Genomic DNA, 72,089 nt, shown 5'->3' on the forward strand with positions numbered 1-72,089 from the left:
TCTCCTCCAAAATTCTCACAATTAGAAGTTCTTACAGCCTTCATATCTAATCTCTCCAATTTCTTTGTCAATGCATCCAACTTAGTATTCACCATAGTAATTCCATCCATTTCATGTACTTCTAAATGTCTTATTTGACTAGCTCTATCATTAGGCCATTTATAACTGTTGGAAGCAATTTCTTTAATCAAGTGCAAAGGCATATCAGATGTTTTACCCATCAATGACCTATTAGCAGCTGCGTCCAAAATACTCTTCAACGAGTGAGGAAAACCATTATAGAAAGTTTGAACAACTAGCCAATTAGGCAAACCATAATGGGGACACTGTCTCTGTAGATCTTTGAACCTTTTCCAAACTTCATATAAGGACTTATCATCCCTTTGCAAGGAAAGTTTTCGAAAGTGTTTGCCAGGTAGTGAATACACCAAGTGCCCTAGAATCCAACCAAGCAGTCATTCTATCCTTCAAAGAAAATGGAAATAGCCTCAATTTGATTATTATCTTCAAAAATCCCATTCATCTTGAAGGTGTCACATATTTGAGAGAAACGTGACAAGTGGATATATGGATCTTCATTTTCTAACCCTCTAAATTGATTTTGTTGTATCATCTGAACAGTGGAAGGTTTAATCTCAAAATTGTTAGCAACCACAACAAGCCTCACAACACTAGAATAACCATCATATGCAATTGGTACAACATAATCACAAAGAGCTTGTTGATTGTTGATGTTATCCTTCATGGCAACTCTTTGTCTTGCCCGTCTTTCTCTTTTATGTCTTCTAAAAGTTCTTTCAATTTTTGGGTCAAAATCCAATACTTCTAAATTTTGAGATTTGGTCATAAACCAATAGAGTACCTATAAGGAGAGAAAAGAAATCAAATAGAACAAAAATAAAATAAAATAAAACTCTGGTCTAGCCAAACTATAAATTATACTAATATCAACAAAGCACGAATCCTTGATAATGCGCCAAAAACTTATTGCCAATGGCTCGCAAGTATACGAGTCAATCAAGTAATATAGAAAGAAATCGGTCCCGTAGAGATTAATTTTGAGTACTAGTTCGCTTTGTAATTTAGATTAGCTAAAGAAGTAAAAAAGCTATGGATGAGAATTGAATTAAAAATAATTAAAAAGAAAACTAACTAGGTAGAAACTAACAAAGAAAAATAAGCACCTAACAAATTAAAAGTGAAATACCAATATAGAGAAGCCTAGGGTTTATGATTTCAATATCAATTACTCATAAGCCAGTAATGAATCCAATTAAAATCAATGATAAGATGAATTGCTGATAGTTAATTATCCTATTTTACCTAATTCCTCTCTCAAGGTTAATTAGGTGTGTTAAGATTAAAAGTTTACCTACTTTCATGGTATGATGTTAATCAAAACCCATTAATTTTTATGACAATCAATTTACCCACAAAGGATTTATATTTATTGCTAAATAAAACTTAGGCTTAGTAAAGACATAAACTAATTGGGTATGTATTTCTCAATATCACACTCCAATCTATAAACAAGCATGGTATTGGGCCCTAACACCAAGCAAGAAGTTTAAAATCACAATTACTAAATCAAACATTCAATATCATTAATTAAAAATCAAAACCCATTACATAATCTTTGAGAATTTATAGATTCAAAATAAATTCTAGCAAAGGAAATTAGTTATTCATGGTTGTAAAATTCAAACTACAAGATAAAGATGAAGAGAGAGACATTTTGAATCAATAAAAAAAGATAATAAGAGAGATAAGAAAAACTCTAAAGTCTTCAAATTTTGATTCTCTTGGGTCTTCTATCTTTAATCTTGGATTTTCACTCTTCTACTTGTTTCTTTGAGCTTTCTTTCTCTAAAAATCCTTTGAACTGTTGTATTTTGGTGATAGGGATGTGTATAAGACATGACTTTCTTTTTATACCTACCATTTAACCCTATTTTCTATTTTTTTAAATATTATTTACGCCCAGTAATTATGGGCACCAATTATGGCCATAAGATTGCCCATAATTACTTTCTATCTCCTGATATAAACCCTTCTTATTTACTTCTTTAAGCTTGCATTTTCGGTTAAAAAGGGCTTGAATGTCTCCAAAGCATCTAAAAATATAATTCAAAATGCAAAATAAGATCAAGCCATCAAGATTAAATAAAACTTAAAGAATTTGGCAAAATTGACCAAAATTCACCTTAAAAATATATTATTATAGTCCTAGTTGTGTGTATTTCATACACATATTAATCACCAAGTTGAGGAGGCCATATGGGAGGTTGAGGAAGATATGGAATAGAGATTCTCATATTTGTTTGAGTGAATTTTAGGGATAAAATTTGTATTAAGGAAGAGGATTATAACACCCATAGGTAAGCTTAAGAGCATTTCAATCTTTTTTTAGTTTTAAATTCGGTGAATCTTAAATTCCAATATTACACACCAGTGTATGGAGATATACCCGATTGTGTATGGTTAGTAGAAAGTCAAACTTTTGGATCATATTGTGATCATGACAAAATTGGAAGTTGCTTTAGTTGTGCAACTAGGCACACGATCGTGTATGATCTATACACACTCGTGTACCACATCTTGGAGATAAAATAAAAACACAATCAACCCTAATTCTCACATATTCTTTTATTTCTCAACCACTCAAAAAGTGAAAGAGTGTAAGAGAAGAGTCTGTGATCGCCTAAAGAGTCGTCATAAATCACCGGAATCACCGTAGCCTAGCAAAGGAGAAGTTTTCATTGGAATTCTAGTAAGTGGAATGGTTTTCCCTTATTTGATCATGAAACCCTTGAAGTTTCTCCAATATTCACATGATTTAGGGTTATGTAGACATGAATGTGATGATCTGTATGATGTACTTGTTTTTCGTATGCAATTTTGATAAGCCATAAACATGTCTAGCCTCTTAAGTTTGAATATTAAGCATTTTGAGTTGATAGTTCAATAATGTATTTATTTGTTATACACTAAGCAATATTAAGCAATAATGGAATTCTAGTAAGAGGTTATTAAATTTTGCCAGAGTCGTGATATGTGTACATAGAATCTAAGAAAGTTGAAATTTGCCATAATTGCATGTTTGGTATAGAATATTCACAATGGACACCTATTTTCACGAGTCATGTATTTCATATCAGTGGACATTGATTGATCTAACCACCATATTTGTAGATTTACGCATATTTCCAACAATTTTGTTCTCAGCCCATGGAGTTAACAAGTGAGATCTCCCATTTACTTAAAAAAACTAATCCAATTTTAGTCAAATATAGTTTTGTTTATTGTAAAACTAATGCTATATTGTGCTATTAAGAAACTCAACCAATATGGTGACCAACAAGGCATGAGCAGTTTGTGTCAAAACATTGAAGGACTCAATAATATTGGTTGTAATGATATTGTACCATTGTACTTCAAAATAGGCATGCATTCATTTTTCATACCCAATATTGGTCAAATAGGTTGTCGCAATAGGATTTACCTAGGTAATTCTACTCATGACAAATTTAAACTCACAAATGTGATATGCCTTAGCAACTCTCCAAAATAATCTTTCTATATGCTTGGTTTTTTTGAACTACGTATGCATGTTACCTTTTATGTGATAGTTACAAAAACCATGGAGGGCATGAGCCATTACATTTGCCACCAATGCAATGACTGAATGATGTCAATTAGAAATAATGGCCAAGTTTAGGATGTTGCCAATACACATACGTAAGTAACTTAATAACAACATCCACATCTAATTCCCTTTTTGTCCCCAATACCGAAGGTTAGTGGATAGATTTTATTATTGTTGTCTTTTGCAATAGTAATGAAAAGAGTCCTAAGGTACTTCTCATTTAAATGTGAAGCGTTAATGCAAATTATTGGGTGATAAAACTACTGGATCCCTTTATCGAACAACCCAATTGCATGATAAAAAACTTGAACTTATTTTCCACATCAGTATCATTATGTGTTATAGTTTTTGGGTCCTTTAGCTTTAGATTGTGATAATACTTAGATAAGAGCATAAAAAACTCTTCAAGAAATCCTTGTAATGCATTTATTACAAATATCTTCACATGTCATGCTTGTGAGTATGAAATGTCAATCTTGTACCAATCTGCCATGTCAGAAATAATTTTCTTCATCAATAAATTTGATTAACTAGAAACATTTATTTAAGGATGGTCCCTAATGACCTAACACCAATCTGTCTATGATGTAGCAATACTTGATCACGTAGGCAAGTGTGGGTGTCATCTATACTTCGTAACACCCAGTAATCTTAATCCTTCTCCCTTCTAGCAAGGTTTTTGCCATTGGTATTGTTCATGTACACAATGAACCTCATACTATGTCCTATCAAATTAACTGATTTTCCATTAAATACTAGTCTTTAAGGCATATCATTGAAATTATTCTTTTGACTCTGCCTTCAAATTATAAAAGCCCATTACTTTTAGATTGTTGTCTCTTTGTGTTTTCCAATTACTAATAGTCGTGTTTTCAACATTTATGGCAGGCTCAAGAACCCACTGAAACAAATTAGGATGATTAGGAATGTGACATCCATAGTAGGCTTAGGAACCCATTGAAATGAATTAGGATGATTAGGAATGTGACTTGTATATGCTCTAATATATGGAGCCATGTCATGTCGTGCTACACTCGGCCTCGTCATTACAAGTATTGGTTTGACTTTTATCAACTTCTTGGTTTGGTACATCATACATGTCATCACCATCATCAAACCTTGCAAATCCTTAACCACATTGTCATCATCATCACCATGATTCACACCATTCTTCTAGAAACTTTATGGTTGTGCCCAGTCATATGTTAGATAATCGTCCTTTTCTTCCTCATAGACATCTTCATCTTATTGGTTGTCCCTTTCTCGTATACTTCTTGCTACCATCATCACATACTCAAGATCATTATTGTCTTCAATCTCATATAGCCTTCCACCTACTAACACATCACCAGGGATAAATATATGGACATTTGATTGATTTCTATTAATTATGAGATGATAACATATTTTGTTATAAATCTTTCAAAATTAACACTTATATTAATACAGATCGGTCTTTCATCCTAACGTATCTCATTGCATTGTCATCACTTGTAATCTATTAACCTTCAAAACGAATCTTAAATGTGACTTTTTCCATGTTTTGTTTAAACTAAACCGACAACGTAAGCAAATAAACTTGGATAACTAATTGGGAATTTACGAGTCTAGAAGAACAGGTTAGCGAGATTGCCTAGGCCTAAGCTATATATCTTATGTGTAGACGACATTGTCGAATCGCCTACCTGTTCTTTAGCTAGTATTTTGTAGATTTTTACCAGATCTGCTACTAAACTCATTCCATATAATCAAATTTTATCTTCTCAGTTTAACTATCAATACTCTAACTATTGTAACTAAAAAATAACAACATTGTACAATAAATTAAAATTTCCTATTAATCACCTACTTTGTCTTGTATGCATTCTTTGGTTTTCAATTATTAAACAAAAAAAATACATAACATAAGGGATATGGATGCACCACTAACTTGGATTAGGATGAGTTCTCTACAAGATCTTTGAAAAAAAAAAAAATTGTTTTTTAGCACTCAAAGGCCGACTCTTCGTTGTGTTTATAAAGTTGAAGGCAATGGTATTTTAAGTATTATGCTAACTTTGTGGTATAAATGTTTAGTGTCTAAAAATTGTTGTAAATTGCTTAAGCAGGAGAAAATTATGGCAAAATTTCAATACCCCTTTATTACGTTGGAATGCATTTTTTAGATTATGAGCTTATAAACTTTACTTTTATATATTAATATAATATTGTACAATTGGCATTTTAACACTTACTCATATAATAATATATTATCATTGATACTCGAAATTGATATTAATTATAAGTACACATAACATTACTCATAATAAAACTCACTTAAAATATACACATAATCAGCTAAATGCCCATTTCTCACCCAAACTTTGATGAAATGATAAATTGTCATACTTTAAGTTTGAAAAGTTTATTTCTCACTCATTCATCTAAGTTACACATTAATTTTAATAGCTGAAAGATATTTTTGTCACTTTATATGAAAATTAAGTATCAACTTGTAAATGTTGGATATGTGGGTTCACTTTTTTTTATTTTTCTCATTTAAATAACTGAAAATATAAACAAACCTGAAAATTCAAATATAAACAAACTCAAAGAAAATTAACAGTTTAAGAAAAACATTATTACTGAACATTAGAGCAGACATCGCTTCTAGATAACTTAAGGATGAGAAAAGAGTTCACAAATTCCAAGAATAAATACGAATTCTTCAAAAAGTTGCTCTCTCTTTCTTCACTCCACTTTGTCTTTCTCAGGTTTTTTTCTCACTTTCTAGTACAAAAGCCTTTGCCTCCACTTTCGAACGTTTCTAAAGGAATAAGTTGAAAATAAAGCACTAAATTCACTAGAAATACCTCATGATGCCTCATTCTCATATTTTGCTCTATCTCCCAAGTAGCTTCCTCAACATTATAGTTTCTACAAAATACCTTAATCAAAGGAATGTGTTGGTTCTTGAGTTGTTTGATCATATTATCCAGAATCTAAAACAGTCTCTCCTTATAACTCAAAACTAAATAAATCTAAATTTATAAATTAAACAAAATAGCAAATTTCTAATTCATGCCAAAAACGATATAAACCAAGGACCCAATTGTAATAGCTCCAATCCAACACAAATCAAACCACAATAAGAGTTAAAGAAAAAAGAATCAAATCATATACCTTTACTTCCCTATACATACAACAAGATATAAAGAGCGTGACTTTCCTCATTTCATTAAGCTTGTTGTATTCTGATATAATATATTCGACTTTGCTTTCTTGCACATTATATGTTGTCTTCCAACCATTTCTTCGAGGGACATGGCTTATGATTTTACCTTCAAGGAAGAACTTAGCGGACCCCTCCTTTCCAACTTTTATTTTTCTCATTTTTCCATTTTCCTTTTCAACTTCCATATTTCTAATTTTTCTCATTCTGCTATTTTCGGTCAAATCACATTTGAGATGGTGCAGTTTGGTCAAAATCTTACATCTTAGTGCGGTTTCAGTCAAATCACATAACTTTAGCGAAATTGCACCAAACTCACGGTCTTCCATCTCGTTAGTCAACTCTAGTGTCGTCTCTACCATCTCACATTACTGACCTCTTCTATTTTTTATGGCGTACACAACAATGTTGCTCACCACTGCTACTCACTTCTACCTCATCACCAACAACCATCATCATCAACCCCTCCAAAATATTCGCCCAGGACCTTGGAGCTTCCTGTTTGTGTGCCCATTGGGTTTAATTGTATTGATTATACGAGATTTATATTGATTTGGGTCGCATAGTTGGTTAATTGAAACCTACAAAGCCATTTCCAGATTTGATTTTGATCTCGTTATAACCATTACATGGACATGGTCGCTGTTGCAATTGGTAGAAAATACTTTTCAAAATGGAAAATTGTTGATCGTAGGAAATAGTCATTTGGCCCACACGGTCTTTTGACGCATGAACAAAATTGTTATGTTACACATTTGTCCGAAATGATAATCTAGAAGACAAGGATATGAGAGCCAAATCACAACTGAACGAAAAAAGCTAACCTCCTAAAGTTGGATTCCGCTCCCAAATTACAGGATTGATTGATTGATACCAACCCTTTGAATGAACACATTTTAATGAGTGTAAGTGCATAGTATTATCACACTGACAATCTTTTTTCATTTTCTTCATTTGAAATTGCATAATATACTTTTTAATTTCATTCAAAAAATATTAAAAATAACTCTTTAATTGTTCAGAAAACCTTTAAAATATCAATTACCTTATTTGCAAAAGGCCAAAGGACTTACTCCCATCCAAAATATCTTGATTTCTCAAATATTTATCCTTAATTATGAAAATATCAAACACCTACCTATGAAGGGTTAAGTTTGTTAGTTTCAAGGATTAAGTTTATTAGTTTTAAAGGTAAAATCATTATTTCATCTATAATATTAAAAATAAATTAAAATTTAATTTTTTTCCCTCCCCTAAACCCCAAAAACTAAAAGGTTTCTCCTATGTCAAGTTTTAAAAAATGATATTCCCCTTCTAGGGTGAAAATTTCAATCTCTTATGGCAGAGATTGAAAACGAAACTCTAAGAGGGAAATTTCATTTTTTTTGAAACTTAACCTAAAGAAAAAACGTTTAGTTTTTAAGGTTTATAGGAGAGAAAGAGATTAAATTTTAAAGGGTTAAATTTCTATAAACTTTAACCACCTATAAGTGGATATTTATGATTTTCAAAGTTAAAAGGTGAAAATTTAGAAAAACAAAACACTTTGGGTGGGAATAAGTCCTTTGGCCTTTGCAAAATTATAAAATTGAGATGCTCTTAACACTTTATAAGTACAAATAAGTACAAAGAAGTGAATTGAATAATAAAACATTTCACAGAAATGGGGCAATTCATGTGAATGAGCCATGTTTGTGTTGTGTTTTTTGGGAAAAAACACTCCACTTAAACATGATCCAAATAAGAATCGCGTCAAAAACATGTAACCCAAAGATAATTTATTTTGTGAAGGGTTAACACAATACAACCTTTTTTTTTTTTGGGTCAACCGTTAGCTATTTTGTTATAGGTATATGGATGAAAGGATTGAATCCTTATCCATAAATATGAGCAATATGGGAGGTTAAGCAGCACAAGAGACCTAAGCCCAAAGCTAATGGGTCTCTCAAGATCTCCATTGATATTGAAATATTATCAAAGAAGATTTAAATTCATACTCATTTATACATAGATCTCTCTTCTGCCACTTAAACCACCCCTTGGGAGCCACTCATATAAAACTTTACAGTCAAAAAATGATCAAATGTAGAAAAATAATACTATGCATACCGACTATAGATACATAAATATATAAACTTATATATCATTACGTAATTAAATATTATTTTATCTATAGTTCAAAGTCATTCAATTATGTAATGACACATATAAGTTTGTGCCTATTTGTGTGTTTATTGAATGTAAAAATACTATTGTTGCAGCTACAAAAGATGATTTAAATTGTACTCATACCCGCCCGTTCAAGCTTATCTGAAGACGAAGAAAAATCAACTAAGACATGTCATTGGTCAAGACTAGGATCCATTTGAAACTTCACTTTTACCCGAATGGACAAACAAGAAAGATTAGTCAAATATTACCCTTCACTCAAGTTTACTCTCATGTGTAGAAATTCTGGTCCCAAGCATGTGGACATTGTGTAATGGTTAAGCCATTCCTTTGTCAAATATAATCACCTCCCCAAAGTCTAATGAAGAGAATTTCACCAGCCACTGATAAAAACATTATATATTAAACAATACTATAATACATGTTTTAAGTACACAAATAAATACACACTTATGTATATCATCATGTGATTAAATGTTATTTTATTATTAATTCAAGATCGCTCAATCATATGATGATGTACATCAAATATATATTTATATATGTCTTCAAAGTGAGTACATATATTTTTATTATTATATATTAATATATGTTAAAATAAAAGTGCGCATTTTAAAAGAGAGGAAAATTTTGAGTAAAATGACCAAAGGCATGGACCAAAGAACAAGAAGCCAGTCGTTGCAATTTGTCTAGATGAAAAACTTTTGATGGAGACAGGTGAAGAAAATTGGACCCAGCACTCGTCCTCCCGTCCAGGACGGCAATGACTTTTGAGTTCCAACAAACAAAGTCTCTGGACAAAATGGCATAGCTAGACTAAACTTCACTTTCTCATGAAAATGTTGCCCTCTTATACACATTTGTCAATCACAACATTACTCTTACTACTCCTCCCTTCATTCACTTCTCTAAATTTAGCCTGATCGCTGCACTGGCTTTGAGGATTTGTCACTGTGAAACAAGTTTTTTCTTTGAATCTCAACCAGGAAGATGCATAGCAAGCGTCAAAGTAAAGGAAGTACTGATTTTGACTTCTGGGGTGCAGATAAAAGTTCATGTGTTGAGCATAGTAGAGATGAGTTTCGTTTTGAAGAACAGGTTGGAGACGGATATGGTGATTTCTCCCCTCCTTTGTGGAAGGGAAATGATTTGAGAATTAGTGCATATGAATCTTCTCCTTTGCTTCCCTACAACCATCGATACAGTAACCTGTCACCACGGACACGGTCACAGGCAATTGCAGAAGGCAGGAAGGAACTCATGGACATGATTCATAACATGCCAGAGTGGAGTTATGAACTCTCATTGAAAGATATCGTTGATGAGCAACAAACACAGCAAGAGGTCAGGCGTGAGACTCTGACTGATGCGGGAAGTTGCTGTTTCAAGAATGAAGGTGAAACCAAGAAGCTGCAGAAGAAGAACAAGAAGAGAAGCACAAAGTCAGGTGAGATTTTGAGGAGTGAAAGTATGGAGAAGGAAACTTTCTTGATCAAGATGTTCTTTCCAATATCTTTTGGTTCAAAAAAGAAAACAAACGTCAGAAATCGGTCTAAGGTTTCTCCCAGATCATCATTTGACATATCTGAAAATCAACCTGATAAAGAACAGTGGATCAGGAGAAGCTCTGTGGCAGGAGAGAATAAACTGAATATTGCCAGGCATTTCAGCAGCAGCAACAGTAGCACAAGCAGTAAACACAGCATCTGCAACAGTAGCACAAACAGGTATTTGTTACATTATCAGAAGGAAAATTTTCATTTATCAAAGCCGTGATTTGACTAAAACTCAACTCTATTGGTTAGAATAGTCACCTGAAATCTCCCTCTCTGCTGAAGTTCTATGAAATGTACAAGTTTTCAACTATTAATTCATTTTGTGCATCTTCTAATTTATACAGGCAAGCTGAGAGCAATTTTTCATCGGGTTGCTGGCCCATTTTTCATACCAAGAGGAACAAAAACCAGAGACTGAGAGGATGCATCTTCTGAATTATGCATCATTCAACTAGAAATGATGGCCAAAGTGTCTTTATTCCTTGCATTCTCCTTCAACAGTTCTCTCCAAGAATCAACAGTACGTCTACAAGCCAAATGATACCTGTTTTCAACATTTTAAAGGACCTAAAACCGCTGTGTATAACATGCAAATAGATGTTGTATTCGCTAGTCAGTGGAATTTCAGTGTAAAACCTATTGCAGCAGCCACTTCCAGTAACATTTTTGAAGATGGCAGATCATTAATTTTGACTAATGCACATGATATTACGCTCCATCATCATGCCAGTTTCAGTTATTCTGGAGCAACCTATGAAATAGATTCAGACAATCTCCAGCTCAATCTCCAGGCCTTCTATGGCTTTAACCCTCAATTCTTTATTTTAATATCTAAAATAAATGTAAGCGCTTACATGACACAGTATGAACCTAAGATATGACTAGGGAGACCTCCCAATTAACAAGAATCAGCTAATCCACTAAAACAGAAGCCGTGGTTGTTCACTGGCATGGATTTTCTATCTGCAGCCAAAGAGCGTCATAAATTTAGTAAAACTATTTCCACACTAATTAAGTTTACAAGCAAGAAGTATGTTCAAGAAGAATAGTCAAATCCATAATGATAAACACAGTCAACTATTGTGGATCATACCAGATGCATATCAAAATAATTCCAGCCTGGTACAATGGCTGTAGCAATCTATATGATCCAATGCCTGATAATAACATCAATGAGCCTCATTGCCTTTACAAATAGCTGTATTATATACTTTAATATGCATCATATCATCTTTGATGACCAAGAAAATACACCATAAAAAATTTCCAAATCATCCAAAAATTAAAAAACTACACTCAATAACCATTTCCAGCATCTATAACAAAAAATAGAGCTGATAATTAACTGGCAGTATTTGCGAGATTGTTAAAAGCACAACAATAAGTCTCCCTTATCAAGAAATCAAAACTATCTATGTGAAAATACCTAATACATCTTTGTAAACAGAATATGAGAAATTGGAAGATAACCAGCATTTACATGAACTCTCCTTCTAGTGTGTTAGTGTGATGCTCTAATATGACCAAATTCTTTAGTGTTGCTTTGATTACTCATTCGCATGGTCATAAATGGAGGCTTTGATTCAGCTAATACTCAAAGTGATAAAACTGTCATTTCTCTTACTCTAGTTATCTTTGTCATCTTCAGTTTCTTGTAGTAAAGCACCCCTTACCTTTGCCCTGCCCAGACAATATGGCTGTTAGCTGATACAAATTAAATTACAGAATTAGGTGATATCCTGTGTAAATGCTCAAGTACCTGCGGTATGCTGGAATGACACGATTAGCAACTTTGGCTGAGATCGAACTTTGTGATGGTTGTTTATCTGCAGTTCAGTGAATAGAAAACAAAAGAGCTGATTGCTAAGGATATGATTATTAAAAAAATAAAAAATAAAAAGTAAAAATAAAACTCGCTACTACCTAATGGCTCAAGGTTAAAAAAATATACAAAAATATCCGGCATTATACAGAGATAGGATAATATAAAGAGATTACATACATCAGTTAATATGTAATGGTTTAATGAAAGCAAGAAAATTATGAAACATAAAATAGATGACTACAGATATAAGTCAAATTGATCCACAAAGTCCAATTTTGAATCTGCAGTCTTTTCTATTTTTCTAACTTTTTAGAAGGCTAAACAACTTGACTTTAGGATTTAGCCTGCTCACTGATGCCAAAGCCTATAATGTTTCCTAAACTAATCCATGAAAAGGGCTCTAGACCTAGCTCCTTAGCCTCTCCTATAACCTATAAAAAAACATCATGATGACTCCCATAATGATATTAGGAGCAAGACATTCCCATTTTTTTTTTTCATTTAATAGGAAATTTTATATCAATCCATGGACAAAAACAGCTTACTTCTAATCTGGATATTCTAACGCAAATACTATTGAACTGAATTTGGATGCACTTCAAGCTGAAATAATACATGCCTGGAGAATCTTGCAAACCATTACTCATTAAAGGAGCTAAAAGTTCACCTTTTTCAGAGGATTCCATCTTTTGCAATTTCTGTCTTTCTAGATTCAACAGTTGGTTCTGAATACTTTCATTCCTTTCCTGACAATAAGAACATATTTAACTCAATAAATGAAATGATGATCCCTGAAAAAGAGAAAAGCTACTAATACAGCAGTTGAAAAAACTGCAGAAACTAAGATTGCAAAGATCTTTTCGTTTTGTTGGGTTCAACTGCAGCATTAATGGACAGGAACTATAAGGTAGATCGAGTTTATCTTGAAGCCAAAATTTGATAACCAACAAAGTTATCTGGGTCGTCTTTGAGCTGTGAACATTTGGATTGTGAAATGCAGGACAAGTAAAGAGAAATGGAGTCTTGAGTGAAGGATGATGTCAGCATAAACGGAGGAAATGGGTCTTCTTGGTACATGATTTTATAAATAAAAGTCAAAATTTGTTGTGTTTATTTATGGGAGCTCAAGGCAGATTTTTTTTTTTTTCAACTGGTGTTGTTCACTCTTATATCGTATTCTGACTAGGGTTTGAAACAGTTTGGGTTTGAGCTACCCATCACAATTGTATTTGGGTGATTATTTTGTTATTTGATGTATCTTTGTTTAAAAGTTTTCATTTGCATTTTTTTTTTTTTTGGGCTAAGTATGTATTACAAACAAAGCAAGGATGCCCAAAGGCACCCCGAAACAAGAACAACTGACCACAAAGGCCGGACAGAGACTACACCACCACCAAAGCCACAATGCTAGGACAAACCCCTAGTTAAAGGGGAAACCAAAAACAAGGCAATGTCACCATCCCTGTTCATGTAATGACTATACAATGTGATAATCCTCCTAAACCTGACTAACTTAACATAAATACACATAATGATCACAGCAATAAAAACTGTCAAAAGCAGCAGCAGCAAAAAGCAACACAAAACCCACCACAGCATAACTGAGATGCAGGCTCTACAAGCACTCAGATTTGAAAGATACTTCAGGTCTACCACAATGATGCAGCAACACAAGGGGAAATCAAAGGGAGTGCTTACTGTTTGCAGAAGTTGTTTACACACTTGCTGGACATAACCATCTTGGAAATCCACCAAGTATATAACCACCTTGCTGGGCACCGCACAGAGCACTTCTTATCATAACTCCCCCCACCCAAAGAGGAGAGCTATTCAATTGACAAATTTCCCAAATGAGCTTGGCTAAGTTTGATTTGTTCCTCTCCTTACAATCATAAAGGCCAAGACCACCCTCATCTTTAGGCAAACAAATCTCCCTCCAAGCAACTCTAGCTTTCCGTTTATTGAAAGTTATACCATCCCAAAAGAAGGCTGTTAGGACTAATGTATACATAACACGCAGGAAAAAACACTCCAAAGAAAGGAAATCAAAAGGCAACAGCAAATGGGGACAGGTGTCACTCCAGCAGGCTCCAAGTCCTTCAGAACCAACAAAGGACAGCAGAGCCACAGACAACATCTGCAGAAACGGTTAAAGGGATATAAAAGAGAAAGAGGGAGGAAAAAGAAGGCAAGCAGAAAAATCAGAGAATGGAGGGGAATTGAGGGGAGAGCAGACCTCTTGAAGGCTGCAGGCTGTTTTCTTATTATTAAGTTAGTATTTGTTTCCGTAATTGGTGCTTCCAGAGAAGTATCATAAGAATTATATGTTTCTATAATCGGAAGACAGTGTTTATCTTTTATCTAGAAATATTATTAGACTTTTATATATCAACATGCTAAACATACAATGTTCCTTTTTATACATTGAGAATATTGGCTTTCTCTTCTGAGCCTATCTCCGCTATCTTTATTACATCTTTTAGTTGGATCTTGAGTTCCTGAGTTCAGGAAGCAGTGCCTGCTTCTTGTGATTCCTTAGCTTATGAACCTGTGGCTGTTGGCATCGGTCCCTAGAAGTCAAGGAAGGGCAGGCTAGCTACTGCTACTGAGTTCCCTCCAGGTACCTAACAAAGGCTCTTACAATGGCTTCAATCTCCCCAAGCACTTTTGAAGGAAGAAGCAAAATTGAGGCCCAATATATGAGTACTAAAAAGCACCAACTTGGTTAAGAGAAAATGCCCCGCGTAGGACACAAATTTACTTTTCCATGAAGTGATCCTCCCAAGGATTTTATCCACCAAAGGTTTGCAATCCTTACTAGTGAGCTTGGAAATAATCATGGAAACTCCAAGATAGTTAAAAGGGGTTTTTCCTTCCTAAAAATTTAACATTTCAACAATTTTTTTCTTCTCTTCCAACCCAACTCCGAAAATAAATACACAACTTTCTGAATTATTAGGCTTTTAACCTAGACTACTTGTGGAATAACTCGAGACTTCTTAATAAGACCAATGGACTTTGTTTCGACCTAACCAAAGATGAGGAGATTATCGGCAAAGCAAAGGTGCGTAATATCATTCTTCTTACATCTCCAATGAAACTCAAACTCCTTATTCAAAGACATGATCTCAAGAATTCTAGATAGAACTTCCATGGCTATGACAAAGAGGTAAGGGGAGATGGGATCACCAAGCCTTAGACCTTTAGAGCTAGTGAAGAATCCCTCAAGCTCACCATTAATGCATAGAAAGGAGTAGACATACACTCCTTGATCCACCTTATAAACATGGGATGGAGGCCAATCACTTTGAGAACTTTTAAAATGAAACTCCAACTTACCATGTCATAGGCTTTTAGGAGGTCCACTTTGATGCCACGTCTCTTAAGCTTGCTCTTCTCCCTATAATAAATGTGCATAAGCTCTTGACAAAGGAGAATGTTATCTCCAATTTTCCTTCCCTCAACAAAAGAAACTTGTGGCTTATTAATGAAGTTTGGAAGCATTCCTTTAAGCCTATCAGCCAAAATTTTGATAATACATTTATAAATAGTATTACAACTAGATATGGGCCTAAAATCTTTACAAAAGGTAGGATTCAGGCACTTAAGAATAAGAGTGCTAGAAATTTAGCTCTTATTTAGCTAAAACAGAAGATTAAAACATAAAAACATAATAAACTAAAACTATTTCATTAATCAAAAGATTACAAAGATAAACTAAACAATTTAAGGAGTTCGGAGCCTCCCATTCCAAACCGTTTGAAAAGTCTACGATCTCCCATTTTTAGGTCGTTCAAGGCGTCGGAAACCTCCCACAATCAGCTAAGATTGGCTACCCAACCAACAAACCCTAATATGTTTTTCTCCTTCCCTCTTTTGAAACCTAAAGCACATATTTATAATAGACTTACCATTGGATTTAGAACAAATGTCCCAATTCTAACATTTTTCTCCCCTTCAAAACCATCTTCTGCTCAAGATGGACATTCATATATTGATTTTTTTAAACTTTTTTTTTTTTCAATTTGCTTTTTTTGATTTTTTTTTTCATTTTTAATTAATTTAGTTTTTTCTACATCAACTGACCCCTCTCTGTGCCACTTCTTTTTTACCTCTCCACTTTTTTCTCATATGGCCCCACACTTTTTTTTTCTCCTTCCAACAAACCAACCTTCGGCTTTCACTTTTTCTTTTCCCAACAAATTAACAGCCCTTTTTCTCCTTTTCCCAATAAACCAACAACCCTTTTAAAAAGCTTTGCCTTCCACCTTTTTTTTTTAACTTTTTTTCTGTCTCTCCTTTCTTTCTTCTCCTTGTCTTTTTCTCTTCTTCTTTCTTCTCCTCTCTTCATCTTTTGTCTTCTTCTCTTCACCATTTGTGCTACTTCCTTTTCTCCCTTTTCTTCTGTTTTATTTTTTTTAAGCCATTTCTCACCATTGACTCTGGCAACCTTTTAAATCTCCAATCATCGTCGTCTTGCCAATTTGCCTTTCACCATCATCATCTTCAGTCGATCTTATTCTGACAGAACCTTTTAACGACCATCCACTGTCAACCAGTGACTTTTCGACTTCCTCATCTATCTCCGATCATTTCTCTTGCAGAAAGCACAGCAAAAACTCAGATCAAACTGCTCTGATACCATTTTGTTAGGAATCTAGCTCTTATTCAGCTAAAACAAAAAATTAAAACACAAAAACATAATAAACTAAAACTATTTCATTAATCAAAATATTACAAAGATAAATCAAACAATTCGAAGAGTTCATGACCTCCAATTCCAGACAGTTTCAGGAGTCCAAAACCTCCTATTTTTCGGCCATTCAAAACGTGGAAGACCTCCCACAATCAACCAAGATTGGCTACCAACCAATAAACCCTAATATGTTTTTCTTCTTCCCTCTTTTGAAACCTAAAACGCATATTTATAATGAAGACTTACCATTGGATTGAGGACAAGTGTCCCAATCCTAACAAAAAGCAATAATGGAACAATTCATCTCTTTAAACAACGATCCCAACTTGAAGAAGTCTTGGATTGCCTCAACCACATCATTGTCAATCACACTCTAAGCCTTGTTGAAGAAGTAAGCGCCAAAACCATCCGGACCCAAAGCCTTGCCATTGTCCAAAGTGAACAAAACATCTTTAATCTCCTCTCTCGAGACCTCCTTCACCATCTCAAAAGCTTGTTCAACCGAGATTCTATAGTTGACCACCTTGGCAATTTCTTCTTCTTTCACCTTTTGATTAAGGCCATTTTGAAGATGATAAAAGTATCTAACAAACTCCTCTTTCACTTTGTTCTTCTCACACTCAATGCTTCCAATCTTTAGGACAAATGCTATTAATGGCATTCCTATTGGTTCTAGTCTTGACACACTTGTGGAAATAACCAATATTTTGGTCTCCCTCCAAGAGCCACTTGACTCTAGATTTTTACTCAAAAAATAACTCTTCTTTCCAACTAAGATAATTGAACTCCTTGACTTTTCTTTTCTCTTCTTCCACCAATAAATCATCACTGCAAACCTCCTTTGCACACACTTAAGCATGTTTCTCACACTTTTCAATCTCTTCGGGAGGCACCAAAACTATGATACAGACCTGGAGAGTGAGAGGTTTCAACCTAGAGAAAAGCAGGCTCTTACTAGATACCAACTTTAGACTACAGCTCCTTTAAAGCCAGTATGCTACACATTATAGTCGAAATAGCTCCAATGTAACAGTGCAATGTAAATCATTAAATGTAACAGAATTCCCCGAATTAATATATATTCATTTCATTCAGCAATTCAGTTACAATTACAGAAGTAATTTTCTAATTCAATGTTACAATATTGATTTCCAGAAAATTACACAAAACAGTAACAACACATTCCAAAACACACTCCTGCAGTAGTTTCACCAAACCAACTGCTGAACCACAACAACTTTCAAGAGGCTATACTTTCCCTACCTATTACTTTTTCCTCAAAAAACTGCTCTCCCATACTTGCTTTCTGCAAGCTTATATCTACTCTCCTACTCCTTTGCCTCCTTTCTGCCACTCAGGATTTGCCAACTCATCACTTGAATTTCCCAGGATCAAGTACAATTCTCTTGCTTCTGACCTCTACTATTTCTAACTTGAGAGACTCTTCAAACTTGTTTGGTTGTCCTACTTTCTTCCAGCTTGTCGACCACATGTCACTCTCCCTCTCTTGGTCTTCCTTTTGATATACACCTTCACCCTAACATTGCCCCTCCCATTAAGAGGCACATTGTCCTCAAGGTGCAAATTGGGAAAGAAGTGTTTGAGATTATCATACAGTTCACAAGAATTCTCACAATTCGACAGTCCTCGCCATTTTGTCAGCAGCTCTAAGTCCCCCTGTTTGGAATATCTATTTGCCAATACTATTTCTGGTTGAGTTTGCAGCTCCATTTCCTCATTGAGGCAGTCAGGTAAGGGCTGAGGCAGTAAAGCAGATCCTATCTACTTTTTTAGTTAAGAAATGTGAAAAACAGGGTGTATTTTTGCATTCTCAGGTAGTTTTAATTCATAAGCCACTGCACCTATTTTTTTAATCACTTGAAATGGTCCATAAAAACGGGGTTGAGTTTCTCATTCGGACGAGATGCCAATGAACAAAAACAATATGGTTGTAACTTAAGGAAGACCCAATCACCTACTTAAAATTTGACGTCCCTTCGATGTTTGTTGGCTGCCTTCCTCATTCTTTCTTGAGCCATGTGTAAATTGCTTTTTAATTAATCCAAAATTAAGTTCCTCTCCTTAATCATGGAATTCACTTCTTTAATCCTACATTCTTCTTCCACCCATCTCAAAAAGGGAAGGGGATCTCTCCCATAGACGGCCCTAACAGAGTCATGTCGGTTGAGCTATGAAATGACGTGTTATACCAATATTCTGCCCACGCTAGCCACCAAGGCCAATTTTTGGGGTACCTCAAGCAAAAGCAGCGAAGGTACGTTTCTAAACCTCGATTCACGACTTCAATTTGGCCATCCATCTGAGGATGGTAGGCCGTATTATATTTAAAGATAGTTCCAACAGCCCTAAAAATTTATGTCCAAAAATGACTCAGAAAAATACGATCTCGGTCTGTAACTATGCTTCGTAGGAACCCATGGAGGCGAACCACCTCTTTGATAAACACCTCTACCACGTCTTTGGCATTGAAGGGGTGGCGTAGTGCGATAAAATGCCTATATTTTATTAATCTATCCACGATCACCAAAATAACACTCTTTCCTTTTACCTTTGGAAGACCTTCGATGAAATCCATAGTTAAGTCCGTCCTCCCACGTATTAGCTTGGACAGGTAGTGGTTGTAGTAAGCCCGCTGGTGGCATTGCCTCATATTTCATCCTTCGACACACATCACATTCTACCACACAGCTCTTAACATCCTTCTTCATACCTTCCCAATACATAATAGAATTCAGCCTTTTATACGTCCTGAAAAAACCAAAATGTACACCATAAGATGATGAGTGAACTCAACAATCAAAGAAGGAATAAACCTGGAACATTTTGGCACCACTAATCTGCCTCTGTATAGCAACTTACCTCTTCTTAAAGAATAGTGATACGAACCTTAGGAGAACCACACCTCAAAAGCTAGCTATTGAGATGGGAGAGACCAAGGCCATATAAACCCCACACTAATTGCCCATACTTTCCAATGTGGGATTCAAGTCTCATACCTTGCATTTGGGATCGTAACATACCACCACGCTCCGCAGCACCGACGCCCACACGGGTTGGCTGTGCGCTGGCTCCTTGCTAGCCCCGGGCGAACATTGCAATGCCGGCGTCACCACCCGCGCCGCACGATTGCAACTGAGAGACATGGTGATGACTCTGATACCAAATAATACGAACCTTAGGAGAACCACACCTCAAAAGCTAGCTATTGAGATGGGAGAGCCCAAGGCCATATAAACCCCACACTAGTTGCCCATACTTTCCAATGTGGGATTCAAGTCCCATACCTTGCATTTGGGATCGCAACAAGTCCCCCTTTAATTCCACCCTACTACCATCCCACCAAAATCTCATACAAAGATTATTCCAATTGATTTTGACCTCCTCCAATTGCTTTAACCACTCAGCCCCAAGTATGACATCTACGCCTCCTAAGGGAAAAGAAAGAAAATTGAGCGACATTGAGAGCCCCTGCAACCTTAATTTGACTTCCTCACAACGACCCACTCGAATTTTTTGGTTGTCCCCAAGCACCACAGAGTATCTAACAGCCTGAACCTATAAGCCCAACTCTTGCACCAACTTATCTAGGAGGAAATTGTGAGTCGCGTTGCTATCCACCAAAATGACTACCCCTCTGTTGTTTATTCCTCCCAACAGTTTCATTATTTTGGGTGAATCAAACCCCACCATTGGACTGAAGGATTTTGGCAAGAAAATTAGAATTTTTAGATCATGTTCACATCATATGTAACAATGATAATATAAAATTTACATGTTGTTTCAAGAAATAAAACATAGAAACATGTAAACTACCTTGTACCTTGTAAGTTGATTTGAAGTTTGGAAGCTTGAATCACTAAAATAAATGATCTCTTGACTTGCACCCTTCAAGGAAGAAAAATGGTGCTTTTCCCGACAAAAGAAGAAGAAGAAGAGAAAATGTAATATTTTTCTACATTTTTCTCTCTTTTATTAAACTAAAACTTGATATTTATCAAGTTTAAGCATGTGTTCAATTCTTATTGGTTGATAATTAAGAGAAATTAGAATTTGACACATGTTGAATAATTTGTGCCCAAAATTATTTATTCTAACTTTCTAAACAATTTAAAAGGTGTAAAATGACAATTTTACCCCTTTTCCGAATCTTATTCGAAAAACATAATTTTTTATCCTCGGAAAGTGCTAGCCCACCATGGATAAATATTTTCAGCTTCATAACACCATTTTTTTCTTGAAATATGAGCGTAACCTTCAAGGTTCATAGTGACGTAATCGTGGGCCTATATCAGGCGATACGTTTCATTATATCATTGTATAACTCAAAACTATCGTTGACCAATATACTTTGTTTTCCGCTACAAAACGAAGCTCCCACTGATCATGTGGTGTCATCTAGCAATGTCCCATGACCCCTACATCACAATGAAGTACAAGCTTCACATAATGTCAAATGAATCTTTCTTACTCACATTTACCATGTAGTCCAATCCTTCTGTCATTACATCCCAATTGAACTTGGATTCATAGAATATCAAAATCCAATATTTAATTTTTTCGAATATCAAGTCATACATCATAACGTGCCACATCGAAACTCTCTTCATGTGATCTTTTATTTACACTGGCCAGTGTCTTAGATTTTCATATTTCTCGATATTTGTATGGAAACTCGAGAGCAGTCGAGTTGACAGATCTCTGTATGATCATCACTTATCCTCTCGCTCAAGCAACATATGATCAAATGTGATATCTCAAGTCAAAGGATCTATACACTAGTATGATTTACGATGTATCATTGACTACATATTAATGACCATGTGATCATCGTTCAGCGATCACGTTCGATAAACAATATAATATAATAACCTTTAATCAGTTCTCTAACCATCAAATGGTTCCATTGTTTACCCATGTGTATATTCACCATGTCTAATATCATCCATTGATATACTGTGGTGATATAGCACACACCCACTATGCAATACTATTGCCCAAACAAATTGCCTATGCAGGAAACGATTTGATGACGTTTATTAAAACTCATCAGGACCTTTCACATGTTGTATGCATGTAACTAATATGGATGTAATATACAACTACAACATAAATATAAAAGTGACGTAGAAAACATGTGAAGTATGACAGAACTTTTTTTTTTATTAATAATGTATATGCAAGATATACAACCCTTAAAACCAATTAAAGCGATTGGTTTTTAGGGCATATTCTAACAAGAACTCCCACTTGCACTAAAGCCAATCGCTGTAGTACCTAATGCCCATTCTCTCTAGATGCCGGTCCAACAGTCTTTGTATTAGTGTTTTAGTTAATGGGTCTGCAAGATTGTCCGTCGAAGCAATCTTCTGAATGACAATATCTCCAACTCCAACGAATTCTCTCAAGATGTGATATTTTCGTTGAACATGCTTTGACCTTTGATGCGCTCTTGGTTCCTTTGCCTGTGCAATGGCACCAGTATTGTCACATAATATAATTACTGGTTGACTCATCTGAGGAACCATGCCCAACTCTGTAACGAATTTACACATCCAAACGGCCTCTTTCGTAGCTTCTGAAGCGGCAATATACTCAACTTCTGTAGTAGAGTCTACAGTAGTCGATTGTTTGGCACTTTTCCAACAAACTATGCCTCCATTACAAACAAAAATAAATGCAAACGTAGACTTTCTATTGTTTATATCAGACTGGAAATCAAAATCTGAGTATCCTTTGAGCGTCAACTCTAAACCCCCATAACCCAGTATCAACTCCTTGGTCCTTCTTAAATACTTCAGGATGGCTTTTACTGTTGTCCAATGTCTTTCTCCAGGATTTGACTGATATTTGCTTACTGCACTAACTGCAAAAGCAATGTCTGGTTGTGTATATAACATGGCGTACATGAGACTCCCTACTGCCGAAGCATATGGCACCTCACACATTCGTTATCGCTCCTCATCAGTCTTTGGACACATATCTTTTGATATATGTGTTCCATGAGGAAACGGTAAAAGACCTCTCTTGGAGTTTTGCATATGAAAACGTTTCAACACTTTCTCTATGTACAACTTTTGAGATAAACCTATTAATCCTTTCGCTCTATCTCTATAGATGCGAATACCTAGAATATAGGTTGCTTCTCCAAGATCCTTCATGGAAAAAGATTTCACTAGCCATAGCTTAACCTCAGTCATAGTGTCAATGTTGTTTCCAATTAATAATATGTCATCTACATACAAGACTAGGAAAACGACAATTTTATCCCTATCCAATTTATAAACACAGCTCATCCGGATGTTTAATAAAACCGAATACTCGAATTGTTTCATCAAACCGATTGGCTGCTCCATATAAATATTTTCTTCAATATACCCATTGAGAAAAGCAGTTTTAACATCCATCTGCTATATCTCATAATCATAGTGTGTTGCGATAGCTAGCAGGATTCTGATGGATTTAAGCATCGCGACTGGTGAAAAGGTCTCCTCATAATCCAACCCTTGTTTTTTAGTATAACCTTTAGCTACCAATCGAGCTTTATAAGTTTCAAATTTTCCATCCTTACCAATTTTCCTCTTGAAGATCCATTTACATCCGATCGGAACTATTCCATTAGGTGGATCAACGAATGTCCATACTTGATTGGCATTCATAGATTCAATTTCTGAATTTATTGCCTCTAGCCATCTGTCGGAGTCAATATCCAATATTGCCTCTTGGTAAGTTTTTGGATCCTCTAGATGCTCAGTTTCTCCCATTAGAAGCGATTCAAAATCTCCTTCTGTCAGAAATCCATATCTCTCGGGAGGTCGAGACACTCTAATAGACTTTCTTATTTGAGCCGTTGTAGTTGGTATAGGTGATTGTATACCTGAAGGATTTACTTGAATAGGCTCAGTTACGAGCTCTTCAAACTCTTCTTCAAGCACAATTTTCCTTCCTGCATCACCTTCCTCTAAAGATTGAGATGACTATTTGGCAATCTGAAATGGTAGATATTCTTCATAATCGACACCTGTAAAGGTCAAGGAAGGCTAAGAAGATTGGCTTGTAAACATTTCAAGTTGACTTGTAGGATGACTTAACTGGACCTGTGCAACATTTGCATTCTGAATGGGTCACCCATGTAATTTATAACACTTCTCCTTAGTATGCCCCCACCAATTACAATAACTACATCTAGGCCAACCCCCATGTTTCCTCGAGCACCTAGATTATGTTGAGAATTGAAAGTCAAGATAGAGGAATCAACGGTTATGGATTCAGATCCTATGCTATTGGAAGAGACCAAAGCAGCCGAACAAACACATCATCCAGAGTGGAAACAGTAGCATTGGACAAAATATGATCCTGAACAAAGGCAAGATTTAGATTAATAGTAGGAAAGGTGAACACCATAAAGAACTTATCCCGTTGAGCCAGCTCTTCAGTGACAGTTTTGCCAGCAGGTATCAATGAATTACATTTTACCTTCAGGGAGGCTATTCGACCGAGAAACTTAGACATGTCCATTTCTTGTTGTTTTAGATTAACAAGGGAGGACACAACAAAATAAAGTCTCTAGACGTCATTAGTATAAAGGCATTTGGCTTGAGTCCATATCTCAAAACAAGTTCTATAGGCCTTATAGATAGGATGGAGTTGAGGATCAATCGTATTCTAGAGCAAACTACACATCAAAGCATCTGTTTTCCTCCATGTCGACTTATCCACTTCAATATTGTTAGCTTGGGTAGTTAAATGATCCTTGAGACCTTGCCCTATGCACCATAATTCAACTAAAGCAACCCAGGAGGTATAGTTGGCACTTCCCGTTAATTTTTTAGTTGTAATAATGGGAAGAGAGAGAAATGAGAAGTATTTGGATTTGGAACTCTTGATAGCCATATTAACCATACAAGATGGAGAAATTAATCATAAATTGAGGAACGCTGGTGAAAAGTACCCGGTGATGAGGTTAGAAAAGTGAACAGAGCCTAGAGAGAAGGAAAAATCTGACAGAAACTGTTTTCTAACAATGATAGAGACGGCTAGCGATGAACAAGCGCGTGGATGACTGGAGAAGATACGCTGGTGCTAGCCAAAGATGATGGTATCAACAATGTTGGCTTGCGCATCGAAAAAGTAAATCAGAGAAGACTATCCAAGAAGGAAACGTCTAGCGCATTCAAACAATTCTGATGACCAATGACAGTGGGGTCACCATAGATCAATTCGTCGATGTCTTTTGAATTGACTACTAAAGGTGGTGTCATCGCACGCTCACCAGAAAAGCAGATCGGTAATGGAGACTACCAAGTAGACTGATGACACATGGAGGAGTGTGCAACGTCGAATGGTGACTCTCTTTCCAATGGTTTGTCAGCAAAGTCATTCCGATCACAATGGTGTAGCCATGGCCATCAAAAAAGGACAAAAACACGGTAGTCGGAGAAGACAGTCGAAAAATGACAAACTTTGTTGGAGAATGAATCAGAATCACCGAAAAAATTTTTAAGAAGCCAAATATAGGAAAGACTATCAATACATTCCCATTTTACATGATACAATTACCTAATCCTATTTTAGAGAAATCCTAACCTAATATGTACAACTCAACAGATATTATACTCAATATATTCTTACAACACCTTTTCTTCTTAGAGGCCTTTCTTATACACGATTGGTATGTTGTCAACCTTCTTGGCTATTACATTACACTTCATATGTCCTTAATGGTTTCTTTTAAAATGGGTGTGTTTGACTTTAGTTAATAATGTAGGATCTTAAGTTTTGATTTTAGTGAACCAAACATTAATTAGCCTAAATCTTAAAGACCTAAATGTGATTGTAGCTTACAAGTGAGACTGCCATATGCAACCCAAATAGAGAGATGTGAAAAGGCAAAAGCTAATGTGATTATCCCTAAAAAATATGCAGCATCAAATAAAAAAAAGTAATAACGATATGCCTTGACAAATGTGCAAGTAGAAACCAAAAAGATTGAACTGTAAGCTTAAATGTATAGAAGTGACACAAAGGCATACCTTCTCAGCCAATATCACTTTTGTTAGTTGAAGAGACCATTCTTGCTCTATGGTAAATACAAAATGAGCAACAATTAATTTTCTCAAAAGATAGTTTCATCACCAACACTATTAAGCCTGTCCTAAAGTCACACCATGTGAAAAACATGAAATGGGGGATAAAAGAAAAGATCTATATAAATAACACACCACCAATAACATAATGCCAGGAAAAAGTACATCATATAAGTGGTGCAGCTGGAAGAATGAATAATAAAAACACATAACCATTGGCATTTATGCAATATACAAAAAAATTGAACATAATAAAAGATTGTAAAAGTTCTTTCTTAAGAAGACCAATTCACCAACCAATGAGAACCAATAGATTCATAATAGGGTATTATCAATTACATTTTCATTACTAGCCCACCCTCATTTAAGTATAATAGTATATGTCAATCCAATATCTATTTTAGTGGCTATCTCCTTGTGTTAGGGTACATCTCAGTGACCTTTTCTACAAGTTGTTAATAGTTGTGTAGATATAAGAACAACAACCACAGTTATAAGAACTTATATGATTTATAAAATAAACCATGCAAATTGACAACAATAAAATTTTCAAGTATATGACCCAACATCCCCTTACCAGGAAAAAAATTAGAAGTATAATAATTAAAGTATATATATAAGATATTACCATTTATAAGTAGTTGTTGCATGCTTTTGAAATCTTTGAAGAGCTGTAAAGATAGATTTTCCATAGCCTTAGAAGCAACAGATCCCTTGAGTCTTGTGAGAGAAATGGAGATTAGAGGCATCCCTTTCGATTTTTGGGCCACTAATCTTGCACTTGCAACATCTGGAGCACAGTGAACAGTAAGTAGCATCAAAAGTTTTTCTCTATTAGAGAGTCTCAAGGTTTCTTCTGTCTGAATCACTAACTTGGTAACTACCTCAAAATAAAACACCCTAATTTATCATTATAGTTAATAGCAGAAAGATAATGATAACTTTGAATTTTGATTACCATCTGAGTCTGAAAATCCCTCCAGAACAAGCTTGACATCTTCAGATTTAATGGACGAGACAACATAGTCAATGAACTCAGACCACGAGCCCCCTACTCCAATTTCATCCCTCTGCAAATATGATCAGGAAAAGTAAAATAAAGCATCATATTCATAATCTAAACCTAATAAACCCAACACTTGAAAATGCTTCAATGATCCACTAGCTATTCACTTAAACCAAACAGAACCTGCCATATACCCAGCAACAACACAGTGCCGATCCCTAAAACAAATTCAATGCTAAGGATTTCAGTCATATAAAGTTTCCTCTTGCTTAAAAATTCAATGCTAACCAAATATAGGGATTCCTTAACCTTTAAAAAAAAAAAAAACAGAGGAAGATTACATACCATGTCCTCAAGCTGCAACACGGAGCGTTTAGCCTCCCAAGTACTGGAGTGAAAATCGGTGGCATGGATAAATAGGTTAGAGGAATCAGGAGCGAAGACATGGAACAAGAACCGAATCACTCGACCTGAACCCGAGCCAGCCCACTCAATTTTCGGTTCTCCAAATATAGGTGCGAAATTATCCAACTCCATCGCCCTTCTCCTGTGTTTGCCTATCTGGTTGCCGAAAAGATGAAAGAACAAAACAAGAAGACGGAATGAAACTTACAGCAGAAGGACAAAAAAGGATTGGGCTTTAAGGCTCCCCTGAGGTATAATCAAGCTACTAAAATTTCCCTGAATTTTCATATATAACAAAAAAGGAAATCAAAATTACCCCAAAATTAAGGGGGCAAAAAAAACTACCCCTGTATTTGAGTTTTAAACTAAAATGCCCTAAATTCTTGCAGAGACGAAAATGCCCCTCATAACAAAATTGAAGAAAATGATGCGTTTAGGTGTCAAACACACAAAAACAACAAATTCAAACACACGTTTCATGCAGTCGACACCTTCGAATTTCTCAAGCGATTTTTACGACATTTCTGATGACGAAAATGGACAAAAAGGTTAGTAAAACAATCTTTGTCATCTCTTTATGCATTTTGGTTCAAGATTTACTTGATTTGATATGAAATTTGCATGTTTAGCGTTAGGGTTCTAATTTGAAAAAGTTAATGAAATTATTTGATTTTTTGCTGATTTTGATAAATTTCATCAGGGCTTTTGCATTAAATTAGGTGTAGAGTTGATTGTTGTTGAAATGACATTTAAAAAACAAAATTTGGGAGGTAAAATGTAACCACATGAATTCGACAGTGACCATGGAAATTCATATGGTGAGATTTGTTGGAGGCGGGGAGGTTTTGTGCATTTTTCAAACTTCATGGACCAAACGAGGTCGTGTGGTTGGGGGTAAAAATGCAAGTTTTAATCATGTGGTGGGGTGAAAGTAAATTCAAAAAGTTGGTTGACACGCGAAGGGACAGTCAACCACATGAATTCGTGCGGTTGATAGGCGAATTTGTGTGGTTGACACGTGAATTCGCATGGTAGGGGGTAAAATGCAGTTTTCCAAAGTTATCTACCATGCAAATTCACGTGGTTGGATTTAGGGGGTAGAATGATGTTACGCAAAATTTTAGGGTTTTTGTATTTTTCATATAAGGGGCAAATTTAAATTTACGCATTTTATGGTTTTTTGACGTGTAAAATTCAAATTTGATATTTGTTTTTTTGAATAAGGCCTATATGTTCAGAATTGAATAATTTATAATATAAAATTGATATAAATTTAATATAATTGTAATTTAATTTTGATAAAGGCAAGGATGAAATGTGATTTCCTATCGAAAAATACTTTAAGGCTCAAGTTACTACACGTTGTGATAGAAATTTGGGAGTCATGATCAAAAAATTATTAACAGAGAGGCAATTACAAATTTTCCAATGTACTTATTTTGGATACTTCATAGACTTGATGGATAGTCGATTTAGTAGGGTTCTAATACACTCCTTCATCCTTAGAACGGTAAATAAAATGACCTTGAGAGAGGAGTTATGGTTTCGAGTTAATGATGTGGATGTAAAATTCAGTCAGTATGAGTTTGCCATTATGACAGGCCTTCAATTCAGTATATGGTAGATATTGATATCTATATTCCATCGAAGGCTATAGATCGGATCCTCTAGACATATTTTCACAGGTGTAAGTCAGTTGCATATGCTGATCTGAGTCATATTTTCCAGTAGAAGTCATGGGGGGAGGACGACATTGATGCAATAAAGTTAGCATTGTTGTTTTATCTTTACATGGGGTTATTAGAGAGTGATTTAAGGAAAACAATTCCCTAAAAGATACTGTAATTGGCTAATCATCTTGATGGGTTTAATGCATACCCATAAGGAGTACGGGTGTGGCAAATGACATATCGCTCTATATGTAAAATATCTCCTGAATTTCTATAGATTTCGGCTCGAAAAAGAAGAAAGAAAACCAGCTTAAATAGTATGGTATCATGAGATTTCCACTAGCATTTCAAGTAATTATGGCATTTATTAATTTAAAAAAATTGTGATTAAAATAGAATTGATTTAATACGATTGTAAATATATACAATAACCAATTTAAGTTAAAATTACAGTTTTGGATATACGAGACATTGGACTCGCTATATCGATGGGTAGATATCTCACTAGTTTTAGGAGTTGCCCAAATGTTGAGATGACACACAAAAGATATCCCAAGATGAGATTTTATCTCAACTATCTTTACCAGAGATGTAGTAAGTATTAATTTGTTATTAATTAACATATGCATAAACTATAATAACAAAGTGCCCTTAAAAAAAATTTACAAGATGATGTTAATTTCTCACTAGTTTTATCTCCAGAAGAGAAAGGTACAGACTAATAGAGAAAGGTAGGATGTTAGATAGTCAATCTTTTTCGTCCACATCACCTTTGGCGTTGTCTAGAGATGTATCATTGGGTCCTCCTAATGTTACTTCTTCGATTATTGCTCATCCTCTTATCGAGGCTCTTATACAGCCTCCTGTCACCAAGCCTTGTCTGATCAATGACCCTATTACAACCCTTATCGATGAGCACATATCATCGGAGCCCATGCCTTTACTCTCTACCACTAAACATACGTTAGACGATCCTCCTATCAGTGGACCAGATTTCTCCATTCATTATTTTGATGTTGTATTAGCTCGATGGGAAAATCTTATCTTAGATCGATTCACTAGTATGAAGGCCAGAATAAAGGATAGGTTTAATCAGATTGAGGATAGGATGACTCGTATGAAGGATAGACTGAGTCATATAGAGGATATGTGATTTGTACAGAGGAGACACGATCTCATCACCACACAAATACTAGTCGATAGGTAAAAAAGTTAATAATTTACTAGATATTTCATCTATTTATATATGCAACCATATAAACCCTACAATAATTGAATATGTTGTTACAGTCTTCTCGTGACGATGGTGACAAACTATAGAGAGAAGGTCCGACATTATCATTTCCACCTGTTGTCGATATGAATGCTAAACTTTCTTAGTTTATTGGAAATAGTACTTTAGAAATATTTTTAGTCTTTTGTTAACTTGTGAATGTTGATATTATTATGGTGTCAGTTGTTTGATGAGGGACCATCCAGAAAGGATTTTATATTGACTTTTGATATAGGAGATGACATATCATCGCATAAAGTTTTTCCGACGACACCTTCTATAATGGTTCAGGAAATTATAACGTCGTTTGTAAATGTTATATTTAAATTCAACAATTGTTGATTAATTACCTGTTAACGAGTTTCTGTCGACATTGTCATAGAGGTCTGCCATTTCTGAGGCTGTACTGATGGGGAATCCAGAGATGACATTGACTCTAAAAAAATATGTATGTATATTATCGATTGTACACCTACTAATCTCGATAAACGTAACTCTTTGATTAAGCAATGTAAATTGTTAATACTGTTACAAGATATCGGTGATGATGGGTTACCCCACACAGTCTCCCCGTCAACACCTTTTGTGATGATTCTAGTAAATATAATATTGACTATTAATATTATATCTCATTTATACATTCGATTATCAATTTTCTCTCAACTCATTACTATCAACATTATAACAACAACCTGACATTTCTGAAGCTACACCAATGGAAGATCTCGTGATGACATCGACTCCAAAAGTAGATGTACATATACTATTAACTGTACACATTCTAATATTGTAATATTATGATTCTTTATTAACTCGTTATTGTCGATATTGTGATAGTGTCCTAGTGTTGAGAAGGCCACGTCAAGAAGGGATCCCATTATGATATTTGTTTTGACTTTAGAGGTATGTATATTGTTAACTGTATACTTTATAATTTTTGTTAAATAGTTTAATTTACTAATATGAAATGTTAATATTGTCATAGGATATCACTGACAATGACGATGGATCACCCCATGAGGATGCCCCATTATCACCTTGTGCGAAGATTGAGGTAAAATGTTGGATTAACCACTGTAAATTGCTGCTTTTGTTAATATCAATTGTCATTTACCCTTGATTTATTGTTACAATAGGATCTCTGTTTGGTCTATCTCAACGCACCGAGCAAGGGAAAACAGGTGATCGATATTGTCTCTCAGGATGACAAGGTCATTGATGATATGGTTGAGCTCCCTATACAAGGAGATCTCATTTAGGTTATTAAATTTTCAAAAAATTTAATAAGTATGACTGAAAAAATATTATTCATTTACTTAATTGATGTATTTAACTATAACCGGTCTCAAAAGATAATATAGTCAACCTAACTTTACTTGTCGATTCTTCGACCATGACTTTTGTCTTATAGAAGGTATTCAAAAGTTTATAAAAATCTCACGAGTTAATGTAATTTTAAATGATGTATTATTTGTTGTGTTATAGTATTTTTGCACAGTTCGTGGTAGAATCATCAAGAAGAGATAACTCATTTGTAGCTCATACACAAATCCCTTGAAACCACAGATCCAACGGTCGAGACCGATTGTTTTATTATTGAGTACTGAGCATAAGAAAATTTTCAAGAAATGATATTTAGAACCAAATCTATTCGAGAAATGTCATGTATACGACATAGAAAAAAGGACCAAAATTACCTTCTGGGGTACACTCAAAGACACATCCGAATGGTTGTCTGATGAGGTAAGTTCACTTGATCAATTAATTTTGTTTTTATTATAGAAGATCATTCAGGTGCGTGATAATGTTATATTTTCTATTTTTATAGCATGTAGATTTGTTTTTGGGATTATTACGTTGACGACAACATGATGATACTGCGAATGTTTGTCAAAATTGGATGACAGTTTTGACTTGTTTTATTAGACACATCCCTCATGAGTATGTCGCATGGATGAAAGATCAATATAACTACCAGTTTCCTTCACTCTTCACACGACTGGTAGATGTTGATTTTCCACCTGATTTATATTTGCAATGGGGTGTGATCGATGAGGTCAGTATTCAAATCTCAATTATTTTTCAAGAAATATTGAATTATGGTCTAATATATGTATTTTATCACTGTGTGCAGGTTTTTATCCTAAAAAAATCGATAATGCACATTAGGTAACAGGGATCTTGGATTTAAAGGAGTGGAAGATTACAGTTTACGACTTGTTACATAATTTTACTGCTAACCCAAAACTATTTAGATGACAGATGTTACGGTATACATCGATGATATCACATTTGCTAGCTACGACATCATTTTGGTCTTACACGGGATGATCCATTTGCATTGCATAGGATGGTGGATATACCGTAGCAGAGCCCCTTTAGGTGATTGTGGTGTGTTCATGTTACGATACATTGAGTGTTTGACACTTCGTCGATCATTATCTTTGAAGGGGAGGACTCGTTACACCTATGCACGCGTTTAGGCACACAACTATTTTTTCGGGACATTGATTGACAATGATATTATATCTCATTTGTATATGTATATATGTTTATTCACTTATATGTTTTATGTGTTAGTATATCCATATATTGGTTCATTTATATGTGTTTGTGTTTTATATAATTACTATAAATGACAAGTATAATGAACAAAAAAGAACTGAAAATGGACATATGAAATCAATATAGACATATATAACGATTACTAGTCAAAATTTTATAGATACATTAACAAAAACAATAACAAATTTTAAAGATAATATATTATAATCAGAAATTGTATATATGAAGTAACAATTATAATCATAACATTTATATAAAAATATATTACAATCACAAATATTATAATTAAAGTAACAAGTACAATGACAACATTTATATCAAAATTAACAAGTATAATTACAAATGTAATTATCTTCCATATTTCTTTTTTCTCCCTAAACTTGATGGTACAAAACTAGGTATTAGAATAGGACTCTTGCAATTCTGTCTCGTATGTCCAAGTTTGTGACATCGATTAACAATCTCTCCTTGGGAAGGATATCTATTTTTATTTGTTGGACGCCTCACACGACGACAATGCACGAATGATGGATGGATAACACTTACCTCCTTTGGATAGATCTATTTCGATTGATCTCCTAATGAATTGACAACCTCCGCGTAGACTGTACGATAAAAAGTGATGTTGTAGTATGGATGCACCTATTGAATGCAAGTGGCGAGCAAGGAATCTATGATAGTTGAAATTTTCTACAAGTACATGTCTGCTCTGTAAGGTCAACCATGACATCATATTGGCCACAACCAAGAACCTGATATCGTTCAAATGTTATAGCATGCACCTCCAAGTTTGAAAACTTTCACACACATTTGACAATATTTTCCTCAACCAAATATGTTACTAGGCTGGTGCAAGTATCTGCAAATTATATAAATACAAACAGATATAGTGAGTAATTAAGTATAAGTTTATAGACACACATTTATAACATGTTATAACATTAAATATATACTTGCATGATTTCTTTTTTCATAAAATTATCACTGCAATGTACCTTTGATGAACTCAATTAGCATAATAATAGATAAACCTCGAGCATGTCTGACTAGTGCATTAAACGACTCAGCGATATCGATAGTCATTATACTATATTTATGTCCTAGAAAATATACACATGCCTATTAATCGAAACCTACCTCACATAGGTATACGGATGCATTAGGGTGCATACAGGAAATGACTTCATTACCTCTTGGAATTCATATTCCATGTACGTCTTAGCTGTTTCCAATACATCCACACGACTTTTACATTCTTCTTGTACTTGGATCACATGTTACAATGAAAGTGATGACAACAATAACCATGGTGCATACCAGGGAATACTTTAGCCATTGTAGAAAATATACTGATATGTCGATCTAAAATCATGGCTAAATGAGGTACCTTACCAAAACAATCTCGTAACTTTGTTCGAAACCAACACCATATGTCATGGTATTCCTTGGGACCAATGCCAAAAACTAATGGGTATATCTGATTATTACCATTTAATGTGACAACGATAAATAGTTGACCCAGATATCTACACTTTAAGAAGGCAGCATCAATACAAATGACTGATCAAATATGTTGTTGGAATACATGGATACTACAACCCAATGTCATGTAAAAGTATTTAAATCATTTCTGCTCATCTGTTAGTGTATGTGTCACAATTCCCGGATTATAACGAATAAATTATAACAATACTCTGGTAGTAACATAAATGACTCTTTTAGTGTGCCCTTCAATGATTGAAGTACCAAATTTCTCGCCCACTATGCTTGTGCTATGATATATCAATTTTATATCGGTCAATGATATCTGCAATGATTTTCCTTTGGTCAATAAACACGATTAACTACTATAAATTTGGTTCCCAAAATCTGTCCTAAAGCTTGGGTGCTTGCTTATCTATGATGAGGTAATATCTGGTCTCTAGAACATGTGTGATGACTATCTAAACGGCGTAATTCAAAACTATCATTTTCTCTCACCCTAATTGCTTGTGCACACCATTTACATTTTTCGTGAACACATTTAACCACCTATCTGCATGTGTCTGACTCGTCCACTGCAAACTATTATCCTCTCTGAAAAACATCTTCACATATCACATCAATGACATATTGTTTACTTGAAAATAATGTATCAACTTTTGGAGAATCATTATTGCTTGACACTCTTAGGCTTCTAGATGTAGATGGCTAGTAAGGAAAAAGTGGTAACCAATAAAATGCATCAATATGAACATTCTTAACATCAGGATTTGTTTTTAGAAAACTACTTTTATCTCCGATATCTTAATTAACATATGTCTTCTCTTTAACCTTCGATTCCTCGACTGGAATATCATGCACAACTTTTCCATCAAATTCACTCCACTTTGAAAATTTTTCTTTGTAGCCATTAAAAAATTTTTTTGCACGATACAATGCATCAACATCAATATCATTTAAATACGTAAAATCTTTCTTTGAAAATTCTTGTTTTAGATTGATCTCGATATTTTGAATCTCTTCTATACCAACAGTTTGATTTTCTAGATAACTACTCAGCTCACCACCTTGTAAACCCTTATATGCTTGTTGAGCCTCATAACTATTATTATTAATTGTAGTTGTTACAAAAACTAGAATACATTCTTTGAAGAGGTTAGACAAACCGTTAAGAACCTCAACTTCTTTATCATTCGCAATTTCTACTTGAATGTCGTCTTCAAGATGCTTTCGTTTTATACTTTACTGAATGTTAAATATCCTTTGATCTATAATGCACTTGTCACTCACCATTTGGATTAATTCTTTGAATGTTGTGTGTTCTGGAATTTTACTCAATTTTCTATTATCTCCAACATATTTTATAATATTGTTACCCTTTTTTATCCATTTCCCTTTGTATTTAATTGAAGTATATCTAGCCATTTAGATTAATCTTATAATAAAATATATAATCAACATAAATAATATGACTGAAAATACTATTTATATATTTCTATTGCACAATTATACCTATTTCATAATTCAATTATATATTATGACTATTAATATATGGTTTTTTTCTCCCTCAGATATATTAAAAATGAAAAAAGATATATGACTTATATAGAAATAAAGGAAGAGTAGCTTTGGTATTATTTTGGGGTATTTTTGTTTAAATCCCTTTAAAATAAAGGTATTTTGTTTAAACCTCAAAATTAAGGGGTAAATTTGTTTATTACCCTTAAAAAAGGGGTAATTTAATTAAGAAGAGTAGTTTTGGTATTTTATAGGATATTTGAGGTATTTTCGTTTAAATCCTTTAATATATGAGTATTTTCATTTAAATCCCAAAATTTGGGATAAATTTTTTATTACCCTAAGAAAAGGTAATTATTTTAATTTCCTAACAAAAATCCACCTCCACATTCAACAAGAGATTTGGCCTTTTGACCTTTTGCAAGAAACATAGATTGAAAAAGCGGTCATCTGCATTTTACCTTAATAACTTATTCCTACCCAAGAATTTCGAAAATGATATTTTTCCACCTCCATTCAAATTTTTTTATTTTTAATTAAATTAGTATTTAAAAAAATAAGAATAAAAAAGATTTTATTTTATTTTTTCTTATTCCTCTATTTCTCTTCTTCTTTCAACTCAATTACCAGTTTTTTCTTTATTTCCTTTATTTTTCCCTTTTTTCTTTCTCCCTCATCATTGCAACTTGATATCCTTCACTTGGTGTTACCTCTTGAATTGTATGCTCATTCTTAGATCATCTCCATTAATAAATAATTAAAGTAAAAGCAAGAAAAAGTCTATAAAACTCATTTTCTTTCTTTCTTAAACTTAAAAGGTGTAGGAGACATGTTAATCAACATTTAAAGTTAGAGAATCATGCTCGAAAGTCTAATAGAAATTAGTATAGTCAAGCCAAGTCAAACCAATTTAACCAAAAATGACAATCCACAAAATACCTTTTTTCTGTTAGATTGGTTTTGATTGTTTGATGATTAAAGATTGTTCTTGATGATTGTGTTTGTTGATTGGGGTTGATGGTGGTATTCCTACTACAAATTTAATGAAGTTTGGTTTGTTGTTTTTTTAGCTTATTCTTGTAGGGTTTTAAGGTACCAAGAATCGGCAGTGCAATGGAATTGAAAATTTATAAAATCATACAATCTTAAAACCTTGACCAAGACCCCCGTTTTAAAACATATTTATCATCAATATATAAAACACTACAGGGTATTTTAGGGTTTATACATGCATTAGTGGCTCTTCGAAGTCTTTTTGTGGCAAAAAAACAAACGTTATCCAACCCTTGTGATGCGACACCTAAGTATCCATACAAAGCATTAACACGAGAGACTGTCAAGGAAGAAGGTTGCTAGGGCTTTTGTGTGTTGGACGGAAACATGTTCTCGATAGGAAGAGAGAAAAAGATACTTGGTTTTTCCGTGAATGCATGTGTATTATCTATGATAGATGTCTAACGCGAATAAAACACTTATATATATATAAGTGCACAAAGAATCCTACTTTAATTATGATTCCAACTTTACACATGTTAAAATGACATGCATGGGTGGCACACAAGTGTGCTTCTTATGCATTTCCTTATTTGCACAATTGGCACATTTGGTGTTGCCCATACATATCTCCAAGCATACACAACTTGGACAATACATGTCTAGTCGTGACACACTTCCTTAAAGGATGGTATAGCCATGCCATGTTATGCATGGTCAACATCAACACCACCAAGTACATGTGGTTGTGTACTTTAGTTAAAGCATGATCAAACCAAGTCCTCTCAACCCATTAGGCAAACCTGATCCATCCGCGTCTTTCTCTTTTTTCTTAAACAACAAGACTATTACTAAATAATCCTTGCCTCTTGGTTTGAATCAACCCTTATATACGTGTTACCCATAAGCTTTTTATCTAACCGATAGTATCTAAATTTAGGTTGAATTTAAAACATACTAAGATTGACTTCTAGCAAAGTGTCATGGCCACCCAAATGACATGGTGTCAGTTGACATCTCTTAAACTCTTACAATATCACAGTTACATGCAAGTTAATATTTTCATTAACCAATATTTCTCAAGGCTGAGATATAAAAATATGTTTATTTTAGTAGTTCCTTTGTATGAACTAATGCATATTAATGACTTACATAGATAGGCTACAACCTTATCTTACTATGGTCATAGATTCAAGTAGTCATGAATGTCATTCAGTATTCTTATATGATGTATCTTCTCTTACGCCTATGAGTAACAAATCCTTTATTGATCAACCATAGCCTTCACGTATCTCATGATATAATTGTTCACTACCTTTATGATACCTCGGTACAATAGTACATTGGATAGTATCAAACTATACCAATCTTTATGCAAGACGGTCTTGTGAACTCAAGTCATATGATCACATGCACGCATGGTGTTTAAAAGATTTATTCCATAGACACTAAAACAACCATTCATATAGATATCCTCTGGTGGGGTTAGTCTAATGAAGACATCTATAACATACACCCATATGTTACACCAAAATGTCTATGAATAGCTTCGCTACGTGAGAATTGTTGCCACCTCTCGGTAGGGTCGCTAACATTATGATAATTTCATCATCATTACATGTGCTCTTATTTATTGTAATGTCGAGATTACAAATATTTCTAGAATGGTCACTTAATGTATTCATAGGGTTCTCACAATTAGTCGTCTAATCCCCTTGTCATAGTTCTACCATTCTAAGGATATGTTATTCGCATAATAACATAAAAACGACACACATGAATTTAATAATAATAAATCTTTTATTAATTAATGAAATAGAATTACATCCATAAATGTCAAATCAATTGGCTCTAGGGCATATACCCTAACAATCTCCTACTTGCATTATAACCAATCAGTCATATATCTAATGTCTAATCATGTTACATGTCTATCATGCTTCTACTGTGACATAGTTTTATCAATGAGTCAACCAAATTATTATCTGTATCAATCCTCTCTATCCATATATCACTACACTGAATAATCTCTCGAATCAAGTGATATCGTTTGAGTATATGCTTAGACCTCTGATTAGACTACGACTCTTTTGCCTTAGTAATCACTCCATTGTTATCGCAATAAAGTTCAATCAGTTCAACAATGTTTAGAACCACTCTAAGTTTTGTCATAAACTTATTGATCCATACAACCTTTTTTGCCACTTTTGAAAGGGTAATATAATTAGACTCTGTTATAGAATCAACGATTATACTTTACTTGGAGCTTTTTTAACTAACTACAACACCATTCAAACAAAAGACAAATCCCGATTAGGATTTAAAATCATCTCAATCAATTTGGAAATTGACATCACTATAGCTTCAAATAGTGAGTTCAGAATCCCATCTATAATGCATCTTTAGTCCTTCTCAGGTACTTTATAATGTTTTTTACAACCATTTAGTGTTTTTTCACCTTGATCAAATTGATATTTATTACAAATGCTTAAGGCGTATGAGACATTAACTTTTGTACATAACATGGTATACATGATCAATCTTATAGTTAAGGCATATGAGATCTTACTATCTTATCTCTCTCAGATAGTAAAGATGGACACATATCTTTTGAAAGATATACATCATAGGACATTAGCAGAAATCTTTCTTGGATTCCTCTATAAAGAATATCATTAACTCCTTATCTATATACGTGTTTTGACTTAGGCCTAGTAGTTTACTCTTTCTATCTCGATAAATTTTAATCCTAAGAATGTAGGTTGCTTCTCTTAAGTCTTTCATAGAGAAACACTTGGATAACTAAACATTTATCAATTGTAAGTTCGATATATCATTTCCAATATTCAAGATGTCATTGACATACAATATAAAAATGTTATCATGCTCATACTAACCTTCTTATACACATATGGTTTATTTTCATTTTTTTATAAAACCATACTCACGTACAACTTCATCAAAATGAATGTCTGAGCTTCTAGAAGCCAACTTAAGTCTATAAATGGACTTTTGTAGTTTACATACTTTATTTGTCTATTCGACAAAAATGAAACCACTAGGCTATACCATAGAGACATCTTCTATAAGATTACTATCTAAAAAGGTAGTTTTGACATTTATTTGAAAGATTTCATAGTCATATTATACAACTATAGCAAGCATAACCCTAATAGACTTAAGCGTAACGACTAGTGAAAAGGTTTCATCATAGTTAATGCCATGTTTTTGAGTGAAACCTTTGGCAACCTGTCATGCTTTATAGGTATGCAAATTACCTTCTATGTCATTTTTCTTTTCCAAAACCCATTTACACCCTATAAGTTTTATCCCTTCAAGTGGATCCACCAAAATTCATATTTTGTTCTAATATATACAGTCTATTTCGAATTTCATAGTGTCAAATCATTTATTATAATTTGGACTCGAGACAACATCATTGTAAGTCTTTAACTCATTATCAGAGATGATCAATATGTCATCTTACTAATTTATAAGAAAACCAAATCTTTCTAGCTTATGACATACTCATGTTGACCTATATAGCTTTTCTGTGCTCTGAGGTTATTCCTTTTAGGATAGAGGAACATCCTCATCATGATCAACCATTTGTGATGGCACATCATCCTATCTAATATCTATGGTATCTTATGGTATAAGAACTTCATTAAGTTCTAACCTTATTCCATTGGTTCTCTTGAGAATGAATTCCTTATCAAAGAACACATCAGTACAAGCAACAAAGCCAATTTTCCTTTTTTTATTTCCTTTTTTCTTTTTTTAATTTCATTTTTTTCTACACACAAATTATAAATATGAGAAGAAAAAAAATTATGGTTGTGAATTCAAGGGAAAAAAAAGGGAAATAGATTATGGATAAGAAGAAAAAAAAAAAAGAAAAACTCAAATTAGATAAATGAATCTTATTTAGAACCTATTTTTGATACCAAGATGATGTGAAACCCAAAGAGCACAATGAGACCCACAAGCAAAACAAGGAATTCAAACCTTAAAAAAGCTAAATTAGATTTATATAAGCAAAATATAAGAAAGGATTTTGATGCCACACTTAAGAACAAGTTGAGAATGTGAGTGATAAGTCAAATTAGATCGCTGCAAGAATAATTTTGATAAAATTAGAAAGTTCTCAAAAAAACCAAAGAGAACAGAAGTCTCTCAATATTATTACTCTCATTAAAAGTCCCCTCTCCAAAAGGTTGCAAGCCTTTTTATAGTTAAATTAGAATCCCAAATAGAATAGAAATCAATGACCTAACCTATTAAATAAGCTTAAATTAAAATATAGTCCAACCCATTACAATTATTGACTTATTAAATAAATAATTTGACTTAAATTAAGACATAGTTTCAAGCTCATCCTAAACATAAAATAATTCAATAACACAATGTGCATCAGCATAAAAGTTATGCCAATCAAAGACATTGAGACTTAGAGTTTAATGTGGGTGATAGAGTTTTCATTAGAGTAGCCCCATTTAAGCATATGATAAGGTTTAGGAGAAAGGGTAAGTTGGCTCCCAGGTATATCAGTGTATATGAGGTAGTGGAAAGGGTTGGTAAAATAGCTTATAGACTTATGTTACTGACAAACATGAATTGTATTCATGATGTTTTTAATGTCTCATCGTTGCACAAGTATATTGGTGATTCTTCTCATGTATTTAGGACCGAGGAGATTCAATTGTCGGAGGACTTGAGTTATAATAAGAGACTTGTTTAGATCTTAGATATCAGAAGTTAAGGAATCGATAAATTTCTTTAGTCAAGGTTCTTTGGAGGAATCATAAGATTAAAAAGGCCACTTCATAGATAAAGTAAACTATGAGAGATAAACAACTCGAGTTGTTTCCAATGAATTTTAAGGGCAGAATTCTAATAAATGGGAGGAATTATAACACCCATAAGAATGTCTAAACGACAAAACAGTCTTTTTGCTTGTGCTGCTATGCTTTGGAAGTTAAAATGTGAGTTTTGGATGACACACAACCGTGTATGAAGGGTTATGCCTATGTGTCATGTCATATCAGCTAGATAAGGCTGAAACCGTGTGAATTCAAAATTAACTAACACACAATCATGTGCCTCAAACACATGGCCATGTGTATGTAATATGTTTTCAGCTTATAAAAAAAGACACGTTGCTACGTTTCAGGGGCTATCATTCAAATCCCTATAAGCGCGAATTAGAGAGAAAAAAAAGTGAGAACAAGAGTATGATATCCCAGCTTTTTGGTGGTAGATCCAATGATTGCTTTTTGACAATATAAAGAAAGAAAATCTAGAAAGAAAAAACCTTACTTATGTTGTCGTCTATTGCAAATTGAGGTAAGTAGGGTTTGACACACTCTTTCTATTATGGGTGATGTTATATGATTTAAGGAGATATTGTTCTACTGTTAAAATTGATTACATGGTCATAATGATAAGATTGTGTTCAGTGAATGATAGAATTATAAAGAAAAGACTCATTATGTGATCTATGTTTTATTGTATTTTCGTAATATGTATGAGAACAATAATTACTCTTGGTAAATGATATATAAAGTGTTACGCTTTACTTATTGGGATTGTTTGATGAAATCGAGATAAAGGTTAAAAAGATTTTATCATGAAATGTTGTCTCATGAAATGGATGAATTAAGTAATATAATTAGATGAAATTATTGTTAAGAATCAACTAAGCAATTATGTATGATTATTGATGAGTTATGTTGATGTTTTACGTGTTTCTTTGTACCAAAGTATGAATGATTGTTGATTGAAAGCGTAGAGACAAATTAGAGATTAAAAGTAGGGTTTTTCACTGGTTTTCTAGGTTCGCCACACAACCATATGGTATGGGACACACGCTCATGTGTGCTAGTCCAAAAATCCAAATTGAGTTTTTCGGGTGTCCCAGCGACTGCTGGGTGCCATTGACTTGTTAAGAGTCAATTACAACATGTGGAATTCTTATGTGTAGCGTTAACACAACTGTGTATGGGATAATGACCAAAATACCAGTGAAAAGTAGTACAGTTAGGAAGAGAATAGAAAAGGAGATTAAAATAAATATCTGAACGTGCACATGCTCATGTTAGTCTAGATACATGCCTATATATTGATGAATAGGAACATATGAGGAGAAAAAATAGAGAGGTGGTTGTGCGTGAGTAAAACAAAAAGACACACCTCCGTGTGTCTAGATGTGCAAGCCCATATGTGTCAACCATAATAAAGAAAGGAGAAAGGGAATTAGGCTGAGAGGTTATGGGTTGTCCTGGGAGACAGTAAGATCCCAAGTACACAATAGTACCTTACGTGCCTAAGCTTTAAGGCATAGAATGGCAATAGATACATTTTTAGGTGGAAGTAAGAGTGAGCCAAAGTTAATTAAGGCTCGAGATGCATATACACTAGACATCATAAGATCATTATGAGGGGGCACTGTTAGTACGTATTCACTACACTACTCACAGTAAGGATACTTAAAATAAAGCCTAGTTAAGATAGAGTTTTGTTGTAATGGAACAGAGAGATAACTCATATGGCCAATGTGTCAAATCCCTATATTTGATTCAAACTAATTGGCCTAATATACAATTTCAGTTACAATTTTCAAATTTAGATGCTTCTACCAAGTTTAGTAAAGGTCACACTAGATAAAAATCTAGGGGAGTGGTTCTTTAGTGATCGATTGGGACATAATTAATCCGAGAGTTATAATATACAACCTAGATAGTCCCAAGAGTATAGTATGAGCACAAAGGTAGTACATAGAACCTATCATCATCCATAGAGGAGTTAAATGCCAACTTTGGATGATAGAGTTAGTATAAGTCGAGACTAACGGCCTTTTAATGATTTCAGTAAAAGCTATCAGTAAAGTCTTCTACTGGTTGAATGTTCTTATCACTTATTTCTCTACTTTCTTATATGCAGATACAGGTAATCGTGATGGCTATGGGACGAGGGGAGTCAGAAGGCGTAAGATTCCGAGGGATTTCTGTCATTTAGTTTTCTCAAAGTTTTATATGACATTTTCACTTTAGATTTTTTATGTATTTGACTACACCTGTTATAATTTCAGTTAATGTTTTTTGTATGGATATCTTTTAGTACACTTCCAAGTCGATTTTAATAAAAGGTATTTTAGTCATTTTACAAAGTTTAATAAATGAAGTTTTAGTCAAATGTTTTAAATCAAATGCATGTTCAAAGTAGGTAATTTAGTGACATTTTTCTTCAGAAGACAGTACTTCTAGAAGGGGTGTTACAAGTACATATGTAGTAGTTAACAATGTATCTCCTCAAAAAATATACTAGAAGATTTGTTTTTGCCATCATTAACCTAACCATTTCTAGAAGAGTTTGATTTCTCCTTTCCATTATACCATTTTGTTATGGACTTCTTTGAATTGTTAAGTGCCTCACAATTCCTTTTTCATTATATAATTCCTTGAATTTTGTAGATAAACTTCTTCTATCTAATTGATTTTTAACCCCATTTATATAACGTCTAAAACAATTTATTACTTCTGACTTATGGAAGATTAAATAGACATGACTAGATAATGTATAATCATCTATGAAAGTGATGAAATATGAGACACCATGCCTTGTTTTGACATTTATAAGACTAAAAATATCTAAGTGCCCAAGTTGCAAAGGAAGCTTAGCTTTTACAGTTTTGCCAAATAGTTTTCTTGTAATGTTTCCAACCAAGCAATGCTTTCAAACAAGTAGATCTAATTTTGTGATCAGTCATAATAAACCTTCATGGGCCAATTTATTCATTATATCTTGACCAATATGTCATAATCTAGCATGTCATATATTTGTATTTAAATCCACACAACTAAGAGTCACAAATAAGAAAAAATTAATAGTATTATCACAATCATAAAATAGAGTTTCTAAGACCATAAAATCATTCAAAAGAAATCCAAATCCATAAAATACAGCACCAAGATAAATTTTAACAGATTTATGAGAGAAATGTAAATTATATCCTAACTTTAAAAGAATAAACACAGAGACCAAATTTTGCCAAATTTCTAAAGCGTATAAGACTTTATATAGGTATAAGGTCTGACTATCTTGCAAGACCAATTTGTATGTGTCTATGTCTTTCACTTCAAATTTTGTATTATTGCCTATATAAATCAATTGTGTCATTTTCAAAATTTGACGAAACTCCACAAAGACTCCCCTGTCGCGAGTTACATGGTTTGTGGCTCATGAGCCTACAGTTCACGTAGGAAAAGATTCAATTAATAAAATAATACTATAAACATAAATCTCATAATTTAAGATAAGATAAGACAATTCCATTTTTCAGCTTTGTGCACTCATAGACAAAGTGTATTGGGTTATGAAAGGTGCTAATAATCAGTAGCATAGTGGAATTTATAAAAAATTTTAAATCAAAAAATCCTAAAACCTTAACCAAGATATCCATTATAGACATATGTTCATGAATATACAAAACACTTATAAGATGTTTTAAAATTTATACTTGCATTGATAACTCCTTCAAATCTTCACATAGCTTGAGATAAAAAGTTATCCAACCTTTAAGAGATAGGGCCTTGGTATCCATGAGGAGCACAAACACGAGAGAGGCAATCTAAGTGAAGAGGTTATTAAAGCTCCCCAGTTGGACCAATGTGTTCACGGGAGAATGACAGAAAAATAGATATCTCACAACTAGGGTTATTTTGCCTTTTTAATTTTGTATGTCATTTGTTTATTTTACAACACCCTTTATATATACGTGGGTGTCCAAGTATGGCAAGAATTTCAACCAAGCTTGATACTTTCAACACACATATACATAAGTGGCATTACAAATATGTACCCCGACATATCTTTAAGTCTTGCACGACTGGAATATTTTTTGTCCAATCATGCTAAGTTTTCTATTTTCCATGGTGCCAACCAATACTATGCACACTAAGTGTACCTTAGTCAAAACGTGGTTAACTAGGTTTTTTAAGTTAAATGGTAAACCTAGTTTTTCAATGATTTCTCTCTCTCCCTAAATGTTAGAATTATCACCAAACAATCCCTATCTCTAGGTTTGAATCAACCACTATATGTGTATGACGTATAAGCTCTCTATCGAATTATAGTGTTAAGATTTAGATCGAATTTAGACACAAATCAAAATTGACTTTTAGCAAAACATCATGACCACTCTAACAATAGATTGTCAGTAAACATCTCTTAAGCTTTTATGACATCATAGTTATGTATAATTCAATTATTTCATCAATCAATATCTTTTAAGGTTGAGACATAGAAGAGTGTCTTTCTTAATAGTATCTTGGTATGAACTGATATACATCAATGACTAACATGAATTAGACTATAACCTCATCCTATTGTGGCCACATATTTAAGTTGTCATAAATGCTACTCAATATTCTCATGTGATATATCTTCTCTTATGCTCAAGAGTGACGAATCTTTTATCAATCAACCATAGCCTTCATGTATTTCACAATATGACTGATTATTACCTTTATATTTACCCTAATTATAGTGATACATTAAATAGTGTCAAACCATACCAATCTTCCCACGAGACGGTCTAGCGACATTAAGTTAAAAGATCAAATGCGCCCATGGTATTCAAAAGATTTATTCTACAGACATTGGAGTAACCATCCATATAGAAATCCTTTGGTCGGGTCAATCTAATAAACACATTTATAACGTATACCTATGTGTTATACTAAGTTGTCTAAACAACTTTAACACGTAAGAATCATTACCACTTTTAGTGGAATCACTTAATACTATGATAATCTCATTATTATTACACATGCCTTTATTCATTGCAGTATCAAGATTATGAACGCTTATAGAATGACTAATTAATACGTACATAGGGTTCACATGATCAGTTGTCTAATCCTTTTATCACAGTTCTACCATTCCAAAAGCATATTATTCATACAATCATATAAATAGTCAACATATGAATTGAATAACAATAAATCCTTTTATTAATTATTAATATAAAATTACATCCACAAATGTCAAATTCAATTAGCTCTAGGGAACCTACCCTAATAATCTCCTACTTGTACTATAGCCAATTGTTTATATATCTAATATCGAGCTCAGATACATGTCTATCATGCTTCTGTTGTGATAAAGGCTTTGTCAATCAGTCAGCCAAATTGTCATCTGTATCAATCTTTGATATCTATATGTCACCTTTTTATACAATCTCTCAAATTAGTTGATATTGTTCATACATGTATTTAGACCTCTGATGAAACCGTGACTTCTTTGATTAAACAATTACTCTATTATTGTCATAATGGAGCTCAATTAGCTCGACGATATTCGAAACCACCCCAAGTTCAGTTATGAACTTCTTGATTTATATAATCTCTTTTAACGTCTATAAAAAGACAATATACTTTAACTCTATTGTAGAATCAACTACTGTATTTTGCTTGAAACTTTTCTAACTAACTGTATTACCATGTCAAACTAAACACAAATCGTGATTGGGATTTATAATCATCTCAATCAGTTTGGAAACGATTGTCACTATAGCCTCTTACAATAAGTTCAAATTCCCCTCTATAAACCAATAATGCATTCTTAGTCTTTATCCGGTACTTCAAGATATTCTTCACAACCATCCATTATTTTTCTTCTGGATCAGACCGATATCTACTGTAAACATTTAAGGTGTATGAGACATTAATCCTTATATATAGCGTGACGTACATGATTAATCCTATAGCCAAAACATATGAAATCCTACTTATCTTATCTTTCTTAGATTGTACATAAGGACATATTTCTTTCGAAAGATATACACTATAGAATATGGGTAGAAATCCTTTCTTGGATTCTTCCACATTAAATCTAGTCAATACCTTGTCTATGTACGTGATTTGACTTAGGTCTAGCAGTCTATACTCTTTATCTTTATAAATTTTAATCCCAAGAATGTAGATTGCTTCTCCTAAGTCTTTAATGGAGAAACACTTAGATAACTAAGCCTTTACCGATTGCAAGTTCGATATGTCATTTTCAATAATCAAGATGTCTTTGACATTCAATATCATAAATGCAATCACGCTCCTATTAATCTTTTGTACACATATAGTTTATCTTTGTTTTTGATGAATCTGAACTCACGAATAGCTTCATGAAAATGAATATTCTAACATTTCAAAACCTGTTTAAGTCTATAAATGGACTTTTCTACCTTGCATACTTTGTCTGCTTGTTTAACAAAAACAAAACTATTGAGTTGTGTCATATAGATGTCTTCTACAAGGTTACCATTCATGAAAGCAATTTTGACATCCATCTGAAAGATTTCATAGGCATAGTATGCAACTATAGCAAGTATAATCCTAATAGACTTAAACATAATTATTGGTGAAAAAGTTTCATCATAGTCAATGTCTTACTTTTGAGTGAAACCTTTAGCAACCAACTGCGCTTTATAGGTATGCACGTTATCTTCCATGTTAGTTTTCTTTTTGAAAACCCATTTACACCTTATGGGTTTTACCCCTTCAGGTGCATCCATCAGAGTCCATACTTAGTTCTAGTATATAAAGTCTATTTTGGATTTTATAACATTTAACTATTTATTAGAATCTAGATTTTACAACAACCTTGTTGTAGGTCTTTGGTTTATCGTCATTGACGACCAGTACATCACTATTCTAAGTTAAGAGAAAACCAAATCTCTTTTGCTCGTGGCGTATTTTGTAGACCTACATAGTTTTTGTGTATGTTAAGGTTGTTCCACCTAAGGTGGAGGAACTTCCTCATCATGATCAATTATCTATGATGACACGTTATCTTGTTTAATATATATGGTATCTTGTGGTTTAGGAACTTTATCAAGTTCTGCCCTTCTTTCACTGGTTCTCTTGAGAATAAACCTTTTCCTAATAAACATGTCGATTCAAGCAAAAAGACTTTGTGCTCCTTCAGGTGGTAAAAGTAATATCCTTTAATAACCTTCTGGTACCCTATAAAAATACACTTTTTAGACTTAGCGCTCAACTTGTTCGAAGTCAATTTCTTGACATAAACTTTACAGATCCAAATCTTAAGGCAATTTAGATTGGGTTTTCACCCAGTTCATAACTCATATAGAGTTTTATCCACAGATTTAGATAGGACATGGTTTAATATAAAGGCAACAGTTTCTAGGGTATGACCCTAAAAAGACATAGTTAGATCGGTAAAACTCATCATGAACCTAACCATTTCGATCAAGGTTTTATTCTTCCATTTAGATACATTATTATGTTGTAGAGTACTAAAAGGAGTGAGTTGAGATACTATCCCATATTCTTTCATGTATTATCTGAATTCAACACTTAAATATTCACCCTCTTAATCACTTCAGAAGATTTTAATTTGTTTCCTAAGTTGCTTTTCTACTTTATTCTCGAATTCTTTAAATTTATCAAAGTACTAAGACTTGTGTTTCATTAAGAACACATAGTCATAGCTACTAAAGTCATTAGTGAATATGACAAAGTAGGGTTCGCCATATCTGTTATGCACTGTTATAAGCCCATACACATCGTTGTGTATGACCTAACAATTCAGTCACCTTTTCACTATGACTAATGAAGGGTGCTTTGCCATCTTACCTAATAGGCACGATTTGCATTTATCATATAACTAAAAGTCTAATGATTGCAAGATTCTTTGTTCAAGAAGTCTTAATATATATTTCAGTTTTATGTGGCTAGACTACAATACCACAAATATGTGATTGTCAGATCATTCAATTTTAATTGTTTATTATTTTGCACATTAAGAATTTTATCATCCAGTCTTAAAATATATAAACAATTATGCAATTCAACGATTTCATAGAGAATATTATTTAAGTTGATGGTTATAATACCATCAGCAATAAAAAAAAAAATCCCTTTTTGTCTAAAACAAACACAGAAATTAAATTTTTAGAAATAAAAAGTACATAATAATAATGTTTTAATTCTAAAACTAGTCCAGTGGACAACCAAAGATAATAAACTCCTACGACTAATGTAGTAACACATGCTCTATTTCCAACACATAGGTCAACTTCTTATTTTGCAAGCAATTTACTATATCACAGTCTTTGCATATCAAAACAAATATGAGAACCACATCTTGTGTCTATAACCCAGGATGAATAAGGAGAATAGTTTATCTTAATGACAAACATACCTAAAGTAGAGGTTTCAGTTGTTTTTTTCTTCTTGTTCTCTAGAAAGGCCTTAAAATATCTCCTCCAGTAACATATCTTGCCACAATAGAAGCAGACAACATTTCCTTTCCCTACACCACCTATAGGTTGTGTAACAATATCAAGTTGCTTCTTTCTCTTTGGCTTGGGCTTAGCCTTTACCCTTGGCCTTGACTTTTGAAGTTTGGGTTTCAACCACAAGTAAATTAGTCGAAACTATCTTTTGTACTTCTTGTTCAATCTACCTAAGTGTATATAGAAACTCCTCAAGGGATTTCTCCTTTTTGTTCTGGTTAAAATTCATGATGAAATTAGCCCACTATTTAGGAAAGGATTTGAACACCAAGTCAATGGCAAGCTCATTATTCATGATGAAGCCCATGCTCGCCAACCGCTCAATGTAGCCAATCATCTTGACAACATGAAGGCCAACTTATCCTCCTTTAGAGAGTTTGCAATCAAATAGTGCAATTGATACCTTATATCATTCAGCACTTGCACAAAGGTTATATAACTCTTGAAGGTGTGTAAGTATGGATTGTGCATCCATTTTCTCATGTTGTCTTAGAAGCTCAAGTGATATAAAAGTTAACATGAAGCATTAAACTTCCATAGAGTTATCAAGATACTTATTAAAAGTATCATTTTACTCTTGGGTGGCATTAGGACCAGTCTCAGGGGGTAACGACCCCTCAAGGATGTACAGTCTCTTCTTCTGATGTAGAATAGTCAGAAGATTTGTATACCAATAAACGAAATTGCTTATAGTGAGTTTATTTTCTTTTTTAAGAATTGATCGATACATTAGGTTTGACATGGTGATTTTATGATTTATAATTTACAGATAAAAGAATTAGTAATTTTACTTAATAATTAATATTCATTTTAATTATGAATTTAATTAATTAAAATGCTCCCACTATTTTTCTCAAGTTAATAGCCTTCATTATTGTACCCTAGAAGTTTTGATGAACTTTCTAGTGGATCAAGATCTTATCGTATTAATTTTCCCATTTACTTTGGCGAACAAATTTGAATTAATCAAATAGGTAAATTTCAAATTAATCACCAAAAATCTATGATCTCAAGCCAGATGTTGACTCAACAAATCATGTGACCTCAAATATGACTCTTGGTATTAGGAGGGTGGATACTACATATCTTCTTATGTCAACAAATACAGTCCCTATTTATGCCTCTAACATACTTCACCTTCGCTTTGGCGAACAAATAAAGCATATTAGTTAAGTCAGTACCTAACATGATATCACCTAATTTTTCGCCTAGTAAAAGTGTACCCTTCATTCTAGCAATTAAGGTTCCAAGAAACAAAGGCTTAGTTAGGGCATCATGTTGGAAGACACCAATTAAATGTTAAACTTAATATTTAAATTAAGGGTTTTGTTAACTAGCTTTAAACCACATGTTAGGTGATATTTGCAAAATAAAACCTATATATACATTCTACAACGTAAAATAAAAATGTACTAGCACACAGTTATAACTAATGTTAAGCCCCTCAAGCCAAAAGGAGTTTGACTAGTCAACCTAGATGAATCTTCATCTTTGAGTTTTCGCGTTTGTCCTTTCATCTTTAGTTTTTAATTAATACATAACTTTGTTTCCTAGTTATATAATTCTAAGAAAATAAAATAATCTAATATAAAAGAAGAAAAGGGATAAAGACAAGGCACACAAGTCCTATTTAAGAGTTACAGCCCAAAAACGAAAAATAAAATAAAATATAAAACATCCCCAAAGTTTTCTGGCTATGTATTGGACACCATACATACGTACATTCATACATATACATACCAATTGAAAAAATTAATTATTTTTATCAAAAATGTCAAATTCTTTTGGTCCCTAAGTTTTATAAAATTATAATTCAACCCTAAAGCTCAAGAAAATCTCAATTCAATACAAATTTAACAAAAGGAGACTAAATTAGAATTTTCAACTTTGCCAAGAGTGCAAGTGTGAAGTCCAACCATGCATTTGAAATTCACCGAAATTCTAGAATATAACATAGCTAGTCACGGCTTAGGCATGATTGAAATGCAATCAAGGTAGGGCATTAACAAAGATCACGACTAGACCAAAAATTAGTCCAGCCATGCACAGCACATAGTGCCAAGCACTATGAAAGAGGCATGGCTAGACCAAATTTTATCCAACCATGACCAATGTATACATATGGTGCTAAACATCAAGAAAAAAACATGATTGGACCAAAAATTGGTCTAATCATACACCACTCATGCAATATAGAATTACCCACTTGACATACCATGCATGACTGGAACCAAGTTGTGTAGGGGGTTTTTCTAGAACCAATTTTTTGGATTTTTCTAGTGATAGAAAATCCAGAAAACTTCTCATTCTCAGCAAGCCAATCATTAAAGTGAAGGAATACGATATGTAAACCATACTCACACTAGCAGTAACCCTCAGATCATGTAATCAATAAGATTCAAAGGTGATTTTATGCAATAACACGAAACCTATGACAATCAACCTAAATTAAACCTACACATATCAACAAAACTCAAACAAAATTTCAGAAATTATAACTCGATAACTTAACATAGTTTACTTTGTATATGATACTCAACAAATCGTGTAATAACACGATTCCAAATTATCTTTACGAATTTTAATAGTCTTGATTAATCCAATTACATGTAATTAACATATAAAATTAATAAAACTAACAACAAGTATTAAATTTCAAGAAAATATGCTAAACGGTGTCTCTGATACCATAGTTGGGTTATAAAGGGCGCTGATAACTAGCAGTACAATGGAATTTAAAAATTTTCAAATCAGACTATCTAAAAACCTTAACCAAGATGCTTGTTTTAGACATATGTTTATGAACATGCAAAACACTCATAAAATGTTTTAGAATTTATACTTGCATTGATGGCTCCTCCAAATCTTCACGTGGCTTGGGATTAAATGCTATCTAACCCTCGAGTGGTAACACCTTGGTATCCATATAGAGCATAAAGGCTATCCAAGTTAAGAGGTTGTTAGGGCTCTCTGATTAGACCAATGTGTTCATGGGCGAATAAGAGAAAAACAAAAAACTTGCTGCTAGGGTTTTTTCGCCTTTTTTAATTATATGTGTTATTTGTTTATTTTAATGCACACTTTATATATGTGCAGGTGTTCAAGTATGGCAAGAATTTCAACCAAGCTCGACACCTTCAACACACATATGCATGGGTGACATCATAAATGTGTTGCCCGACATGTCTTTAAGTTTTGCATAACTAGACAATCTTTTGTCCAGTTATGCTAGGCTTTCTATTTTACATGGTGTTAGCTGACACCATGCACACCAAGTGTACCTTGGTCAAAGAGTGGTCAGTTGGATTTTTTAATCCAAATGAGCAAACTTAATTTTTCAATGATTTCCCTTTCTCTCTAAATAACAAGATTATCACTAAATAATCCTTACCTTTGGGTTTAAATCAACCCTTATATATGTATGACTATAAGCGTTCTATCAAACCAGTAGTGTCTAGATTCAGACACAAACTAGGACTCACCTTTAACAAAGCATCATGGTCATCTAGACGATAGAGTGTCAATAGACATTTTTTAAGCTTTTACAACATCAAAGTTACATGCAATTCAATCATTTTGTTAATTAATATCTTTTGAGGCTAAGACATAGAAAAATGTCTATCTCAATAGTTCCTCGATATGAAAAGATATATATCAATGACTAACATGGATTAGATTACAACTTCATTCCATTATAGCCATAGATTCAAATTGTCATAGATACTATTCAATATTCCCATGTAAGACATATCTCCTATGCTTAGGAGAGACGAATCCTTTCTCGATCAATCATAGTCTCTATGTATCTCACGATATGAATGATTACTACCTTTATGATCACTCAAATTATGGCGACACATTAGATATCGTTAAACCATATTGATCCTCACATGAGACGGTTTAGCGACCTCAAGTCAAAGGATTACATGCATTTGCAGTGTTCAGAGAATTGATTTCATAGACATTAGAGCAACCATCCATATGAATATCCTCTAATCGAGTCAGTCTAATGAACACGTTTACAACGTACACCCATATATTGTACTAAACTATCTATAATAGCTTTGACACATGAGAACTGTTGCCACTTTTGACGGGGTCCCTCAACACTATGATAATCCATCATCATTATACATGCCCTTATTCATTGTAATGTTAGGATTATGAATGTTTTTAAAATGACCACTTAATGCGTATATAAGGTTCTCACGATTAGTAATCTAATCCCCTTATCACAGTTCAACCATTCTAAAGGTATGTTATTCGTACAATCATATAAATAGTCAACATATAAATTGAATAACAATAAATCTTTTTATTAATGATTAATATAAAATTACATCCACAAATGTCAAATTTGATTGGCTTTAGGACACCTACCTTAACAAAGTGACCCTTCCTACAAAAGTTATAATAGATCAGTTTAGTCTTATTTATCTTTCTAGAGTGCTTACCTCTTTTATGCTTGAATTACTTGTTCTTATTCATCAATCCTTGAATGATCTTTTTCTCTTTCTTAGACTTACGCCACTTTTGTTTAAAGTAAGAGAATTTCTTAGAATTGGATTCAGTAACATATGTATGAATACTTAGTTTGGCAAATTCTAAATGTTCATCTTCTAGTTTGAGGTGGTAAAAAACGTTTGAAAAAGTCTTGATATTCTTATTATAGGTCATGTTAACTTTCATGTACTCTCAACTATTAGACAGAGATCGTAAAACAACTTGTACTTGCTACTCATTGGTTAGGTTATGCCTAGCCTTTTTGAGCTCTATTATCATATTTGACGTTTCCTTTAAATGTTATTTCATTAGTTTGTTGGGAATCTTTTTATAAGTTTCAAATTTGATAGTTAGCTATCTAAGCCTATAGACAATGGTTCCTCCAAACTTTTCCTTTAATGCCACCTATATGGCATGTGTAGTATTATATTACTCATACTCATAAGCTAGGTCATCATTCAACTGATCAAAATTCCTCACGTAGTCGAGTTGTTCGTTTTCCACATCTTGGAGACAGTGGTTCCTCCAAACTTTTTTTTTAATGCGACCCACATGGCATGTATAGTCTTATATTGCTCACACTCATAAACTAGATCATTATTAATGGAGTTGATCATAATTCTTCATGTAGTCGACTTTTCTTTTTCCATGTGTGATCTGCGTCCATGTCACACTTGTGCTGGACATTATTAGGATGTTACCTTTTAGCTAGTTTAGACTCTTGTATTTCCTAATTCATAGCTCTAAGGCCTCTTTTTCATCAAGGATATAATGCATGCTCAAATGCTAGATATTATAATTGTCTCTGCTCAATTTCTCTCCTTTATTCAAATCAACAATGATATTTTTCGAAGCCATTGATCATAAGACTATAGAGACATATTAAACACAATATCAACTAATGAAAGCATATACATATCTATTGTCACAATTATGCATTAAAACTAAAAAATATATTGATAAAACATAAAATCGAAAGTTCACTATATTCCCAATCATCTTCTATGATTCAAATGTTTGATATTTTAAAATTTAATCTAATTACGCCAATGTTAATTCTAGATGAGAATTATAATAAATTATATCCATCTCAAAATTCCCACAAAACAATATAACAAGTATTGAATCAATAAACAGACAAGAACAGATTCAATATTTATATATAATGCAGTAGAGTTCAATACAAAAAAAAAAAAAATCTAATATAAAAGGTTATTTACACAAAATCTAAACAACATTTCAACAATGACTAGCTCTAGCTTCTGAACTATCCTTTATTAAAGCTTATAATCATTAAAACAAAGCATTCTAATTGTTAACCGATCTTCATATCTATATCAATTTGGAGAAAAGAGGTAGTGAAAGACCATTTCTTGATCCCTAACAATCCTTGGAGTAACTTTATCCATGATAAAGTTCCTATATTGTTTGTGATAGCCCACATGTCTCTCACTCCATTGATTTGGAAAAATAGACAGAGTTGTGGATTTTCTCATATTCATTATAATGTTTTGCTATTCAGCAAGTTGTACTTTATCCATGTATCAGACATGAACATTAGTAAACCATATATCCTCTCCTTTTGGGTTAAGAATATGCCCTCTTATTTTAAATCATAATATCTCCCAGTTGTAATCCCAGTATGTATGTAAAGATTATAAGATTACCTGATTTTGTAGTTTAGATAATGGTTTTTAGTTAACGTGCATATCTTATACATAAAAGTGGTTAAAAATAAATTACATATGCATAATAATACAAAGAAACATATGTTGACATGTTAATAAGCATTGTATAATTTAAAACATATCCTGGAAACAATATTATGACTTTGCTTAAAATTAAAAAAGGTCATACAAGCTTTTACATTTAATAGGACCCACTAATTTTAAGTCTACACATCGATCTGAGAGGGAACGCATTGCCATGTGCTAGTGGGAAGGGTCCATGTGCACTCACACACTGAAAAAAGCTTTCACACACTACCATATGTTAAAACAGTGTCCTTATGTGCCTTCACGTATTGGAACAATGTTACACACACTGCCACGTGCTAAAAAACACTCTTCACGTGTTGGCACGTGCCATTGCTAGACTTTGATTGGCATTCAGTCAAACATTAACCGTTGACCATTGATTGATCAAACATTGATTGTTGATCAGTTAACTGACTCATAGGTGTAGACCCTAGTCAAGCCACCTAATTAACCAGGTTGGTTGACTTGTTAACGACGAGTTTGGGCAACCCATTGACCAACAGGTTAGCTAATTGGGTTTTTCAAACCTAATTACAAACCTGCAGTGCCTAACTTTTGGCCATTTCAATTTGTCATCTTTCAACCAACAAATGATGACAAAAAGTTAAAGCTTTGGGAGAGCTTTAATCATTGATCCTATTCGAACCAAAAATCTAACCGAAACTCGCCAAAATTCAATAGAACATAAGAAAAGGTAGTAACAATTTTCCTATGCATTTTTGTCTTCTGATTTTGTCAATTCAAGGTTTAATTCCATGCAATTTCACAAAGAAATCATGCAATCCTAACATGATTTTAGGCAATAATTTCATGTAGATTGCATCAATTTTATATAAACCCTAAATTCTGATTTTAACAAAAAATTAAGCCAAAAATCATATATAAAAAATCAACTGCACAGAAATATATATAGACATGATTTTAATTCAATCATAAACCTAATTTAGACTCTGATACCAATGTTAGAATTAATATATAAGATCAAAATTTGATGTACCCAGTTTCTATTTTGAGTGGATTTGACGATAAAGCCAATTCGTTGATGATTTGAAGCTTGCCAAAATTATCTCCACAACACTCTTTGCTATTTTATGCACTAAATTATTTAGAGTGATTTGGTTTCTTCTATAGCACTGGAGCACAGAGAGTAGAAAGAAGAATAGAGAATTTTTTTTTGTTATGCAAAGATTGTGTGTGTTACATTTTTTGAGTTTTTATTGTCATCCAAATTGTGTGTGTTACATTATTTGAGTTTTTTTTTTTGTTATCCAAATTCTAGGAAATTTAGACTTTTAAAAAATAATATTAATAGACTACTAATTAAAATTGAGTTTTCCTAAATAATAATTCATAAAAACTCTTTATTTCTTAAATTAAAATGGACACTTAAAATATTAAGAAAACTAAAATTAATAAAAGACTCAATTAACTAAATTGAATTAGAAATCCTTATTTCACATGCATAAGGCTTTCTATATAGCTCCCACATCATCATGCACATCCATATCATCATGCCACATGCCAATTAAGCTACCACCTCGTTCTTGAGTGCCACATCATGTGTCATGTCATCCTCCTTTTTTCAGGGCATTTCTTCAACATTTTGAACATTTTCTATCTTACCACCCTCTTTCTATGGTCTTCAATTATTCTCCTCTACTAGAAAAGAACTCGTCTGCTACTTATCATTGTATGAGTCTTCATTGGAGTAGAATTTTGTCAAATCAACTACGTTAAAGGTTTTAGAAATTCTTATGTTGTCAAGTAAGTCCATTTCATAAGCATTATCATTAATTTTGATAGATAAACAAAGATAAATCGTTTTAATTTATCTGTAAAAAATGGATGGTGAGGTGAGAGAGAGAGATCATAGCAAAGGCCGGTTGGCCGGTACTATGGTTGTCATTAGAGAAGGGAAAGAAAAACTTTAGGGGGAAAATGGTTATTTTTCAAATTTTGGGTAAGGGAAAAATAAGTTTTATAAACTAATGGGGGAAAATATAATTAAATTTTAGGGCTTTTAATATTTTTAGCTAAATAACATTTTTATTCTTAATTTAACAACGTATTTTAATAAAATAGTAGATATTTAAATTTTTAAAAATTAAAAAATACGAGTTTAGATTTTTACCAAACCCTGGGTGGAAATACGTCGTCTAGTCCATTTAAAATGGCCATTTGATTTGTATTGTTCCATATTAGAAGGTCCACCAAAGTTTCATAAGACTTAGAAAAAAGGTGGTGAAAAAAGAGAAAAAATATTTAAAATAAAGTTTGACATTGCAAGAACAACGTTACCAGTTATGTTTCATTACAAGAGATAATGAAGTTGCAGATCACATTATAATAATACAAGGAGTTAAAGTTGATAATTTTTAATACGATTCGTTAATTTGATATAACATAATAAAAAAATCAAGTTAAGATTAAGTTTTTCTGATATAAAATTTATTTTGAGTCAATCCAATACGATTCGAAATTAAATTTGGTAGTGCTATGGACCACGTGATAGTAATTCGATACGATTTCAATCGATTTGAATATTTTGAAAAAATATTACTTTAAGAGAATTTATTATAGATAAATTATAAAAATATTGAAAGACAATATCATCAGTGGTTTAGATAATGTTTTATTACTAAAATAGAAAGATTACCTTGAAGATAGAGTACTGGATATAAATGATTACTACGTTTGATAAAATTTAGTAAAAATGAATGATATAAATAATTAATATGTTTGGTTAACAGTAATAAAAGAATACTAATAAATTATTTTACTTAAATGCTCTTAAATATAACTATTTTTAAATATTTTTATATTATTTATTATATTAATTAAAAATAAATTTATTTTTGTCTTAAAAAATTAATAAATAATAATATAATTATCATAAAATTAAAATTACCTTAGTAATTTTTTAATACTTAAGGTAAAAGTGGTAATCAGATTACCACCTATATTACCTGTCACGTTAGTATTGGTAATAAAATATTACTGTAATATTTTATTATTGACAAACCAAACAAAGTCATGTAAGTAATAAAAGATAGATTATCAAAACAATATTTAAAACACTCTAACCAAACAGCCTCATAGTTATATCTTTATATAATAATAATTACTCATAATATTTTTTATTTGTATTTAAATATTTTATTTTAGTATTAAATAGTAAAAATATGATTTCGCTAGTTAGATTATTTATGTTTTAAAGCTTTTAGTATGTAATTTTTAGAGTATTTATAAACAAGACAAAATATTATATTATATGTTTTGTTAATAGTAAATTGAGATAATTTTATAAAGAAATTAAAACAATAAAAGTACTTTTGAAAACAAAAACAATAAATAATTTCATATCAATTTAAGACAAATTGGATCAATTCAAATATTTAAGGAATAAGATAAGATTAAAAAATTTTAATATAATTATAAGGGAGAAGGACTATTTCCCACCCAACTTTTGATGCGTTCTCAAAATGCCACACACGCCAGATGAAAATCCAGTTTTCCCACCCGTGTGCTGTTAATGTGGATGGTTTCTGTTTGCATAAGGATAAAATGTCCATTTTACCCTTATTAGATAAAATGACAAAAATACCCCTCTGCAAAATTCATCCCAAAATTGATGTGAGGGTTTTCCTTCACCCCCCTTAGGTTTTAGAAACTAACATTTCACCTTACCTAAAGTTTTTAAACTTTGAAAACTAACATTTTCACCCCCAAACCTAGGGTTTCCAAATTTTTCAAAAAAACAGCCGCCCCCCATAACTTTCAAAACTAGCAGTTTCACCCCCATTCTTCAAATTCATCTCCCGATGTCGTCTCCGGCGTAGTCACCTGCCTCCTCCTTCTCCTGGTGCGACAGCGGTGGTGGCCGAAGAAGGAAGAGACGGAGATCTCCTTCTCCTGGTGCACGGTGCGACGAAGAGACGGAGATCTCTTCGTCGCACAATGCGACGAAGAGACAGAGATCTCTTCGTCGCACCACCGTGCGACGAAGAGGTCTCTCTTTGTCACTCCACCCAGACGACGAAGGACGACTCTTCGTCGTCCTTCGTCGCTCGTCGCGTCGTCCAGACGCTACGACGAAGGGTCGTCCAGATCTGGAAGAACAGACGAAAGAGGACGCTTCGTCGTCCTTCGTCGTTCTGGGCGACGAAGGGTCGTCCTTCGTCGTCCTTTGTAGTCGGAGATGGGAGATCGGTCTAATGCGTCGGCCGTCGATGGTGGCCGGAGAAGGAGCAAACCCCAGGGGTGAAATCTAAACTTTTTAAACTTTGAGGATGGGTTAGTTATTAGTTTTTAAAACCTGGAGGGGGGAAATAGTTAAATTTAAAAGTTTTAAGGTTTTAAATAGCAAATGACGATTTTACCCCTGTCCCAAACGGAAAAATTGGAAGACAGTTTGGTCACGGGTGGGAAAACTGGATTTTCATCTGTCGTGGGTGCCAATTTGAAAATGCATCAAAAGTTGGGTGGGAAATAGTCCTTCTCCCTAATTATAATTCGAGTTAGATTAAAGTTAAAAATATCTAACACAAAATCTAAACTTATATACACAAACTACCAACTCTACAAGGAATAACGTTACTGTTATACAATATATTAAGGGTGTACATTAACCTGTTCCCTGACAAATTCATAAACCGAATTTCCTGTAACACCAGCGAGAAGCTGCAAAAAGTAAATAAATAATAATAAAAATAATAATTTATTAATCTCCTCACATATCAATCTGTCACTTCTTTGTCCTCCCGGGTAAACCCTGGCAAAATCCGAGCTAAACGAACACATGAATTGATCACACGAGGCTAGTTCAACCTAATTCAAGACATCCACATAATCATGAACAATACCTTTCCTTGGTTGTAAATCTGGCAAGCAAATAGCGACTAGCCATACACTTCAAGTGCTCACAAAACCAATACAAAAAATATAGTTATAAAACACACTAGTTTAGTTTGTTTCAACTTCGATTTGGATAAAGGACAATACAACGGATAAAGGACAATACAATGACTGAAAATGATAAAAGCAGAGAAACCTTAAATCTGTGGCTCAACTACACTCACTTGCTGCCACTCTCCATCAACTGCTTCCTTCCATAGTGTAACGTTGTTGGCATCAGCTACAGCCAGTAAATTTCCAGTCAGCGACCATGAGACACTCCAAACTGGTGTCTTAAAGTCCTTCAAAACCTTACCCTCCCATTGGTCTCCTTCCCGAGCACAAGTCCATATAACTACTGTACCATCCTGTGAAGCACTTGCGATTGTGGATTTTGGAAGCCCCAGGTTGGGTGCCCATGCTACACTCCTCACCCAATCAGTGTGCATCTGAAGGGCAGGGAAGCAATCCATCTTCCAAATTCCATTATAAAGCTTCCAAACCTTTACAGTGTTGTCACAACCACATGATGCCAGTTTCTGAACTGGTTCCAGTGATCCAGATCCGACTAAAGCACCAGGAGCCATTGCTGGGGCCCATGAAACAGATGTTACTCCAACTGGATGGGCTTGATCTATCCTGGTAGTGTCCCAACCACCATCAGCCCTTGCAGCAAAAACTGAGATGTTACCATCAGAAGATCCACAAGCTAAGCAGAGACCAAGTTCATGAGGTGCCCAAGCAATAGAGTTCACAGATGATTTATGATCATTGAATATATGAGCCTGTATCCACTCATTTGGATTGCCTTCCTTCCAGATTATCACTTGGCCATCATAGGAACAGGAAGCAAGAATTGACCCAAATTTGGGATGTGACCAAGCAACCTGCCAAACAGGACCTCTGTGACCTTTCAGTGTAGCAAGGTGCTGAGAGCCAGAGTTGTTGCTCAAACCAAGTATCTTAATGCTGGTGTCTGATGAAGCTGTGGCTACACGCTTTCCATAGTAATCCATGGCTACGTCATGAACACTGTCTTCATGACCAGTTTCAATCTTCTGAGCAGGCATCGTTCCTGATATTTCTTCTTTTTATTACCCCTTGAACTCCTACAGTAGTAGCTTCTTATACCTTACCTCTCAATTCCAATTTGTCTACATGAATTCAACATCATGGATCAATATTATTCATTAAGTTAGAATGCCAAAAATAGAGTACAAATTGCTCACACATTATTCAAATCTTTTCTACATCCGATTACACCATATATTTGAGACAAAAAGATACCAGTTAAGAGAATTTTGAGATTTAGTATGGCACACATATGGCTAAATCACTTAGGATCCACAATTAACATCCATCACAAGGTAGCTCATATGAGGAAAGTTTTAATTGCAGAAATTATTTCAAAGAAAACAATTAGAGCAATCTGTTTTCTCTTTTATTTGTTACCCAGGTTTTGTATGTTCAATGTAGGCATGTTGCACAATCTATGGATTAAGATTTGGTAAAGGGTTTTAAAACAACAAACCTGTCCCAAAATTGCAATTAACTATTTTCTTATAATTGGGACATGAATCTAAGATTTTAATCGTATCAAAATGGTTAAATATTTTGTAAACCACCAAGCCAAAAAGTTCACCAAGCCCAAAAGTTCTATTAGTGCCATCAATATTCACGAAAAGATAATAGTAGGATCAGCTTCTTGAGTTGATTATCAGCTAGGTGAATGACCCCTGTAGTACCTTTGTACTCTTTTAATATGAAAACCTGGGGACAGTAACTAATATTGGTAACTTTGGTACAATGTTAGGTGGCAATCCAAGCATTAATGATTTGTAGAGTCTACTAATTGATTATATGGGCATGCCTCTAGTAAGGAAGAAGAGTTACTCTTTACATTCAGTCATATCAAAATACTCTTTGCATTTTCTCTCACAATTATAAATCCCCATCAATGTGGCAAAGAAGTCACAAAAACTATGCAAGGAATGAATTGTGGAAAGACTGTCTAGCTAGCCAAAAAAAAAAATTACTTTGTTGCAGGAAACTTAGTGAAAAAAAAAATAACATTTTAAATTCCCACCAAAGTGGTTATGGAGATATGTTTTACAATTTAAAAACAAGTATCTCCACAAGCATGATTGGGATTCTATTTAAGTGACTACAGGTTCCAATGTTACCAACAGAGACTTGTTTCGCTAGTAAACAGCTACTTTCTTTCATAGTCTAGTGCAATTGTAAGCAACGAAGCAAGAAATATGTTTTGCAAAAACATGCTCATACAAGCTAAAGCCTTCTAAAACCTGCTCTGGAATTTAAAAGCTATCCACAAATCGCCAAGATGCTAACTTTCTTGATCTCATCGAGGCTAAAACCTTGAATTTACTGGAAATCTAAAAGAAGCAGTAGCTAACAAAAACACCAATATTCTTCCCTTGATTAAACCAGTTTCTCTCAATGAAAAAAAAAAAACTAAATCATTCGCTAATATCTTTCTTTTCTATAAAATCAGCATACCAACATTCAATCTGAATTTAATGAAATTTCCACAACTTGAACTTAACCGAATCGACAATTGAAGAAAAAAAACCTTAGAAAAAACACAATTCCAAGATGCCTCAAAAACAGGGAACATAAATAAGTGTTTGTTTAATTCAACTACAGTTTAAGCAATCTCTTCATTACAAACAAGCTTCAGCAGATCCAAAAATTATCAACTATAATGCTCAAGCAACCTTCTAGAAAATTAAAATAAAAGCTTATAAATAAGAATTCAAGTAACAGAACAACAAAGCTCTACAAATTAAAACACCGATTCTGAATCAACAAAAGCAATAAAACCCAAAACACATACAGATCGACTATAGAATTGAACAAAAACACGCGTAAAGGACAGAATTATATTGATATTTCGCCAGATCTAACGGCGGCGAGAACTTAAACTCACAGTAAACGAGAACAGAACATTATTAGTAGCGTACCGGATCAGAGTCGATCAACAAGAGGTGTTCGCGAAACTGTATCGTATCAAGGATGAGAGCAAAAAGAGCATACACGTCCGAATATAGAAGCAAGCGGCCTCGAGAGGCCAGTTTGGGTTAGCGATTTATGTGAAACGTCGACGTGTCCTTTAGATTTTGAAGATTTGCACTTTTCTCCCCTTGAGCCCGTTGACTAACGGCAAAAACGTAATTGACTGCTTGTAATTCCAAATTTGCCCTTTCATTCATTTTTATAAAAGTCTTCTGGAATTCAAGGTAGATTTTCTCTTCTTGCTAATTAGTCTCAATTCCAAGAGATAATAATGTCTTCGATTCTATTATTCACCTTTCTCCTAATTCTCAAATGTTCTTCGTGATTGTAAGGTCTCAAAGATCTCCCAATTTGAGCAACCATTTTATCCACAGAATTCTCAGGCGACAATTTTGTCAAGAGTCATTTTTTGTACAAATACTTATTGATAAAGAAAAAGCTTTGTGAGAAAAAATGATGACACGAATTAATTAAATTTGCCCTGAAGTTTCTAACCTACACAATAATCCAAATCACTCTCTCGTATGAGAGGTGCAAATAATTTAAAAAATCCTATATGGTGAACCCACAACAAAATTAATTCCTTGTTATTTCAGTAAGAGTAATATTATATATATATTTTTAGTATATAATTTTAATATATAGATAATATATTATTATATGATTGAATTTTACTTTCCCTTTAATTTAAAACCATCTAATCACATAAAAATATATTATCTATATATTTAAATTATACACTAAAAATGTATACACATATTTTTATTATTTCAATAAACTTTGTTTCCTAAGTTCTAAATTTAAACTACCCAAATCTAGTACCCATAACCTATCCAACATTTGATAAAATAATATATTTCTAAAAAATCATTTTCTCATACGTATATTATATTTGTTAAAATTTTTTCTTAAATTGTTTTATAAAATTATTGAAAAGATAAAAAAATAATTAATTTAAATAACACATTACCCTCAAAATTTTATTGAATAGTTTTTGTATCCCTAATTGTATATTAATTTCAATTAAAATAATTAAAAAATTCACTAGGTACTTGTATAAATGTGATGTGTTAATAATGTATAATTGAATATTTGACAGACAAATTAATTTTTGAAAATATGAGGGGTGTTAAAAAAATTTGAGGAGTTTTAAAAGAATTCGAAAAAGTTTGGGTGTTTTAAAATTTTTCATCTTTAATATATCTTATAATAGTTTAAAAAATGATTGTAACACTCCCTAAAATAAAACAAAATATAATAAATTAGAGGTGTGAATATTATATTACAAACTATTATGAGTGTAATTATACTTTCAAACTACATGAGCTGAATATGATAATTTCTTTTAAAAAAGGGAAAATTCTCTTTGCCCCAAGTAAGTTTTAGAAAAGGACATTGACACCCTATAATATTGTTCAAAGTTTTTTCTAGGTGAGGTTTTATTGTAATATTTCAAATCTTGAAGATAATATGATAGCTATTTACGTCCATATTATACTATTTGGATAAAATTTTATATATATATATGTCTTTTGATTATTAAAACTAACTAAAGACTTTGACAGATAGGTGAAAAATAATTTCAACCTTAAAAGTTGAGAATATGTTATTTTATCAAATCTTTGATGGAAAATAATCATTTGTCATTTGATAAATTAAGATTTAGTAGATATTGATGTTAGTTGAACAATTAACTAGAGTTAACCATCATCAATCATAGCTGATTGACGTGACCAATTATTGATATATGTTTAATTAGTGTTACCCGATGTTTAAGCATATGTGGACCGGTATTGATTGACTTTTTGTTTACTATTGACCACTGTTAACAGTTTATTGATCGATGTTGATCATATTAGACTAATGTTAATTACCATCGATCGATATTGACCAAATATTATTATAGTTAAACTATAAATAAATAAATAAATTTAAAATTTTGAATTAAATTTATTTCTATTTATGTAATTAATTTTTATTAATATTTGGATAATTAGTGTTTTCAACTTTTATATAAAAATTAATAATAATTTTTAATTTATATAGAATATTTTTATAGCGAGGATACTTTTGTCCATAGTGGATTTAATTATGTCAACGTTTAATCATATAAGTAAACAATAGAATTATAATGCATTCATTCTTGATTCATTATTCGAGTGCACGTATATACATATATATATCAATTTATATTTTCTTTTTCATTTTAATAGAATTTCAATAAAAAGATTGAAAGAATTTGGTAACATATACACAAGAACCAACATGCATGTAACATATGTACAAGAATCAATGAATACAAGTATGTTAGATTTTTATCTACTCCAAATTTAAATATTTGATAAAGAATGATGAAGGATAGTAAACCTGGCAATTTATGTCATCAGATCATATTCGTATCGTGTTAGTTTAGGTTTCATATAAGAGACCTTCAACTCTAACTCGACCTAATTTAAAATCGTGTTAAAGTTTTTTAATGGTAAGCCAACCCTTTAATATAAGAAATAACTTGATCCGACTCAAATTGACTTGAAATTATCTCTTATTTTCACTCTTAAAAGTGTTTTTATCGTATTAATTTCTTCATAAAATTATTCCAACTATTATTAATAAAACACATAATATAACATTTTGTTTTATTGACAAGTGATCTAAAAAATTTACATAATAAAACTTTTAAAACACGTCAATGATTTGACTAACTAAATCAATTTCTTATTATTTAATAATAAGATAAAATATTTAAATAAAAATAAAAAATAATAATTATATAAAGATACAACTATATAAAATCTGTAAATATTTCAAATTCTTACTATAAAGATACAATATATAATTATAATATGAGTAAAATCTTTAAAATAGGTCTATAATCTAACTAACAAAATTAAATTCTTATTACTTAATAATACAATAAACCATTTAAATAAAAATAAATAATAATATGAGTAACTATAATTATATAAATATACAACTATATACAATCTATAAAAATTTCAACTGTTGTTGATATTGTTTTTCAATATTTCAATAATTTATTCTTAATAAATTCTATGAAAGTAACATTTTCTTAAAATATTCTCGTCAATTTGTGTCATATCGTGTCAGGTTACTTTCGTATAAATCTTAATACTATCCGATTTAATTTCAAGTTGTGTTAGGTTGATCCAAAATAAATTTTGTGTTAAAAAACTCAACCTTAATCCAATATTTTTCGTATTGTGTTGTGTCTGATAAATGAATCGTATTGAAAATTGCTAGCTTTAAAGGATAGTTTCACACTCATGTAACATATACACAAAAAGCAATGAATACAAGCATGTTAGATTTTTACTTACTCCAAGATTGAATATTTGATGAAAGATGATGAAGGATAGCTTTACACTTGTCAAGCCTCTAAAGAAATCCACTGAACCAAGCAAAAAACACCTTGGTCAAATGCTTAGAAAGAAAGAGGAGAGAAAGTTTTTAGAGAGATAAGTGATTTTAATTCAAATGAATATCTAATACATGGAATGAACTAAAATGCATATATTTTTATTAGTGGTTTAGTTAGCAATTTAATAATTGTTGCATGGTCCTTGCAAAATCTCAATTTCAACAATGACTGTGCATGTATATCACATATATATAGTAGCCACTTTAATGTATCTCACAAACATTTTAACTTTTAAAGCGTTATTTTTATACCTATATAATAACTTTATATGATGTTATCTTTATTATCCTTCAGAATGTGTTAATCATTCCTGGATAATCAATCATTTCTCTTTAAAATGTTTGGTTTACTGGTATGAACCTTTACATTCACCGTGACATAGCTATGAACCCTTTTCTGACAATCCGAAAACCATGTCCTTAAACTAAACGACTATAGTAAATATTTAACAATATGTCATAGTCCTTAAACCATGATGAAGAAACACTCCATTAAACCAATTCCTTTAATCATACATTCCGTGCAGGTAAGATCCTTCTGTTATCCAATCCTAATCGAGTTTGGGATGATTCGTCAAAATCCTAATCTCGATACTTTAAGAATCATCAATTGATATATTTGGAACATGTAATCATAAAAATTCTTTTTATGACTTATATTATATTATGGTAAGAGATTTTGGTTTTCAATATTTATCGACATTCATTTAGGAACTCGAAACTAGATTAATGCCAAGTCAATGGATACTCTAAATCCAATAAATCCGAGTCAATGGATCCCTTCTTGATTACCATTTGTCTCTACATATAAATAACGTATGACCAACATGGCCTTTTATACAGAATATGACTATCCCTATATTTATACATCATATGAACCACACATATCTGTATCAGATCCGACCATAATATCTTAGGTTAAAGGATTACTTCGTACACTAATACAATCATACGATGAGTTATTGAATATGTTTCAATGACTATGTGACTTATCATTATTAGTTATATTTGAAAAATGGTTCACTAACTGTTAATTCATACCAATGCTCTAATAACATAACCATCATCGTCACTCATACTAATATCATCTCATGATATTCAACGAAGACATTGAGTAGTCTACTATATGATATTATTGTCCAACTATTATCTCTCCGTAGTAAACAATTCAATAATTCAATTTTACTTATTAAGTGAATTATCTAGACAGTTCATATACATATTTTATATTAAATCAAATAAAAGAAGTAGTTTATGTATATAAATAAAAGAACGTTTTCTTTTATTAATAGATCATAATTACTAATATACAAGATGAAATGCCTTAAAACTGATAACACGAATGGTTTCTAAGGCATACAATAACTAAACTCCTACTTGCACTAAATTCATTCATTATTTTATCTCATAACCATCTTCTTGAGATAATAGTCCAGCTGCTTCAATGTCATCGCTTTAGTCAGTGTGTTAGCAAAATTCTCTGTTGTCAGTGTATTTTGTATCAATATCTCTCTAGTTCCAATGAATTTTAATGCACCCTTGATTCCTTTGCCTATGCAATAACATTAGTATTTTCACAGGATATTGGGTTATCGAATAAGCCATGTTTGAAACTATACTAAGTTCATATACAAACTTGCGTATCCATATAGCTTCTTTTGCCACGTTTAAAGCAGCAATATCTTCAACCTCTATAGCGGAGTAAGTTCTGGCTGACTGTTTGGAACTCTTTTAACTAACTGCACCTCTATTACATATAAAAATGAACTTTGATGTAGACTTTTTATCATCAAGGTCTAATTGAAAATTAGAATCTAAGTATCCTTACATGTTTAATTACAAACATCCATAACTTAGAATTAGATCTTTAGTTCTTCTTAAATACTTAAGGATTGATTTTACAGTTAACCAATGTTTTTCCCTAGATTGCCCTAATATATGCTTGTAACACTTGTTGTATAAGTTGTATCAAGGCTTGTATATAACATTGCATACATAACACCTACAACTAAAGCATAAGGCAAATTATGCATCCGTTATCACTCTTCATTGCTTTTTGGACCCATGTCTTTAGAAAAGTGCAAAAATCCTCTTTTTGAATTTTCCATGCCAAACCTCTTTAAGAAATTTTTATGTACAATTTCTAAGATAATCTGATGATCTCTTTTGTTTTATCTTTATAGATACGAATTCCAAGGGCATTTGTAATATTTCCTAAATCTTTTATTGAAAAGGTTTTGGATAATTAGATCTTAACCTCATTCATCATGTCTATTAGGGTAAGTGCCCTAGAGTCAATCGAGTTTGACATTTATAGATGTAGTTATATATTAATAATTAATAAAGGATTTATTGTTATTCAATTAATATGTTTTCTATTTTTTTTTTATCATAAAAATAATGTCTTTAGAATGATAGAACTATGACGAGGGAATTAGATGATTAATCGTGGGAATCCTATGTACACTTTTAGTGGTCATTCTAAAAATGTTCGTAATCTTGACATTATAATGAACAAGGGCACATGTAATGATGATGAGATTATAATAGCATTGAGCAACCCCACCAAAAACGATGACAATTTTCACATGTCAAAGTTGTTACAGATAGTTTAGTATAACACATGAGTGCATATTATAGACATATTCATCAAACTGACATGACCAGAGAATATCCATATGGATGGTTACTCTAATGTCTATGGAATAAATCCTTTAAACACTGTGGGTATTTGTAATCCTTTGACTTGAGGTTGCTAGACCGTCTTATGTAAGGGTCAGTATGGTTTGATGATATCTAATATGCTATCGTAATTGGGTAACTATAAAGGTAGTAATTGATCATATTGTGAGATATATGATGGATATAGTTGATCAATAAAAGATTCTTCACTCTTGAGCATAAGGAAAGATATTTCACATGAGAATACTAAATGACATTTATGACAACTTGAATTTGTGGCCATAGTAGGATAAGATTGTAGCCTAATTTGTGTTAGTCATTGATGTGTATCAGTTCATACCAAGGAATCACTAAGATATAAATATTCTTATGTCTCAATCTTGAGAGATATTAGTTAATGAAAAGATTGAATTGCATATAATTATATGTTGTAAAAGCTTAAGAGATATTTATTGACACTTTGTTACCCAGGTGGTCATGATGTTTTGCTATAGGTTAATCTTAGTCTATGTCTAGATTCACTTTGAATCGAAACACTACTACTTTGATAATGAGCTTATAGATTAGATGCATATAGGACTTGAATCAAACCTAGAGGAGTGGACTGTTTGTTAATAATTCTAATGTTTATGAAAGAGATAATGTAACACTCATTTCCAGATTTATACCCTTGATGGGAATATACCAAAAGATATATGCACAACTAAACTATTTGAAAACTTTAATGTATGATCATAATTATAAAACATGCAAAAAGGTGAGAGATGAAAAAATAAATACTTCATTAATAAAAGTTCATAAAATAATAATAAGTATATGGGAAATCCCTATATGAAATAAATGCATAAAGTATAAATAACGGTTGTGTTTGGAATGTTAATAAAATAGATTGATAATCTGGAAACTAAATTGAAATAACATAATTGCTCATTTTCCTCACACAACTATCCATTGGATCCCCTGTCCACCATGCTACTCACATTTACCTGTAAAACATATGAAAGGAAACACATGAGTAAAACTTAATAAGTGGTGACCTCTTGGCACCCAAAACTAATATGAATAAACTAATGTTAAAATTTGCATTCCATCTGTAAATTGAATATGGTCACACTATAGGACTTTAATGCCCTGATATGGATCATCTATGGAAGTTGTAAAGACTTAAATTGAAATCAACACATATGATGCCCTGGTGAAAGCTACGGTTGTGCCTTGCTTATATGTCAAACAGCCTATCGAGCTAACTAACTGAAATACCCTGATCATACGAAAAAATCTCTGATAACAGCTTTTTTTCTTATTATATAAGTTGATTGAAATTACTGACTAACCATCTTGAGATG

General features: G+C 32.9%; 3 protein-coding genes across 4 annotated transcripts; 1 reads left to right on the top strand and 2 right to left on the bottom strand.

Annotated features, from left to right (window-relative positions):
• The first annotated feature begins 9,655 nt into the window (after window positions 1-9,655).
• LOC123205590 lies at window positions 9,656-11,300 on the top strand. Its single transcript, XM_044622579.1, has 2 exons — window positions 9,656-10,753; window positions 10,927-11,300. Exons 1-2 carry the CDS (start codon window positions 10,017-10,019, stop codon window positions 11,015-11,017), a joined length of 828 nt encoding a protein of 275 aa, XP_044478514.1. The 5' UTR covers window positions 9,656-10,016; the 3' UTR covers window positions 11,018-11,300.
• Window positions 11,301-11,764: 464 nt separating this feature from the next.
• Window positions 11,765-27,882, bottom strand: LOC123205591. Of its 2 annotated transcripts, XM_044622580.1 has the most exons (7): window positions 27,559-27,881; window positions 27,166-27,277; window positions 26,836-26,997; window positions 26,154-26,200; window positions 13,075-13,153; window positions 12,342-12,408; window positions 11,765-12,262 (listed from the first exon to the last, which is right to left on the bottom strand). In XM_044622580.1, the coding sequence occupies exons 1-7, from the start codon at window positions 27,748-27,750 to the stop codon at window positions 12,208-12,210; spliced, it is 714 nt and encodes a 237-aa protein (XP_044478515.1). In that variant the 5' UTR covers window positions 27,751-27,881; the 3' UTR covers window positions 11,765-12,207. The 2 variants fall into 2 exon arrangements, with proteins under 2 accessions (XP_044478515.1, XP_044478516.1); XM_044622581.1 differs by lacking the exon at window positions 13,075-13,153 and having other exon boundaries at window positions 27,559-27,882.
• Window positions 27,883-61,388: 33,506 nt separating this feature from the next.
• Window positions 61,389-64,726, bottom strand: LOC123205593 (protein transport protein SEC13 homolog B-like). The gene is made up of 2 exons (XM_044622583.1): window positions 64,572-64,726; window positions 61,389-62,741 (listed from the first exon to the last, which is right to left on the bottom strand). The coding sequence occupies exon 2, from the start codon at window positions 62,655-62,657 to the stop codon at window positions 61,746-61,748; it is 912 nt and encodes a 303-aa protein (XP_044478518.1). The 5' UTR covers window positions 62,658-62,741; window positions 64,572-64,726; the 3' UTR covers window positions 61,389-61,745.
• Between the last annotated feature and the right edge of the window lie 7,363 nt (window positions 64,727-72,089).

This window comes from Mangifera indica, unplaced genomic scaffold (genome assembly GCF_011075055.1).
Source record: "Mangifera indica cultivar Alphonso unplaced genomic scaffold, CATAS_Mindica_2.1 Un_0009, whole genome shotgun sequence".
Taxonomy (NCBI): domain Eukaryota; kingdom Viridiplantae; phylum Streptophyta; class Magnoliopsida; order Sapindales; family Anacardiaceae; genus Mangifera; species Mangifera indica.

Bases quoted from the DNA above. Each gene is read 5' to 3' on its own strand.
- LOC123205590 (XM_044622579.1), top strand. From the start codon at position 10,017: ATGCATAGCAAGCGTCAAAGTAAAGGAAGTACTGATTTTGACTTCTGG. The intron at 10,754-10,926 runs GTATTTGTTACA...TAATTTATACAG, and splicing joins TGCAACAGTAGCACAAACAG to GCAAGCTGAGAGCAATTTTT.
- LOC123205591 (XM_044622580.1), bottom strand. From the start codon at position 27,750: ATGGAGTTGGATAATTTCGCACCTATATTTGGAGAACCGAAAATTGAG. The intron at 12,409-13,074 runs GTGAACTTTTAG...ACTGAACTGCAG, and splicing joins GATGGAATCCTCTGAAAAAG to ATAAACAACCATCACAAAGT. The intron at 12,263-12,341 runs GTACTTGAGCAT...TTGTCTGGGCAG, and splicing joins GTCATTCCAGCATACCGCAG to GGCAAAGGTAAGGGGTGCTT.
- LOC123205593 (XM_044622583.1), bottom strand. From the start codon at position 62,657: ATGCCTGCTCAGAAGATTGAAACTGGTCATGAAGACAGTGTTCATGAC.